Source organism: Drosophila subpulchrella, unplaced genomic scaffold, assembly GCF_014743375.2.
Source record: "Drosophila subpulchrella strain 33 F10 #4 breed RU33 unplaced genomic scaffold, RU_Dsub_v1.1 Primary Assembly Seq45, whole genome shotgun sequence".
In the NCBI taxonomy this organism is placed as follows: Eukaryota; Metazoa; Arthropoda; class Insecta; order Diptera; family Drosophilidae; genus Drosophila; species Drosophila subpulchrella.
Window position 1 is genome coordinate 1,239,183 of NW_023665660.1, and position 72,089 is coordinate 1,311,271.

Sequence of the window (72,089 nt, forward strand, 5' to 3'; positions counted from 1 at the left end):
ATAAAATACATTTTAATTATAATTAATGATGTAATCCTGGGACGAGATTTTATGGATGCTTGTAATCTTAATTTAAACCTTGACACCTTGAAAATAGTTACGGTTGAGAATATTGAAAATCCTTGTAATGTTAGTGATAAAAAGCAGATAGTTAGCGATTATGTTAGTAATGTTAGTGATGAAAAGCAGATAGTTAGCGATGATGTTAGTAATGTTAGTGATGAAAAGCAGATAGTTAGCGATGATGTTAGTAATGTTAGTGATGAAAAGCAGATAGTTAGCGATGATGTTAGTAATGTTAGTGATGAAAAGCAAATAGTTAGCGATTGTGTTAGTAATGTTAGGGATAAAAATACAATTTGTAGCGATGTTAATGATGGAATTAGCGACTGCAGGGAAACAATTAGAGAAATTTTTAGTAAAATCAGAGTCGAAGAGAAAGTTACGGATAAAAATTATACTGAGCCGGAAATAAATCTAGTAGAAACGGAACTATTTAATATAAATTTAACGGATGAAAGTGTAGAATATAAAGTTGGTGATCATGTGAATTATAATGTTAGGTGTCAGTTTGTTAAGATGGTAGAAAGTTGTTATGTAACTAAAGAAAGGCCAAAGGAACCAGAGGTTAGATGCGAAATGAAATTAAGATTAGAGGATTCCAAACCATTCAGTTGTTCGCCCAGACGTTTAGCTTACACAGAAAAAGAAAAATTGCAGGTAATATTAGATGAATACTTAAGTGAAGGAATTATAAGGCCAAGTGAATCCGAGTATGCATCTCCAATAGTGTTAGTGAAAAAAAAATCAGGCGACTTACGACTATGTGAAGATTATCGAAAGCTTAATAAGACAATGGTTAAAGATAATTATCCGTTACCTTTGATTGACGATTTATTAGATACGTTGGTAAATAAAACAATATTTTCGAAGTTAGATTTAAAGCATGGCTATTTTCATGTGTTTTGTGGATAGTGAATCAATAAAATATACCTCATTTATGACGCCATTACGACAATTTGAGTTTATGCGGATGCCAATGGGGCTGAAGAATGCACCAGCGGTGTTTCAACGCTTTATCAATAAAATTTTTGCAGACATGATAAGGGATGGTAAGGTAGTTATATACATGGACGATATCATGATTGCGAGAAGAGAAATGCAAGAACATTTAGATGTTCTAAGGGAAGTTTTTGATCGATTAGAAAGAAACAAACTAGAATTGAGAATGGACAAGTGTGAGTTTCTACAAGCAAGTGTACAATCCCTGCAGTACCATTCAGCACTGATTGAGCACTCAATCACTGCAAAAAGTTCATCACTCAGCGCTCAATGAGCGCACAATTTATATGGAATTGAGTGCTTAAATTAACATAGGTATGTCCTAGGGCTCATCAGTGCACAAAAACTAGCACTCATTGAGCGCTTTTTTGAGCACCCATTTGAGCGCTTTTTTGAGCAGAAAAAAAAGGACACGTTCAGCACATGTTGAGCGCTCGATTAAGCAGCGGAAAAGCACACATTCAGCACACGTTGAGCGCTTAGCAGCAAATATAATTTCAGTTGTAATTTTTATTTTTATACCCGTTACTCGTAGAGTAAAAGGGTATACTAGATTCGTCGGAAAGTATGTAACAGGCAGAAGGAAGCGTTTCCGACCCCATAAAGTATATATATTCTTGATCAGGATCACTAGCCGAGTCGATCTAGCCATGTCCGTCTGTCCGTCTGTCCGTCTGTCCGTCTGTCCGTCTGTCCGGATGAACGCTGAGATCTCGGAAACTATGAGAGCTAGGCTATTGAGATTTGGCGAGCAGATTCCTGAGCTTCTTACGCAGCGCAAGTTTGTTTCAGTAGAGTGCCACGCCCACTCTAACGCCCACAAACCGCCCAAAACTGTGGCTCCTACAGTTTTGATGTTAGATAGAAAATTTTAACTGAAATGTATTAGTCTTGTCCATACCTATCGATTGACCTAAAAAAAATTTTTCTACGCCCATTCTAACGCCCACAAACCTCCCAAGAAAAAAAGCTATGACGTCAGAGCCAGACAGTGCGAAATGTTTTTACGCGTGTATGTGTGTGTATGTAAATAGTGGCCGGCCGAACTTAGCGGCAAAGAGAAAAGCACTGCCGGCGCTCAGAGAGAACAAAGTGCGCGGCTAACTTATTCTATTGAACCCTACCCTAACGCACACAACGCTTAAATCTGTCTTCCGCCGGTAGGTGGCGCATTTAAATCTCGCTTTGCTGCTTGCATATCTCCATTTCCCTTTGGTCGCTTAAGCTGAGTAACGGGTATCTGATAGTCGAGGTACTCGACTATAGCGTTCTCCCTTGTTATTTATTTATTTTATAATTTGAGCTCGGGGGTTCCCGGCGTTATCGGGGTCGTTGGCACCTCCTCTTCAGCATGTAGTGCCGGCGTTGCCTTTTTTTTTTGGTGCAACTCAAGTTTTTAACGCACCGCATTGCCTTCTGCAGCGCCTTTTCGGGAGGCTTCGAGGGCTCCACCAGAGCGATTGCATCTAGTATTAGAAAGAAAATTAGTTTTCAAAATAAAACGAGACGAGAATAAAACCGAGTTACCGAAAGTAATCGTTATTTATAAGTTTTTTTTATAATAAAAGAAATGTTATCTTTGGCATTCAAAGTAAAAATCCCAGAAGTCTTTTAAAAAATAAACTTACAAACAATAGTTACATTCAGACTCACTAAAAACTTACTTAAAAGGGCGCGGACGAAATTTGGGTACACTTTGAGCTTCTTCTTGCTTTGGCCCCCCTCCTAGTTGTGGGACAGAACAAGTTCCTCGGATAATATGCTTAAAATGGAACGACTTAGCCTTCCATTTTTTTATAGATTTACCATCAGCCTTGACTAAAAATTTAAGAAAATTTAAAAAATATCGAGAAGAAATTTGCAAACTTTTGTTTTCGTAAGAATTGTGGTTTAATGTTATTAATATTTGTTCACGTCAAAAGGGCGTTTAATTTCAGGAGGCAGTGTCGAGCGGCAGTTTTATCCAGATGTCTACATCTCGCGCGCTCGCACTGCCGTCCGCTCTCCCTCTCCATCTCTCCCCTAAGTCTCCGCTCTGCTCTGGAGCGCTTAAGATAAGTTAGGCTTAGGCAGTTCATGTTTCAAAGTGTACTAATAAACACCTACGCTCGTCGCGTAAAAACCCCAAAAGTACTCCCGTGTTTTTTGGGTACCATTCAGTCTTGGGGCTTCAACTATTTTCATCGATCAAGCCGCACCGCCCCAACATTTTGGTCCTTCGAGCCGGATTTCAAAATCTTTGGATTTTCCTCTCCTGGAGTTTTCTTTGATTTTGTCCCAGCAGGCTTGAACCGCTCCAGATCAGTTCCACTTACTATAATTGCCGGTCATACGCCAGTTTTTCGAACCCTATTTCGACTAACTTTCTGTATGATATATTGTCTAAATCCAAAAATGATTAATCCGACGCAACGGCACTTAATATATGTATTTCGATTCCATTACTTGTGCCCGACATTATTCCAGTTTCCTTTGCCCACAATTGTACACTTGAAACAATTCCAGAAGATATTTCAGTGCTACTATTCAACAAAAATATTTCTCAAATATATTTTCAATTCCAATTGTGTGTAAAATATAACTCAGCCACAGTAAAAAAAATTCCCGATCATAAAGATTGTCCTTAAGATTTGCACTCTTTATTTTTTACTGTGTTCCAGCTGCATGTGTATATTTACAAAAACAATCTAATACAGTCCACTCGAACTACTTTTTTCTAATACAGTCCACTCCAACTACTTTTCTCGACCTACAAATACGGCTAAACTATTTCTAAAATTAAAAACAAAGTGACAATATCCACAAATTTACTCCAGCAAATCGTTTGCAATTTAGTTGTGCAGGTGACAAACAAACGCACCGACATACAAACATAAACGAAGTCTTTCCAATTCCCGCAACGTTATTCCGCTATTCGCACCCCACATATGTACATATGTACAGTGTGCATACATACGTATATCGCCAGTGCACAGTGGGTCAAGAGCTCACAAAAAGTGTTCCTTTCAAACAAACAATATTAAAGTCCGTAATTCCTTACATAAGTCCGACCATCCGATATAATAAATATTTATTGCCTATCCGACAGTGTGGCCGTATATATTTACAATCTTAATTGGTTCCTAAATTCCAATTTGATTCCAATCCGTTTCCTTACATCTGAATTAAAATTCTAAATTATTTAACGTCATGGCAACATCAGTAAAATCCGCTTTAACCCGATTTATGGCCACAGCTGACTGTCTGATCCACTTTGAGGCCACTGTGAACGCTCCAGGTGCTCCTACACCAACGTTATCCGCCTGTAACATCCGTCGCGATCACCTCAATTCCTTGTGGCAAACGGTAAAGGCAGCATACGACATATGCTCCGACAGCATTATATCTGCAGGCGAGAGCGCCGCAGACACAAAATCCATACTAAAGTCCACGTATTACCAAACGTACTCCACTTACGAAATATTTGCCGCGCAGCTGATGGAACAAATCCAAAAAGGCTCCTCCCAAATACCTCAAGCTCCAGTAACTCCGTCCCGAAATTCCACGTCTTATGGCTGTCGGCTCCCTCCTATCGACACAGAGGTTTTCTCTGGCGACTATCTTCGCTGGCCGACTTTCCGGGACCTTTTCACGGCAATATACATAGACAATCCGAGTCTAACGCCCGTTGAAAAATTATTCCACTTAAATTCAAAAAGAAGTGGCGAAGCTCATTCCATAGTTTCAAGATCACCACTCACCAATGATGGCTTTCGCTCAGCCTGGAATAACCTAACTGAGCGTTTCGAAAATAAGCGATTGCAGGTAAACAGTCACCTGAAAACACTTTTCAATGAGCAATCCATAGCACAGGAGTCGGGAGCAGCCTTAAAGAAACTTCAACGCACTTTTCAAGGTTGCTTAACTTCCTTAAAATTTTCGGGTGTTAATATTGAGAATTGGGACAAGGACACAAATCGAGTGGCAGAATTTCCAAAAATAAATTCCTTCAACACAAGGTTAGTTCCGATACCCAAGGGCTGCGATCTGTGTTCCAAGAAGAACCACCCCGTGCGTATATGTCCACGCTTCCTACAGATGACGGTAGACGATCGCCTAGCCTATATTCAAAGGAAGCAGTTGTGCTCCAATTGCTTTGCAAGTAGCCATCAATTCCGGGATTGCACAAGCGCTCACAACTGTCTCACTTGCCAAGATCGGCATCACACATTGCTGCATCGAAACAGCGGCCCTACTACTCCGACGATTCCATCCGACCCTCCAAGGCCAGTAACCGCCTCAGTTCCACACATCATTTCGTCCTACTCAGCGCAAGTTTCCGTACAAAAAGTCCCTCCTAAGAATACTCCATCCGAGTATTGGGTTCCATACCCATCCTTGGATGGCAGACGTACTCGAGGTATTAAATCCTACCAATGCCGAGTCTGCCAGAAGATCCATCCTCTACGGAAGTGCCACCACTTTCTACGGCTAAGCCCCCAGAATCGGCTCCAGGAAGTACATATCCAGAAGTACTGCTCCAATTGCTTGGCTCACAATCATACCTAGGAGTCCTGCCGCAGTGGTCATCACTGCCACAAGTGTGGAAAGGACCACCACACTCTCCTACATACGGACGACCGATCTACACTTCCAACGTATTCCTGAGCCTACTATCCTGAGGTTCTTGCTACGGGTGTCCTCGCAAGGGGGGGGGAGAATGTTCACGTCAAAAGGGCGTTTAATTTCAGGAGGCAGTGTCGAGCTCGCACTGCCGTCCGCTCTCCCTCTCCATCTCTCCCCTAAGTCTCCGCTCTGCTCTGGAGCGCTTAAGTTAAGTTAGGCTTAGGCAGTTCATGTTTCAAAGTGTACTAATAAACACCTACGCTCGTCGCGTAAAAACCCCAAAAGTACTCCCGTGTTTTTTGGGTACCATTCAGTCTTGGGGCTTCAACTATTTTCATCCATCAAGCCGCACCGCCCCAACAATATTAATTGTTAACGAAGTTTAACCACAAACATAGGATTTAAAAACAAACATCTCTAATTTGTTGTCCCTGGAACTATGCACTCAATAAGACTTTTAAATTGTTTCACAGATTTATTCATTCGTTTATTTAGATGCACCATTTGTTGCTTTTCACGTCAAAAATTAATATTTTCACAGCTATTTTTTTTCCGCCACGTGTTTTTTTTGGGAATCTATATGAATTGTTAAAAAAGAATAAAGAATTTGTATTTGAAGAAAAGGAATTGCAGTGTTTTGAAATGCTTAAGAAAAAGTTGGTGGAAGCTCCAGTGTAAGGATTATATTATTAATATTATTATTATTATTATTATTATATTATTATATTATTACAAGGACGAGGTAGAATTGCATACAGATGCCAGTGCACAAGGCTTTGAAGCAGTTTTGCTGCAAAGAAAAGAGGATAAAAAACTACATCCTATATTTTATTTTTCAAAAGCAACAACAAAAGACGAAGCAAAGTATCACAGTTTTAAACTGGAAACTTTAGCAATAATTTACGCTCTTAGAAGATTTAGAATTTATGTGCAGGGTAGACGATTTAGAATAGTCACAGATTGTAACTCACTGACTTTGACGTTAAATAGAATTGAGTTAAACCCCCGTATTGCACGGTGGGCATTAGAATTGCTAGAGTATGACTTTTTCATAAATCGGGAAAACTTATGCAACATGTTGACGCGTTAAGTAGAAATACAAACATAATGGTAGTAGAAACGAATAGCTTTGAAGATAATCTAATTATTTGTCAAGCGAAAGATGAAAAATTAAAAGATGTTAGAAGAAAGTTAAAAAATGAGGAAGATAAAATGTTTGAGATGAGGAATGGAGTTATATATAGAAAGTCGAATAATGGAAAGTTATTATTTTGTGTTCCAGAAGAAATGGAAGAAAATATATTACACAAATATCACAATGAATCAGGTCATTCAGGAAGACATAAAGTTATGGATGCTATTGATTTACTAAATTTGTTAGGCTATATGCAACAAAAACGACGAACACAAAGGAAGTAATTATAGCACTGAAAGACTACTTTAGGTCTTGCAGCAGACCAACTTGTATAGTTTCGGATAGGGGAAGCTGTTTTACGTCAGAAGATTTTGGAAAATTTATGGAAGAATGTAATATTAAACATGTCAAAATTGCGACTGGGTCACCTCAAGCCAATGGACAAGTAGAAAGGATTAATAGAATTGTGGGACCAATGATAGCTAAATTAGCAGATCCAGAAGAGAAAATGCATTGCAAAGCAAAGAAGCATAGCACAAATGCCAAGTAAAATGTTGTTTGGAATCGAGCAGAAAGGAAAAGTTATTGATGAATTGAGACAAAAGTTAGAAGAATTAGATAATGTTAGTGATGTTAGAGATTTAGACAAAATTAGAAAAGATGGTTCAGAAGCGCAAGGAAATTACAAAAAGACAACGAACAGAGATATAATGAAAAAAGAACAAAGAGTTCGGAGTACAAAGTGGCAGACTATATTATGGTAAAAAATTTTGATAGCTCAGTAGGAGTCGCAAGAAAGCTAATACCTAAACACAAGGGTCCTTATGTTATAGATAAAGTTTTGAGAAATGATAGATACTTGATAAAAGATGTTGAAGGTTATCAATTATCGCGTTGCCCTTATCAAGGTGTCTGGAGTAGCCAAAATATTAAGCATTGAATTGGAAAACGAAAATAAAGTTGTAAATATATCTAAGAATTTGTAAATACAAAACTAAGTTATAGAAACTAAGATAAATATAAGCCGAAATCAATTGTAAATTAACACAAGATCAGGGGATCTTAAAATGTCAGGACGGCCGAATTGTAGCAGGATTGCTACGTCGTAGTATGTATGTATGTATGTGTATGTTATTGTATTCCTTCTAGATCATTCGTGTAAGTTCTAAGAATAAGTTGTTGTTGTTGTACGATGCCGCTCACTGTTCTCTATCTCTCTCATCGCTCTCACACTCTCCCAATGAGTCGGGGGTTGATGCAGATCGTGAGCTGAGAGCGAGAGCAGTTGAACGCCGACCGTGATCCTGAACAGACGAAATTATAAAATAAAGACTAGAAGTACATATATACAGTGGTCGGCATATGTATTTTGACAAAATAAAAGTTAAGTATACTCATAACTTGAATTTACTTCTTGTAAACTATAGGCATCAATGGAAAGGTAATTTCAATGCCGTTTGAATGATACAATACATTTCTTTACCCATTCAGTACTTATTGAAAAGGACAAATTTGTGTAAATCAACTTTTAAATTTTTTTTCAAACTTTTTTCCTCGACTTGAAAACTTAAACTTTTTGATGCAAAAAGTTTCTTCAAACAAAAATAATAGTAACTGCAAAAAGAATTTTTCAAAAATCATTTTCCTTATATTTTTTATGATTTTTTGAAGGTGACAATGTCGGAAAAAATTTGTATGAAAAAGAGAAAAATATGGCTCAAATGCCTGTTTTTAAGCATTTTCAAAAATTCATAAAAAATATAAGAAAAATGATTTTTGAAAAATTCTTTTTGCAGTTACTATTGTTTTTGTTTGAAGAAACTTTTTGCATCAAAAAATTTAAGTTTTCAAGACGAAGAAAAAAGTTTTTAAAAAAAATTTAAAAGTTGATTTACACAAATTTGTCCTTTTCAATAAGTACTGAATGGGTAAAGAAATGTATTGTATCATTCAAACGGCATTGAAATTACCTTTCCATTGATGCCTATAGTTTACAAGAAGTAAATTCAAGTTATGAGTATACTTAACTTTTATTTTGTCAAAATACATATGCCGACCAGTGTATGTGTGTTGGTGTTTAACTTTGGGGGAATATATCATACCCCTACAGTTCTATTTTCAAAGTGTCCAAATAAACACCCACGCACGTCGCGTTAAAACTCCAACTTAATCACCTGTTTTTCGTACCTTCGTTCTTGGGACTTCGTTCATCCAATTTTAGCGATCAAGCCACCCCGCCCAAGGATTTTGGTCCGGTCGAAGCCGGATTTTAAAATCTTTGGATTTTCCTATCCTGGAGTTTCTCTCGCGCTCTCAATGCTACCAGCACAAATACAATTGAGAGCATATACTTCGATATATATATGACGGCCGCTGCCAATGTTTGCAGGCAGCGCAGCCGCAAATAGCTAGCTGTAATTCATTCTCAACATGACAATTACTGAATAAAGATCTGCCCATGGCAACTATATCAAAATGGCAGTTTGAAACAAATTACAAATCTTTTTAATTAAAATATTACAAAGAAGAAACAATGAAGGGGGAACACAACATGGCGACCGTGACATCGATATTGGACTCAAAAAAAAAAAATAATAATAACACAAATCAAAGTTGGAAGTGAAATAAACAAAAGGAAAGTTATGAACGATTGCCGCCACATCCATTCGTGTAAAAGGGTGCATGCGAAAATGTTTACGTGAAACAACGTGTGTCTCTAGTATGACAGAAATGAGATATTCTATCTAATGAGACGAGTACAAACAAAAGTGCCGGCCCAAAAAAAAAGAGGAAGAGCAAGCGCCCAATATTTAAATGAAAGCAATCACCACCTGTGCGAGGACCAGCACCGGCACCGCCTAAAACCATAGGCCAATCAACGCAAAATAAAAACTAAATTACCGCTTGTGCGAGGACCAGCACCGGCGCCACCTAAAACCATAGGTCAAGGACTACAAAAAGGATAAGAAGTGTGGGAGGAATGGCAAATCCTCCTACGCCTACGATGGAAAACACACAAGTATAAACGAAGACCTACACCACCGAACTTACACTGGAGAAGGAGAAGCCTGTGCAGCCAGCACCGGCCCCGTTCGGCGCTCCAAGCCGGACCCTGGAGAAGTGAACCGACAGCGCTTCCAAGAGCGCACATCTTAAATTTTTTTTATTATTTTTATATGCATCTGCGATGCAAAACATTATATTTAACAACAATTGTACAGTCCTAATTCTTAATTTCAAAAAAAAATTTTTTTTTTTTTTTTTTTAATTTTAATTAATTATATAACACATATGTAAATGCCTAAGACAAAAAAAAATAAAAAGAGAAAAAGGAGAGGAGGTCAGAAGAACTTCCTGAATTTAAAAATTAAAGAGTTAAATAGGCAGCTATATGCTGAAAAATCTACCCCAGTATCCTGGGATGAAAATGTAGAAATTAAGAAAGAATTAGAGAACACGTATAGGGAATTAGATGCCTACAAAAATAAAAATGACATGAAAGAGGCTAGAAAACCAAAGTGCCCTGCAGATTGTAAAGGGCCAATAAAGAAAAACAAAGATCCTTAAGATAAAAAACCCAGTAAAGAATACGGTTCATACTATCAATCTTAATTTCAATCTTTTCGTTTCTCTCAAAAATGAATACACAAATAAATTATATACATTACTAGTTGATACAGGTGCAGACATATCCTTAATAAAAGAAACTTCGGACTCGTTTAACAATGTTGATTATACAAATATTACCCAAATATCAGGTGTTGGTGAAGGAACAACCAACTCAAAGGGTTTAGTATCAATAGAACTTCTTTCAAGCAACTATGCTATACCACATACTTTTCATTTAGTAACATCAAATTTTCCTATTCCATGTGATGGAATCATAGGCGTAGATTTTATGAAAAAATACAATTGTCAAATAGATTTAAAACCAGAAAACGATTGGCTCATACTGAGACCAGATAACCTCTATAATCCGATACATATTCCAACAAATCATACACTAGAAAATAATTTGACAGTTCACTCTCTACAGCCTAAGCCATCGGACGTGTTCTTCCGCGTATCATTAAAGTACCGCAGCATCCCAATCCATAATCAAAACAAACGCGAAGATTGCCTCCGCCTATCTACTTCCCGATCAACGCATCTAACAATTTTGGCAGCTTTAAAGAAGCATTAAAGTTTGTTGACCTCATCATGCCTGACCCTCCGGACATCTGGAGAAGGCACCCGCCAGACGGAGTATTCCTAATAGCGACTAGGACAGATGACGACTCCAAGTCTCTAGCTGAAGTCTCACCATTCATCATTAAAAAAAAACAATAGACAATACAATCCAAGGAGAAGTCACAAGTTGTAAAAAAACCAAAGACGGAAAACTCCTAATCCTAACCAAAAACCTATTACAAGCCGAAAAACTAAAAAATCTCTTCAGTTTACCATCAAATACTCCCTACATCACTATCCCAATTAAAATAACAGAGCACCGAAGCCTTAATTGCACCAAAGGAGTTATTTACTCAAACGATCTACGAGGAATTGACGAGCAAATTATATTAGAGAACCTAAGATCTCAAAAGGTTGATGAAGTTGAAAAAATTTACAAATATACCCCTGGCCAAATAACACAAAAAAATGAAAAAAATGAAACAGGTCTAATTAAACTAACTTTTAAACTAACTAATCTCCCAGAACATATATACATTGGATACGAAAGAGTACAGGTCCGCCCACACATCCCTCCTCCAATGCGCTGCATCACCTGCTCGCGAATTGGACATACCGCAAAGTTTTGCAAAAATTCAGCAATCTGCTCAAACTGCGGCCTTGCAGCTCATGAAAACACAGATCAAGGTATAATATGCTTAAACAAATCCAACTGCATCAACTGCACGGAGAAAAAACTAGCACTTACTGATCACCACGCCCGCGACAGAAACTGCCCAGTTTTCTTGTCACATAAGGAAGTTCAAGCAATTAAGACTTTAAATAAAGTAGACAACAGGACAGCCTGGTCCATCTACAAAAACCGCCACCACGATGGCTCCCTATACTCCTCTGCAGCCAAAGCTTCCTCCTCTCAATCTAACCAAATGCAACCACCAAAAACTACAGTAACACCTATGCAGCGCAAAACGGTAAGCTACGAATCTGATGAGTTTACCCTCCCGAACGCGTCTAATTTTGACCCAGATGAACCCATATCATCCGGTTCCGAAACTCAAGACGCCAATCAGGATCACACAACAAAAAGAAAAGCCAAAATCCTACCTCTAAGCATCTCAAATAAAACGAAAAGATTACTGAAAAACGATCAAAACCCCGTCATGACTAGAGCAAAACTTAAAGCCATCTCCTCTTCAGATACAAATCCAACACCAAGCCGTATGTAAAATGACTCTAAAAATCCTCCAATGGAATATAAATGGTTACCTCAACAACTACAACGAACTGCTAATTCTGCTAAAGCACCTTAATCCCAAAATCGTTTCCCTCCAGGAGACCCACATCACTTATTACCAAAAATTACCTATCCCAGTTAACTTTGAATTTCACTACACATCCTCGCACAGTCCAGATGGCGGTGCAGCAATCTTTATACACAAGTCAATAGAACACACAATAATTCCACTTCAAAACTCTTTCGATACCATAGCACTGGAAATTAAATCTTTCAAAAAACTCAATATTGTTTCTTCTTACATCCCACCGAACAGAAAATTCACTGAAGCAGACCTGGAATCAATAGTCCCTACAGGAAACTCTCCAACATTATTTACAGGAGACTTCAATAGTTGGAATAGTTACTGGGGTTCTCCCACAATAAACCGTAGGGGACGAATACTAGGCAAATTCATCCTGAACAAGGGCTTCATCATTCTAAACAACGGCCAATCAACTCACTTCTCAACCCATGGATCACTCACACACATCGACTTAGCATTTTGTTCACCCGACCTGAGAATTTATTGTGACTTCAAGATCAGCGACTCTCTCCAAGGGAGTGACCACTTCCCAATTACTATCGACATGTTCCCAAACAGCAGAAGAAAGAAAGACAATTTCAATCAACGTTTTGTGACAAAATACGCAGATTGGGAAAAATTTGAAGCACTCACAAACATCCTTAGTAATTCCATCCCACCGTCAACAAATATAAACCAGGAAGCAAGTAATATAAACAAAATTATACTTCAAAGTGCATACAAAAGTATTCCGCATACAAAACCTGCAAGATCGCATCACAATGTCCCATGGTGGAATAAAAAACTGGAAAATTTAAAAAGGGGAAAAATCAAGGCATGGAGAACCTTCAACAGAGATATGTCGACAAATAACCTTATTAACTACAAACAACTGAACGCCCAATACAGAAGAGAAATAAGGTCAAGCAAAGCAGACAGCCTCTTTGAACTAACATCCAAAATCACGCCACAATCAAAGCCGGAAACAATTTGGAACAAAATAAGAAAGCATGCCATTAAAGGCAACAATAGTAACAATCTCCTAACTTGCCCGGAACAAATTGCCGACACATTTGCAAAACACTGGTCTCTTCGCTCAGAAGACGCACAATTTTCCACAAGCTTCATCGAAGAAAAACAAAAATTACTCACACTTAACCAAGGTAACACCACACATAGAACAGCTTTATTTATGGAACAAGAAATAAACTTTTTAGAATTCTCAGCCGCCCTGAACAGCCTAAAAGGTCAAACACCAGGACAGGACAAAATAAATTATCCAATGATCCAACACGTAGCGAACCCGGTCAAAATGAGAATCATAAATTTCTTTAATATCATCCTAAAGTCACACATTCCTCAGACCTACAAAACTAGCATAATTATCCCCATACACAAATCAGGAACTGACAAAACTTTAATAGAATCCTACAGACCTATTTCCCTCAATCCATGCTTATCAAAAACATTAGATAAAATAATTTCGAAACGGCTATGGTGGTTTGCAACATCCAACAAACTACTAAGTAGCCGACAACTCGGATTTAAAAAAGGGAAATCCGTTATGGACTGTCTGCTTTACGCAGACGCTCTTATCAACAGAGCCCTCAACGAAAAGAGACACCTCTCAATCATATCCCTAGACTTTGCCAAAGCCTTTGAAAAAATAGGGCTACACACAATCATTAACCAACTCTCGGCATGGGGCTGTGGTCCAATAATAACCAACTACGTGTCACACTTTATGTCAAAAAGGAAAATCAGAGTTAGAGCCAATCATAGCACGTCGACGATACAACCATTACACAACGGTATACCGCAAGGATCCCCACTTTCGGTTATACTTTTCCTTATCGCGTTCAACAGCCTCTCCGATATCTTAGACAAATACAAAAACCTTACCCACACAGCATACGCCGATGACTTTAACATATTTATCAATTTAAAACGAGAAAAAAATGTCTTGATAAACCTGAATAACCTATTTAACGAAATCAACGCTTGGTGCCAAAAATCAGGAGCAATGCTCTCTGTTTCAAAATGCAAGCACATCCACATTTGCAGGAAGAGAGCCTGCTCATGCCAGGTATCAACACAAGATACGACCATCAAAACGGTTACGGAACTGTCGTTATTAGGACTACATTTTGACCACAAATATAAATTTAAGCCCCACATTAAGAAACTACAAAAATCAATAGACAAATCCCTAAACATAATAAAATGCTTATCCAGCGGAAAATACAATAGCCACCCACATACCTTAATCGAAATCGTTAAAAGCCTATGCATCTCTAAGATAGATTACGCCCTTCCTATATACGGCACGTCAAAGAAATCTATGCTAAAACCAATCAAAGCCCTACTAAATTCCGCACTACGAACATCATTAGGAGCCTTTTGCTCTACGCCAACAAATAACCTCTACCTTGAAGCAAACATCCAATCAATAGAAAATAGAACCGAATACCTAAAAGCAAAATCAATCCACACTATTCTTCAGGCCAAAGATACCCCGCTCAACCAAATCATACAGCGGATCTCCAAAAACAAAAATAAAAAATACAGAAACTCTACCATCAACCAATGCATTAATAGCTGCCAACACCTCGATATCCCAACCCAAGCTCCTTACAAGCCCAAATCAATAAAACCACCCTGGCTTATGGACACAAGCTTAATAGATATCCAATTAAGCAGTGCCAAAAAATCCACTACCAACAAAGATATTTACCTGAAAAAGTTCCTGGACATCAAACACAACCTTATAAAGAAGAAATTTTCCTTCTTATATACCGATGGGTCCAAAAACAAAGAAATAATAGGGCTAGCAGTTACCACAGAAGAGGAAATTATCAAGCAAGCTGTCCTACCAACTTACTCCTCAGTATACACAGCAGAGGCAATCGCGATTCTGGAAGCTATTAAAATAGCCGAGAAGAAAAGAGGTAAAACCTGCATTTGTTCCGATTCACTGTCAACCTTGGAAGCTGTCCTTAATTGTAACAACGTGTCATTTTACACTACATCGATCCGGGACTTAATCATAAAACTCGCCCCAAAAATCATGTTACTCTGGGTCCCTAGTCACATTGGGATCAAAGGTAACGAATGCGCCGACACAGCAGCGAAAGATGCAACAAGATCACCCCTAATTTCCATCCCAAATCTAAACCGCACGGACATTAACAAACTTTTAAAAACGAATATACTTCAAAACAACACAAACCTACAACAGAAAGCATCCCCTTGGTACTAAGCCATTAACCCAGAGATGATAAGCATCAGCAAATACGCCAAAAACGCACAACTTTGCAGCTTGCCAAGGAAAGAAATTACCAAGATCATCAGGCTTCGACTAGGACACACAAAACTCACACACGAATACCGATTCTCCCAGCCAATAAACAGCCAATGCCGATTCTGCACCACAGACGCCATATCGATCCCACATATCCTCAACGACTGCACCGCATTTCAAACACATAGACCTAGTAACTCAAATATAAAACTATCTGATCTCTTAATTAACCCTTCATATGAAAACTTCCAGCAAATCCTTAACTTTCTCAAATCAGCTAACCTACTTCAACTCATTTAAATTGTTAATCTCCTTCTCTTCCCACTCAAATATAAAATTCTAGTTATTAAGTAAACCTGTAATATCAATTTAGTCCGGCCGAAAGTCTTAGCAACTATGGCCGATTCCTCCCTGTACCTTAAGTTTTAAACTTTTGGCAACAGAGTACAATAAATAAATAAAATAATTTGACAATTCTACCAGCAAGATCCGAAGTAGTCCGAAAAAGTGCTATAAATTCAGCAACCAGGTATATATTAATACCAAACCAAGAAATCCAAAATGGAGTATTCATTGGAAATTCCATTGGAGATTCTAAAAACACTTTTGTCCGAATTTTGAATACAACTAATAAAACTGCAATCATTCAATTAAATACACTGAAAGTTGAACCACTAGATGATTACGACATACACTGGTCGGCATATGTATTTTGACAAAATAAAAGTTAAGTATACTCATAACTTGAATTTACTTCTTGTAAACTATAGGCATCAATGGAAAGGTAATTTCAATGCCGTTTGAATGATACAATGCATTTCTTTACCCATTCAGTATTTATTGAAAAGGACGAATTTGTGTAAATCAACTTTTAAATTTTTTTTAAAAACTTTTTTCCTCGACTTGAAAACTTAAATTTTTTGATGCAAAAAGTTTCTTCAAACAAAAATAATAGTAACTGCAAAAAGAATTTTTCAAAAATCATTTTTCTTATATTTTTTATGAATTTTTGAAAATGCTTAAAAACAGGCATTTGAGCCATATTTTTCTCTTTTTCATACAAATTTTTTCCGACATTGTCACCTTCAAAAAATCATAAAAAATATAAGGAAAATGATTTTTGAAAAATTCTTTTTGCAGTTACTATTATTTTTGTTTGAAGAAACTTTTTGCATCAAAAAATTTAAGTTTTCAAGTCGAGGAAAAAAGTTTTTTTTAAAAATTTCAAAGTTGATTTACACAAATTCGTCCTTTTCAATAAGTACTGAATGGGTAAAGAAATGTATTGTATCATTCAAACGGCATTGAAATTACCTTTCCATTGATGCCTATAGTTTACAAGAAGTAAATTCAAGTTATGAGTATACTTAACTTTTGTTTTGTCAAAATACTTATGCCGACCACTGTAGTTAAATATAATAAAAATGTACACAAAGAAGAAATTAGAGAGAAATTGAACAACAATTTTCCACCTCAGTTCAAGGAAATTCTTAACGAATTATGCACAAAATACACAGATATATTCGGAAAAGAATCCGAATCAATATCAACTAATAATTTCTACAAACAAAAAATAAGAATGAAAGATGATGAACCTGTATACATAAAGAATTATAGAATTCCCCACAGTCAAAAAGACGAAGTAGAAAAACAAATAGACAAATTAATTAAAGACAAAATAGTAAAACCTTCAGTTTCTGGATACAACAGTCCATTACTAATCGTCCCGAAAAAATCAATACCAAATTGTGACACTAAAAGATGGCGTTTAGTAATTGATTACCGCCAAATTAACAAAAAAATTTTATCAGATAAATTTCCACTACCAAGAATAGACGATATTCTTGACCAATTAGGTAGAGCTAAATACTTTTCATGTTTAGATCTAATGTCAGGATTTCATCAAATAGAACTCGAAGAAACGTCTAGAAATATAACATCCTTCTCCACGAGCAAGGGCTCCTATCGCTTCACGCGATTACCTTATGGTTTAAAAATAGCGCCAAATTCTTTCCAAAGAATGATGACAATTGCATTTTCAGGTATCGAACCTTCACAGGCATTCTTGTATATGGATGACCTAATGGTCATCGGTTGTTCAGAAAAACATATGATTAAAAATCTTACAAACGTTTTTGACTTATGTAGGAAGCACAACCTTAAATTGCACCCAGAAAAGTGCACATTTTTCAGACACGAAGTGACCTTCCTTGGACACAAGTGTACTGACAAAGGTATTTTGCCAGATAATAAAAAATACGATCTAATAAAAAAATACCCAGTCCCAACGGACGCAGACAGCGCTAGAAGATTCGTTGCATTTTGCAATTACTACAGACGTTATATTAAAAATTTTTTTCGATTACTCACGACACATAACTAGATTATGTAAAAAAAATGTTAAATTCAAATGGACAGATGAATGTCAAAACGCATTCGAATACCTTAAAATTCAATTGATGAAACCTACACTTCTACAATACCCAGATCTTAATAAAGAATTTTGTATAACAACAGATGCAAGCAAACAAGCGTGTGGAGCTGTTCTTACTCAAGATTACAATAACACACAGTTACCAGTAGCCTATGCATCAAGATCATTTACTAAAGGAGAAAGCAACAAAAATACAACTGAACAGGAATTAGCAGCTATCCACTGGGCGATAATTCATTTTAGACCATACATTTATGGAAGACATTTCACAGTCAAGACAGACCATAGGCTATTAACCTACTTGTTTTCGATGACAAACCCGAGCTCAAAACTGACGCGAATGAGATTAGATTTAGAATTATATTTATACCCGTTACTCGTAGAGTAAAAGGGTATACTAGATTCGTCGGAAAGTATGTAACAGGCAGAAGGAAGCGTTTCCGACCCCATAAAGTATATATATTCTTGATCAGGATCACTAGCCGAGTCGATCTAGCCATGTCCGTCTGTCCGTCTGTCCGTCTGTCCGGATGAACGCTGAGATCTCGGAAACTATGAGAGCTAGGCTATTGAGATTTGGCGAGCAGATTCCTGAGCTTCTTACGCAGCGCAAGTTTGTTTCAGTAGAGTGCCACGCCCACTCTAACGCCCACAAACCGCCCAAAACTGTGGCTCCTACAGTTTTGATGTTAGATAGAAAATTTTAACTGAAATGTATTAGTCTTGTCCATACCTATCGATTGACCTAAAAAAAATTTTTCTACGCCCATTCTAACGCCCACAAACCTCCCAAGAAAAAAAGCTATGACGTCAGAGCCAGACAGTGCGAAATGTTTTTACGCGTGTATGTGTGTGTATGTAAATAGTGGCCGGCCGAACTTAGCGGCAAAGAAAAAAGCACTGCCGGCGCTCAGAGAGAACAAAGTGCGCGGCTAACTTATTCTATTGAACCCTACCCTAACGCACACAACGCTTAAATCTGTCTTCCGCCGGTAGGTGGCGCATTTAAATCTCGCTTTGCTGCTTGCATATCTCCATTTCCCTTTGGTCGCTTAAGCTGAGTAACGGGTATCTGATAGTCGAGGTACTCGACTATAGCGTTCTCCCTTGTTTTTTACTGTGGAATATCTTAAGGGAAAAGACAATCATATAGCCGACGCGCTTTCAAGAATAACCATAACGGATTTAAAGAATATTCAAACGAATAATAAAATTCTGACAGTCACTACCAGAAACCAAAGTAAACAGAAAAATTCCTGCGCAGGAAAAGAAAAAGAAAAAATAGATTTGCCTAGGCAAACTCTAAATAAAGCTTCTCAGCCCAACGTATACGAAGTCATTGTAAATGACGAGGTACGAAAAGTAGTGACCTTGCGAATAACAGATTCACTATGTTTACTTAAGCATGGAAAAAAAGTTATAGCAAGAATTGATGTTAGCGATATGTACACCAATGGAATTCTCGACTTAGGTCAGTTCTTTCAAAGGCTTAAAAAAGAAGCCGGTATACTTAATATCAGCAAACTCAAAGTGGCACCGAGCGAAAAGATCTTTGACACTGAATCAATAGAATCTTTTAAAATAATGGGCAATAAAACATTACAATCTCTAAGAGTAGCGCTACTCAAGCCGGTGACCCTATTATCAAATAATGATAAAGAGAAAGAAGCATTACTGTTTACATTCCATGACGATCCAATTCAAGGAGGTCATACAGGCATAGCTAGAACATTAGCAAAGATAAAAAGGCATTATTATTGGAAAAATATGACCCGATTTATAACAAATTATATAAGAAAATGCCCAAAATGCCAAAAATCCAAAACAACCAAACATACAAAAACACCATTGACTATAACTAAAACGCCACAAATGGCTTTTGACAGGGTAATTGTGGATACGATCGGTCCACTACCTAAGTCTGAACAAGGAAACGAATATGCAGTAACCCTAATCTGCGATTTAACTAAATACCTTGTGGCAATACCAATTCAAAACAAAAGTGCAAAAACAGTAGCAAAAGCTATATTCGAAGATTTTATTCTAACTTACGGTCCAATGAAGACGTTCATAACGGACATGGAAACAGAATATAAAAATTCGAAAATTGAAGAGTTATGTAAAAATTTAAATATCAAAAACATAACTTCTACCGCACACCATCACCAAACTGTAGGAACCGTGGAGCGCAGCCACAGAACATTTAATGAGTTCATCCGCTCATACATCTCAGTTGATAAAACAGATTGGGATGTATGGCTCCAGTACTTCGTATATTGTTTCAACACAACACCATCTATGGCACATGACTACTGTCCAAATGAGTTAGCTTTTGGTAAAACTCCAAATTTACCTCAACATTTTAATAGCATAGATAAAATAAAACCTCTATATAATGTGGATGACTACGCAAAAGAATCTAAGTTTAGACTAGAACAAGCATTTAAGAGACCTAGATTAATGCTAGAATCTCATAAAAAGAAACAAAAAATTAGATATGACAAAAATACCTTAGATTTTGATTTAAAAATAGGAGATCAAGTTTTATTGAAAAATGAAACAGGGCATAAGCTAGACTTCAAATATACTGGACCTTATAAGGTTGAAAGTATAGAAGAAAATGATAGCATAGTAATTTCAAATAACAAAAATAAAAAACAAACAGTACATAAGGATAGATTAAAAATTTTTATTTCATAATCACTTTAATTCTCTTATAAATATATCACGTATAGCCATACATAAATTAAGAACCATAATTATAATGGAAATATAATACAAAAAAAAAAAAAAGCTACTTAAATATATAATACTTATTGATTCGAAAAAAAAAATAATAAATTAAATAAATAACACATAAAAAAAAAACAAAAATAAAAAAAAAAATCTATATATATATATATATTATTATAAAACAAGATGTTCATTTATATTTCATACACATATAGTAAGAAAATAACTTCATAGAATTACGTTATTTTTTAAAAGGAGGGAGATGTAGTATGCATGTATCATTGTAGCGAGTACCCACTGTACCGACACCAACATTGTGTTACAGTGTACTTAAACAAATACAAAAGTGCCGGTCGCTAAACTTTTGCGGCCAGCCGAAATATGAATGCGCCTCAGAGCCCAACTTATGGGAAGTGCTAGTGTCAGCATATTCCCATGGCCTGTGTGCAGACACATACAAAGCATGCATGTACAACTTCTCTCGCGCTCTCAGTGCTACCAGCACAAATACAATTGAGAGCATATACTTCGATATATATATATGACGGCCGCTGCCAATGTTTGCAGGCAGCGCAGCCACAAATAGCTAGCTGTAATTCATTCTCAACATGACAATTACTGAATAAAGATCTGCATATGGCAACTATATCAAAATGGCAGTTTGAAACAAATTACAAATCTTTTTAATTAAAATATTACAAAGAAGAAACAATAAAGGGGAAACACAACACTGCCTATCCGACAATGTGACCGTATATATTTATAAACTTGATTGGTTCCTCAATTCCAATTGTATTCTAGCCCGTTTTCGATTTCTTACTTCTGATTTAAGATTCTAAATTATTTTACATCATGGCGACATCAGTAAAATCCGCTACAGATGACTGTCTGATCCACTTTAGTGGCACTGTGAATGCTCCAGGTGATGCTCCCCCAACGTTATTCGCCTGTAAAATCCGTCGTCATCATTTCAATTCCTGGTGGCAAACGGTAATGGCAGCATATGACATATGCTCCGATTGCGTTGTGGCTGCAGGCGAGAGCGCCGCAGACACCAACTCCAACCTTAAATCCAAGTATTACCAAACGTATTTCCACTTATAAGACGTTTGCCGCGCAGATGGATCACATCCAACAGGGCTCCTCCCAAATACCTCAACCCCATCCCAAAATTCCACATCTTATGGCTGCCGGCTCCCTTCCATCGACACAGAGGTTTTCTCTGGCGATTATCTTTGCTGGCCGACTTTCTGGGACCTTTTCACGGCAATATACATAGACAATCCGAGTCTAACGCCCGTTGAAGAATTATTCCACTTAAATTTAAAAACAAGTGGCGAAGCTCGTTCCATAGTTTCGAGATCTCCACTCACCAATGATGGCTTTCGCTCAACCTGAAAAAACCTAACTGAGCGTTTCGAAAATAAGCGATTGCAGGTGAACAGTCACCTGAAAACACTTTTCAATGTGCAATCCATAGCACAGGAGTCGGGAGCAGCCTTAAAGGAACTTCAACGCACTTTTCAAGGTTGCTTAACTTTCTTAAAATTTTCCGGTGTTAATATTGAGAATTGGGACCCTATCCTGGTTTATATGTGCTCGACAAAACTACGAAAGCTCACTCTCTCATTATGGGAGCAATCCATCCAAAATAAAGCCGAAATTCCTACGTGGCTTGAGCTTGATTCCTATTTGACGGAGCGCCATCGAACTCTTGAGGCCGTCGATAGCTTCCAATCTGCCGATTTCCTCCACGTCCAGTCCAAAGACACAAATCGATTGGCAGAATTTTCAAAAATAAATTTCTTCAACACAAGGTTAGTTCCGATACCCAAAGGCTGCGATCTGTGTTCGAAGAAGAACCACCCCGTGCGTATATGTCCACGCTTCCTACAAATGACGGCAGACGATCGCCTTGCCTATATCCAAGGGAATCAGCTGTGCTCTAATTGCTTTGCAAGCAGCCAACTGTCTCACTTGCCAAGATCGGCATCACACATTGCTGCATCGAAACAGCGGTCCTACTACTCCACCGATTCCATCCGACCCTCCAAGGCCATTATTCGCCTCAGTTCCACACACCATTTCGTCCTATTTAGTGCAAGTTTCCGTACAAAAAGTCCCTCCTAAGAGTACTCCATCCGAATATTGGGTTCCATACCCCGCCTTGTTTACGTCTAAAGGGCGTTTAATTTCAGAAGGCAGTGTCGAGCGGCAGTTTTATCCAGATGTCTACACCTCGCGCGTTCGCATTGACGTCCGCTCTCCCTCTCCATCTCTCCCCTAAGTCACCGCTCCGCTCTGGAGCGCATAAAAAAAAATCTTTCGATTTTCCCCTCCTGGAGTTTCCTTTGTTCTTTCCCAGCAGGCTTGAACCGCTCCAGACAAGTTCCACTTACTATATTTTGCCGCTCATACAGCCAGTTTTTCGAACCCTATTTCGACTAAATTCTGTTTTAAATATTGCCTAAATCCAAAAGTGATTAATCCGACGCAACGGCAATGAATATATGTATTTCAATTCCGTTATTTGTGCCCGACAATATTCCAGTTTCCTTTGCCCACAATTATACACTTGAAGCAATTCAGTGCTACTATTCAACTAAAATATTTCTCAAATATATTTTAAATTCCAATTGTGTGTAAAATATAACTCAGCCACAGTAAAAAATTGACGATCATAAAATTTTTCCTTAAGATTTGCACTCCTTATTTTTTACTATGTTCCAGCTGCGTGTGTACATTTACATAAATATTCTAATACAGTCCACTCTAACTACTCTTTCTAATACAGTCCACTCCAACTACTTTTCTCGACCTACAAATACTGCTAATGTAGAGTAAAGACATCTTTTTTTTGTTATTGTAATTCTTCATTTAAAATCTTTATTTAAAATCTGGAGCAGCATTAGTGCCGCTACCAACGCACAGTGGTCGCTGCCATAGGCCATAAATCAAAAAATTGATTTTGAGCTATTCCAACGAAACCCACTTTTTCGAACAGCTGATTGTCCAAACTAAACGACACAATACCGTTTGTTTGGCAATTCTAACGGGACTCTCTAAAAATAGAACGAAAAGAGCGAGCACGTGTTTACGTATTTGCAATTTGCCAGCAGTCAAGTGCAACAGCCCAAATTTAGTAAAGGCAAATTAATTATAAAACACCCGTAAAATCAAAAGAACTCAAATGAATATTGTTCATAGTGGTATATACTTTATTTATACAGATAAATATATAAATATTTTGTGCTGTGTCTTGTCTATATCTATTTTTAAAGAAGTGCGTCTTTTTTAGTTTGTATTTGTTGTCCATTACAAAGTTTAGGTAGAGTTTTAAGTGCTTTCCCCCCGTTGCCCCCCAATAAAGTACACATTATATTATTTATTAATATTTTTAGATTATAAAAATGTTGACTTCAACTGCTACAACCTGCGTCTGCACATTTGCCATTGCAAAATTCAACATAACCTCTTTTATTTTTCAGCAGTTCTATCTAGGAGGGACGCACTTTTTTGTTCTGTGTCTGTTATGTTGTTGCTGCCGTTGTAGTTTGTTGTTGTTTTTGCGTTATTTGTTATGTGTTTTATGTTTTTAGATTATTTTTTTGTTTGATTATTTAATTATTTTCTCAGGTACCCAAATTCAAAGCGAGTATACTCGAAATTATGTTTTTAACATTTGGATTGAGGAATCTGGCACACTTGCGGAAAGATTTAAAAATGTACTGGATGCCCTAATGAAGGACATAAGAAATAAGGGATATGAGCCGAATTTGGACGAATTCCAATCACAAATAAGCTATATTTGTAAAAAGCTGGCATCGTTTTGGCAGATTGCTAATCGGAATAAAGAGAGATTTCTTAACAAAAATTCTGATTGGCTGGAGTGCAAGGAAACTATAATTATAAAATACTCCTTGCCACCAAAAGTAACTAATATTAGTCGTGGAATACAGATTTGTTAAACAGATTGCTTTTAAGCTCTGATCCATATATAACTGGACAAAGAAAAATTACTTATAACCAAAAATCAACGCTACTAGAGTCAACTATTTCATTACTTAATGAAACAATTTAAAAAGAATATGATTTTGTTTTGTTGTTTGTTTTCCACATTAAAAATATTTGTATATATCTTAAGCTTTTTGTCTGTTATCTGAGAGGGTGTGCGTGGGGGTGGAAATAAGTAATCACACCCATACATGTAGGTATTATAGATCTAGGTTGCTAAATAACTTACAGTAAAAATATCAGCCTGAATTTATGAATTTACTGAACTTATGACTGCTTTCTCCAGTAAGCGCAATTACTGAGGAAATCGTTCCCAAGGAAGCTACAGGATACAGTTGTACGATCTGGTCAATTTTTTTACTATATATTTATAATATTTTTATAGATTTTTGGTGAAATTTTCATAGCGATAGCACATCTAGAAGTATTTATGGTCGCGGCTCCATACAAGCCCGACCACTGTGCAACGTCCAGTTGTTTCTGATTTTAAATTTTTCCTTAGGTTCTAAGTAAGCCTAAGTCTCGTAGCTGCGCTGCCCATAGTTGGACGGCAGAGAGACGGCTTTGTATATCTTATATATATTAGTGTATTTAATTATGCTCTCTTTAGCTGGAGCGCGAGGGTATATGCATGTACTTGAGTTCGGTTGAGCGGCCTGCGTGTGTAACAGAATGCTGACACTTGCACTTTCTGTGAGCGCGCCGATCGACTCACGTTTCGGCCACTTAGGTTTTTGACCGGGCCTTTGTTTATGTAAACACTGCAACAAAGTGTTAAAGTGTGTTTGCTTCAAGTACTCTTGGTACAGTAGATATTCAATATATGTGCATACTACTTCTCCCTCCTTTTGAAAAATAACGCAATATTATGAAGTTATTTTATTAGCATATTTTACTTAAATTAACCATTTTTTTTTAATCTTTAAAAAAAATTTTTTTTTTTTATTAGTTACTAAGAGAATGGAAATGGAAATAATATTCGTATTTAAAACAAGAAGTATATCTAAGCATGGCCATGCTAAATGCAATTATGAAATAAACGTTTTTAATCTATCCTTATGAACTGTTTGTTTTTTGTTCTTATTGTTCGTTATTATAATGTTATTTCTTTCTCCTATTTCCGTTACTTTATACGGACCGGTTTATTGATAATCTAACTTATGAGCTCTATCATTTCTTAAAAGAACTAGATCACTGATATATCTATGTTGTTTATTTTCTGATCATATAGTATCTTATTACTTTCCTTATTTTTTTCTATCATTATTCTAGCTCTTTTGTATGCTATTGCTAATCTATATTTACTTTCCTTAGCATAGTCATCTATATTATATATGAGTTCTATATTTTCTATACTATCAAATTGTCTTGGTAAATTATTTTTTTTACCAAATACAAGCTCGTATGGACAATAATTATGTGCCATTGAAGGGGTCGTGTTGAAACAAAAAACGAAATATTGAAGCCATACGTCCCAATCAGTTTTATCAACCGATATATATGAGCGTATGTATTCATTGAAAGTTCTATGACTTCGTTCTATTGTTCCTACTTACTGGTGTTGGTGTGCCGTAGATGTTATATTTTCAATTTTTAGGTATTTGCACGTCACTTATAATTGAATTCTTATATTCTGTACCCATGTCCGTAATGAACGTCTTCATTGGACCGTACTTCAGAATAAATGATTCAAAAATTGCTTTAGCGACAGTGTTCGCGTTTTTATTTGGAACTGGTTTGGCAACTAAATATTTAGTCAGGTCACATATTAGAGTGACTGCATACTCATTGCCATTTTTTGATTTTGGTAGTGAGCCAATAGTGTCCACTATCACTCTGTCGAAAGCATTTATATCAGTTTATCAGTTATTATCAATGGAGTCTTATTGTGCTTAGTTATTTTAGCTTTTTGGCATTTCTGACATTTTCGTATGTATTCAGTAATATCTCGAGTCATACCTTTCCAAAAATAATGTCTTTTGACCTTGGCCAAGGTTTTTGTAATGCCAGTATGACCTCCTTGTATTGGATCGTCATGGAATTTAGACAGTATTGCTTCTTTCTCGTTTTGTTTTTCTATAAGGGCCACCGGGTTGAGTAGCGCTACTCTTAAGGTATTCAATATCTTGTTGCCCATTTGCTTAAAATTATCTATTGATACATGTTCAAAGATATTTTCACACGGTGCCATTTTGAGTTGGCTGATTTTGTTTATACCGGCTTGCATTTCAAGCCTTTGGAAAAATTGACCTAAGTCTAGGATTCCATTGGTATATAAATCGCTAACATCATATCTTGCAGTAATTTTCCTACCATGTTTAAATAAACATAGCATATCTTTTACATGCAAGGTCACTACTTTACGTACTTCGTCATTGTTTATGACTTCATACTAATTCCTGCTCAGTTGTACACTTATTACTTTCCCCTTAGTGAAAGCTCTTGATGCATATGCAATGGGAAGTTGGAGTCCATTATGGTTTTAAAATAAAACCGCTCCACACGCTTGTTTACTTGCATCAGTAATTATACAAAATTCTTTGCTGAAATCGGGATATTGTAGCAAAGTAGGTTCCATGAGTTTTGTTTTGAAATATTGGAATGTTCATCTGTCCATTCAAAAGGAACATTCTTTTTACATAATCTTGTTATGTGCCGTGAATATTCGGCGAAATTTTTTATGAAGCGCCTATAATAATTGCAAAATGCTACGAATCGTCTAGAGCTGTTCGCATTGTGCGGCGCAGGGTAATACATAATGACGTCATATTTCTTGTCGTCTGGAAGTATTCCTTTATCTGTGCATTTATGACCGAGAAAAGTCACTTCATGCATTAAAATGAACATTTTTCTGGATGTAACTTTAGATTGTATTCCCTGCTGTTCAGTTGTGACGCCGTGCCGGAAAAAAGCTCTGTACGGCTATCATTGTAAGAGGGGCTATTGGGAGTAATTAAACGACTGAAGTTCAAATATAACAGTTTAGCCTTTAATTCATTAGCTTATAATGTGTACACTTCACTCTTCTTCATTAATTAACTTTAACAAAATAATGGGTCGCAATGGACAGCAAATAAAGACAATGTTGTTCCGGTCGCTGAAGCTTGTAGTTCACACTGCTCTCCTCTCAAGTTCTGTAGGGTTGCCAGATGTCCTGACCTTCGTCTTCAGTTGGCAGGGCTATCAGCTGTGCATACGAACCAAGTACCGTGGGACTGAACATGCCGCCCGCCAATGCGAAATCCGCGTGATACATGTGTTGTTCAGGATTCTGGATCTAAATTCCCTTGTACTCGTAGCGGCTAAGACAAAGAAGAAGAGAAATGACATACGGATGCAATTGATTACCAAGGGAGCGATAGCTGGTTCATATTAGCATGAGATCGGCAGGCGACAAAGCTTGGAGATGGAGCGTTTTTGACTGCCTGATTTTGTTTTCAGTGTTACGACACGAACGAGTGAATCCTCTCCAGGATGGAGACTGGTAGTTCTACCGAGCGTCCATTGCGATGGAGGCAGTTGATCGTCCTTGATGAGTACTAATTCGTTGATTTTAAAATTCTCCTTTTCCTGACACCATTGGGCGAGTTTGAAGATGGGACAGCCAATCTCGGCTCCATTGCGTCCAAAACTGACGGATCAAATTTTGATGAGATAGAAATTGCTCACGGAACGACGAGTTTTGAGGGCGACAATGGGCAGGTGCGAGCAGGGTGTCACCAATGAGAAAATGTGCCGGCGTGAGAGCTTCTAAGTCGTCTGGATCAGCTGTTAGCGGACAAAGTGGCCGAGAGTTTAGGCAAGCTTCAATCCTGATGAGCACCGTTGCGAGTTCCTCATAAGTTTGCTTGTGACTTCCGACAGTCCTCTTCAGGTGATGCTTGACGGACTTGACCCCAGCCTCCCACAGGCCTCCGAAATTGGGAGAGTATGGCGGAGTGAAATGCCATGTAGGGCACGTAGCGTGGTCGCGATCCGCCTGTTGTGCGCTTGCTAATAACTTATTGGCGCCAACGAAATTTGTTCCGTTGTCGCTATACATATGTTGAACTGGTCCTCGCCGACCAGTAAAACGAGAAAATGCTAGTAGGGAGTGTTCCGACGAGAGTCCGGTAACCGCTTCTAGGTGAACTGCCTTCGTAGCCAAGCAGACGAAAATAGCAATGTATCCTTTGTAAGTACTTGTCCCACGAAGCCGTGCTGCCTTGATTTCGATTGCCCCGGTATAAACGACGCCGGTCGCAATGAATGGGCGGTTTGGTGGGTTGACTCTGTGCACCGGCAGGTCGCCCATCAATTGACTTCCGATGCTGGGTGACGCGCGGAAGCACGTGATGCATTTTCGAAGGATCGTTCGGACGGCTTGTCTTCCATTTGGAATCCAGAACTTGTACCTCGTGTGGGCTAAAGTAATATGAGCGCCGCCATGCAGGGTAGCTTGATGGGAGTTCTGAATTACCAGCTCTGTAAAGAAATGACGCTGCGGTAAGATGATTGGATGTTTGCGATCGAAAGAAAGGTTGGAATGTTTGAGACGACCGCGAACGCGTAAGATGCCGTCGTCAAGAAAGGGAGTGAGATTTCTTAGGATGCTCTTCGGAGGCAGAGGATTTTCTGCAAGGATCGCGTGCATGTCGGATTGAAAGGTTTCGGCTTGTACTATTTTCACGACGCAGCGAAGTGCATTGTCCAGTTCCTCTGGCGACAGCTGACTGTAAGATCTGGTTTTCTTCGATTGAGCGTTGTGACGAAAGCGCAGTATGTGTGCTATGACTCGAACGAGTTTGGTGTAAGTCGAAATCCGCTCAATGATATTAATGTCTACTTGGGTGGTGTGCAAACGAATTTGCAAAGATTTTGCTTCTAGGGATTGCTCATCAAACTTTATGTTCGGTACCTCTGTGTCCGGCCACTCACTGGAGTGTTGCCTCAACCATGATGGTCCGTGCCACCAGAGATCAAAGCTGGAGATTTCTGATGGGGATAGTCCTCTCGTGGCGCTGTCTGCTGGATTATCCGCCGTGGGAACATGTCTCCATTGGTTTGAATCGCTGTGGTCCAGAATGTAGGCAACGCGATTGGCAACGAACGTTTTCCATCTAGTGACATCTCCTTTGATCCAGTGGAGAACGATAGTGGCGTCCGTCCAGTATGTAACGGAGATTTGAGCGTTTTTCCAACGATTGTTTGCTACTACCCATTTAGTTAGTTTGGTTGCCAGCACAGCGCCGCATAACTCGGTCCTCGGGATCGTGAGGGGTTTCGTTGGAGAGATTTTGGATTTTGCAGTGATGAGAGTGGTATAAAACGATGAATCCGGTTGGGGTATACGCATGTAAACCGCCGCTGCGTAGGCGTGAGTGGACCCGTCGCAGAAAGCGTGCAACTGGATATCATGGCTAAAGTCTGGCGTATACCGTACGCTGCGAGGTATTCGGATTTTGCTGATGTCCTCCAGATTGACACGGAACTTTTTCCATTTGTTAGCGATGGAACTGGGCACTGGGTCGTCCCACCCTAAGTGCTTGCGATCGTTCTCGGAATGGAGGTGTGCCATTGTGACTTCCTTTAGAATTCATTTTGCTGAAATGAGAATAGGGGCGATTAGTCCTAAGGGATCGAAAAGTCTGGCGATGCTCGAAAGAATTTCTCTTTTGGTTGAACCCGTGGGAATGCTCGCTTGCAATTTGTAGGTGAAACAGTCTTGGGTAGGTAACCAATGCATTCCTAAGGTTTTGACTGTATCAGAGCTGTCCCAGCTTCGTGACGTTTGATTGCATCGGTTTGATGAAGAAATGCTGTCTAGAAGCGCTATGTCGTTACTAGACCATTTCCTCAATTCCATATTTGCGGATTGTAGAGCGTTCTGGATTTGTAAACTCTTGTTTTGTGCTGCTGAGATAGTGTGATCACCAGAAAGAATATCGTTGCCAGTGGATAATTTTCGCGTTCATCCTCTGCAAGTTGACAAACGACTCTGATGGCGGTGAATGGTGCAGAAGCGGTACCAAAAGTTACAGTTGACAGGCAATATTCCTTGATGTTTCCATCCGCCGCCCGCCATAAAATCCGCTGGTACTGCGTGTCGTCCGGATGTACGTCTATGCAGCGGTACATGCGCTGGATGTCGGCGGTGAAAACATGCCGGTACTGTCTCCAATTCAGCAACACTGCAGGGAGATCATTTTTTAGAGTGGGTCCTACGGACAATACATCGTTTAGAGATCGACCGTTGGAGGTCTTTGCCGATGCGTCGAATACAATGCGCTGTTTGGTGGTGAGACTGTCTTCTTTATAGACAGCGTGATGAGGAAGAACGCAGGATTCAACCCGACAGGATTTTTTGGAGGTACTGACTGTTGATCTCTCACTAGAGACTGCTGGTGTGATTTGTCCCAATTCAAAATATTCTTCGATGCCCTCCTTGTAGCGAATCCATTTGTCTGGATCCCGTTCATAACGCCGCTCTAATTGAAGAAACCTGTTTAAAGCGACTTGACGCGATTTTCCTAGGGCCATTTTGGGATCGAAATGCCATTTGAAAGGTAGTCTTACCATAAAACTACCGTTTGGTTGGCGTGTGTGCGTTTCCTTAAAGAAGGACTCACACCACCGCTCTTCGTCAGATTGAAGTGATCGGCTTGGGACCGATTATATTTCGCAGAAATTTTTCAAAAGCGATTCCGTATCTAGCGTGGTTTGATGACAGCGAATATTAAGCGTGTGGATTGATTCCTGGAACTTGCCGAGTATCATCCAACCTAAGTGAGAATTTTGTGCAATAGGTTCGTATGGGTTTCCGATTCGGGTTCCCGGAAGGATAAGACCCGCCATAAGGTCGGCTCCGATGATGAGATCTATGCGTTTCGAGCGATAGTATAAAGGATCCGAGAGCTGGAGTCCGTTGATGTGTTTCCAGTTTTGAGGTGAAAACGATTGGTTTGGTAGATGTGAGGTCAGCGAGTTCATAACGTACGCAGAGTCGACATCTAGATTGAACGTTGGGTTTAGCGACGTTCGGATGCAGCATCTTGCCGAAAAGTTGCACCGTTGACCAGTAGTTTGGCCGACGCCGGCGATCGAAGCGCGGATTCTGCATCGTGGAAGCTGGAGAGCTTTGACGGTATGCTCTGAGGTTATTGTAGCTTCCGACCCCTGATCGATAAGGGCAGTTATTGATGCTTGAGCGCCGCTCTGGGGGTGGCAGACAATAATCCATGCGGTATCTAACAAGATATTCTGTCGCGTTGCATGGGAGGCTGTGGAAGAATAACATTGGAGGTTTGGATTAGCAAGAGGGCTAACTGGTGAGGTGTCGTTGTTCATAATCAAAGCGATATGTTGTTCACTGGATGATACGGTCGGCGAGTAAGGTTGGGGTGCTTGAGTGATGCCTGGCGCCGCTGCCGGATGAAGCAGAGAATGGTGGCATTGTCCACAGTGGTAGCAATTCTTTACACTTGAACAGCGGGCAAGCATGTGCGATTTGCTCAGGCAGTTGAGGCATAGGTTTGACTTACTCACGACCTCCTTACGTTGGTAGCAATCCAAGCTTAGGAATCGCTGACATCGACGAAGGATATGATTACCATTGCAGTGTGGGCAACGAAGAACTGGGGGCTTGGTTGCGCGTGGGTGTTATGAACCGAGATAGTTTTGTAGTGTGATGATCACGTGATGATCCAGATTTGCTGGTGCCCGAACAGTTTCTATTTTCAATGGCGTCTAGGGTGATTAACCGGCTGTTGAGAAACTTTTCGAGATCTTTGTACCAGGGAGTGTGGGTTTGACTGCCGAGATGATGTTCCCAGGTGGAGTGCGTTTCTTTCGGTAATTTTGCAGTCAAATAATGGGCGAGCCAGTGATCACCGTTCTGCAATGACGCGTTGATGGTGTTACAGGCGGCTGCGCAGACGTTAAGTGCACTTATCATGGATCGAATATCATCGGGCTTCTCCTTGCTTAGGTTTGGCAACTGGTACAACATGTTCATGTGATCGGAGAAGACCACGAGTGGATTGTTACAGCGCTGAATTAGTGTGTCCCATGCCACCGTATAATTAGCGGCCGTCAAAGGAGTTTGACGATTATCGTAATCTCGACCAGCTGGCAGAGATTCCTTGAGGAAATGAAACCGTTGAACATTGTCCAGCCGCTCATTTTGATTAATTAACCGAGTAAAGGCGTCATAATATCCTGTACAGTCCACGCAGTTTCCGCTAAACTTGTGGCATTTGGACACGTGCGTCGGCAACCGTCGACACGGCGTTTGGTTAAGAGGCTGAGGACGGGATCACCGGGAACTTTATTCGTTGGTCTTCAGCTACAAGACAATAGGTTTCCATGTACAGATCCTCAAAACTGACGGCGATCTTCTTGGCGTAATAGTCCGTTTTGGCATATCCCTCGGTGCAGATGATTACTTGATGGGTGGTCTCAAAAGCCGAGTTTAAACTCTCGATTTGCTGCAGGCGCTTGATATAATAGCTTTCGGTTTTTGAGACGCGGAATCCTTCTTATAGTTCTGCTGTAGACGTGTTAGACTTTGAAGACGCTCCTTTTGAAGTGTAACAAAACCTGCTAAGGCCGGATCATCAGCTTCGTCGTCAAACATATTAAGAGAATTTTTTTACCAATTTGTTTTGAGCCTAGCTTGCTATGCTTGATAAATCAAAAAAAGCACTTGTAGTCACGTGATCTTTCCCTTTTGCTTACGCCTAAATTTACGTAACGTTGAATATAGCTTGAGCGCAGGCTGTACTTTTTCCGATTCCGCTTTGAGTAGAAGATTTTTCTTGGTTGCGAAATTATAACGGGCCTTCTTGCAGCACCCGTGTGTGTGTGTGTGTAGAAGCGCTGTCAGGCGACCGGGTGTGTTGGTATTGGTGACTGCGCTCTATCGGTGTGAGAGCACTTGTTGGGGACACAAACGGAGACGATCGCAATTTGTGTTAGATGGAGTGATGGGTGTTATGCATTAGAACCAACAATTGAAAGATCAAACTGAGATTTTTAAACTTCAAGCAAGAGTCCCCTCATGGGCCACCATGTTCAGTTGTGACGCCGTGCCGGAAAGAGGGGCTCTTGGGAGAAATTAAACGACTGAAGTTCAAATATAACAGTTTAGCCTTTAATTCATTAGCTTATAATGTGTACACTTCACTCTTCTTCATTAATTAACTTTAACAAAATAATGGGTCGCAATGGACAGCAAATAAAGACAATGTTGTTCCGGTCGCTGAAGCTTGTAGTTCTCACTGCTCTCCTCTCAAGTTTTGTAGGGCTGCCAGATGTCCTGACCTTCGTCTTCAGTTGGCAGGGCTATCAGCTGTGCATACGAACCAAGTACCGTGGGACCTAACACCTGCATTTCTTAAAAACGTCAGTTAAGTTTTTAAGCATATGTTTCTGGAAACAACCTATAACTATTAAATCATCCATATAAAGGAATGCTTGTGAAGGTTCTAGTCCAGAGAATGCAATAGTCATCATTCTCTGAAATGAATTAGGCGCTATTTTTAATCCGAAAGGTAATCGCGTGAAGCGATACGAGCCATTGTGGTATTTATGGTGTTGAGTAGTCTTATGAACGCGTTTTAGATGTTGCTATGGTACTTGCTATATAAATACAAGTACCATGCTTAATTTCTTGATTTGGAATCAATACACTGTCTTCTTTTGAATTTAGTTGAATTTTTCTAATAACTTGAGATTTTGCTGGCAGAAGTATTGAGTTGTTGCCAGAACTGTATGTTATTGGAACATAAATTGGAAATTTTAAGTTATTAGGTCTAATTATAAGCCAATCTTCAGATGACTTGAAGTCTAATTGACAGTTGCATTTTTTTATAAAATCAATTCCTAAAATGCCATTACACGGGACAGCGAAATGTAAATCCACGATTTGAAAATCGTGTTGGATTATGTACTTAGTGGTCTGTATTTTAATAGAAGTTAACCCCTTGGATTTGGTTACCTCTTGACTTATTCCTCTTATGTCTATAATATAATTGTCTTGTATGTCATGAAAGACATCAGAATTTTCCTTATCTACTGAATTTCCTCGTCCGCGGTTTCCGCCGCGCTGCGGGTACTTTTTGTAATATAGGACAGTGTTTGGCTGTCCGGTTGCTTCTGTGCAACTGTTTGCAAATTTTGATATGGCATCATTCATAGTATTGAAGGTACCAGCTTGCATGATAAGTTTAACCTAATCGATTGTACAATTTTTAGTGATTGCTTTGACTGTGTTTACGTCAAAAAGGGCGTTTAATTTCAGGAGGCAGTGTCGAGCGGCAGTTTTTATCCAGATGTCTGTAACGGCGCCTGTAGCGACTGGCGAACCTAGGTTCAGCCTGAAAGCATACTACATAGGTCCCGCTTAAACCAAAGCTTGACCTAGTGTGGCCAACTGTGTCGGCTATTCGATATTTCGATAGTTTTGAACAGCTGAGCCAGGGTTGTATTGGAAAGTTCTAGTTTTGACACCTGTCGGTCGTCATATGATATATATTTCCGCCAAAAGCCTCGCTGGTATCCAGCCGATTCCGGTCAAGTTCTTCTTATTTTAACCAGCAAGAGAAACGGACGTGCGAACAGCTCAAAATTTAATTTTTTCAATTAAAAGGCTAAAAGCCCGAAATATATATTTTTTGAGTGGCATCCAGTATTTTTGAGTGGCATCCAGTATTTTTGAGTGGCATCCAGTAATCTAAGTGGTGTTTAGCACTCAGTGCGGCTGCCAGCTATAAAAGCTAGCCAGCGAAAAAGATTTAAAGTAAGTGCAAGTGCATTTGTCTAGAAATTGGTGCGTGTTTAACCTCCAACGAAATTTCACTGCAGGTATTTCTAAAATTTCGAGTGGAAACCCCAGTCAGTGCTGCCACAAGTTGCCGCCAAAGGCGCATCTTATTGATTCGGCCAATTTGCTGGAGGATTTACCGCCTCACAAAGGCCAAAATCAATATCGCGGGGCACAATCGTCAGGTATGGTTTTTTGAGACCCGTATGTTGCCATATCTGGAATTAATTTATTTGCACAATCGTCAGGTTGGCCCGCGAGGAATGATTTGGAGAAATTAGTGCCCTGAAGAAAACCCTTTCTTTTATCGCCCAGGCATATCGTAACCGGAGTGCAGTTTTTTAGAGCGGACCAGATGGAAATTTAATTCGACTACATAACCTTTACCGATGCTTATCATGCCGCGCATCCGTACACCAGCAGAGTTTTAAGGGGGTGCGCGTACCCGTCTGGGAGATTCCCGAGTGAAATATCGCTGCCGCAGATTTAGGGACTTAAAGCAGTTTACGTGTAACAGCGCCGCATGTGTGAACGGCCTTAATTTAGCGTGGCACTCTAGCCAACCGTGTTTAACCTCAATCGCGATAAAAACTCTGTCTCTTAATGGATCAGTCCTAACCCTGTTATATAACCATCGTGCATTGAAAACCCGAATTTTAGAATTAATGTGAAAAGAAATCAATGAAATCAAAGATATGTAAACCATAATTTTTCGTAGAGCCTCAGGTGGCAACGCCATGTTAAGCGATAGTTATAATCAGAAAATTATAAGGAAATAACAAGTCGATCGTGTTAAAAGAAATAATGCACGCCGAGGAGCGGTAAATTTAATTTAAGAAAAGTTATATTTTTTTTGTTTAAATGAAAAATTTGTTATTGTAATGCCTTCAAGGAAGTACGATGAATTCGGAACGGGTTAAAAGTTTATTGTTTAGAAATCCTTCGCGCGTCTAAGAGAAATGAGAGAAATGTTTATTTGCCCTTTAAATTCTACATGGCGAGAAAAATCGCTACCCTTTAGATTACAGCCAACCCATCCCGTCCGGAGATCGATCTTCAACGTTGGAGAAAATGCCGTGAGTCACACTAACTAATCATACATATTTATTACTTTATTCACATTTCTCGCTGATCCGCCGATTATTTAGACATAACCCTCCGATCTAAAACAATTAATTAATTAAAATACTATGAGTTATTTGCATTCTCTATGAATTATTTTTGCAATTTTCAAACGAAATTAAATATAAAATACAATCGCCTATCGTTAACTTTTAAGATCTCTAATTGCCTGAATTAATAAATTTAAAGAAATTCCCTTGAAGAAGTTTTTAGAGCAAAAAGATAATACCGAAAACCTAAAAATATTGAAAGCTATTTCTATAAGTTAAAATTTATATATATTAAATACACATTGTCATAACATGAATATATCTTCTTTATCTTCCTATACCTTATTGTCTAAATACCCTAAGTTCTTTTTATAAATATTAAATATGACTTATATCGCTACCTACGAAAGATTGATTAGCTTTACGAACAGAAATAAAACCATGGATCGTTAAGTAATATTGAACTGAACTAAGCTGATGATTTCTCGGTCGTAGGGTATCAAAGGGGTCACCGAAGCAATGCTTTAAGGTGGTGATCATAGGTTGGGAGGGCCATACGCGACCACAATACCATCCGTGGATTCGCATAGCTAACTTTCTCTAAAACTTTTCTGTCTCTATAATACTTATTCCCGAATTTAATTATCGTTCTCTTCCGGTTTTAGTTAACTATCCTCTCTTGTCGCTAGCACGCTTATTTCTGATCTTAGCGATAATAATGTGTAGCCAGTGCGTGAATCTGTAGGCGCAAGACCTCCACCCCCAAAGCCGACGAGCGAGACCGGACCCTAATAGCGTGCCCCGCAACTGCAGATTCCCGATTTCATCCACAGCATCCAATCGTTACACGCTACATGTCTTCATCTCGCGCGCTCGCACTGCCGTCCGCTCTCCCTCTCCATCTCTCCCTAAGTCTCCGCTTCGCTCTGGAGCGCTTAAGTTAAGTTAGGCTTAATGAGTTCTTATTTCCAAGTGTACGAATAAACATCTATGCCCGTCACGCAAAAACCCCAAACTACACCCGTGTTTTTTTGCGTACCCTCCGTTCCTGGGACTTCATCTATTCCAGCGATCAAGCCACCCCGCCCCAACAGACTGCATGCTGAGTGGAATAACTTCTGGCTAACTCTAGGGGTAAGTCATCTGTTATATATGCACCTTCTAAAGATTTTGTCATCTGCGCAGCCTCTTGTGTGTACTGGTTAGCAGTTTTATTGCGTTGCTGTAGGTTCATCAGTTTTGCTGACAACACTTCTACAGTTTCGCCTTTGACGTTGCTTTTTAATCTGGAAATGACTTCATTTATTGTTGTTTCATTTCCGATTAGATTTATGGCGACACCTTTTAGCTTTGTTTTTATTATACCCGTTACTCGTAGAGTAAAAGGGTCACTAGCCGAGTCGATCTAGCCATGTCCGTCTGTCCGGATGAACGCTGAGATCTCGGAAACTATGAGAGCTAGGCTATTGAGATTTGGCGTGCAGATTCCTGAGCTTCTTAAGCAGCGCAAGTTTGTTTCAGTAGAGTGCCACGCCCACTCTAACGCCCACAAACCGCCCAAAACTGTGGCTCCTACAGTTTTGATGCTAGAATAAAAATTTTAACTGAAATGAATTGTTCTCATTAATACCTATCGATTGCCCCCAAAAAAAAGTTTGACACGCCCACTTTAACGCCCACAAACTTCAAAAAATCGTAAATATGAACGCGGATATCTCGGAAAATATCAAAGATAGAGAAATGGGATTTCAGATTTAGATTCCGTAGGCTTGAGCGCAGCTTGTTTGTTAGGCGAAAATTGTAACTGAAATGTATTGATCTCGTCAATACCTATCGATTCATCCAAAAAAAAATTTGCCACACCCACTCTAACGCCAACAACGCTTAAATCTTTCTACCGCCGGTAGGTGGCACATTACAATCTCGCTTTGCTGCTTGCATATCTCCATTTTCCTTTGGTCCCTTTAGCTGAGTAACGGGTATCTGATAGTAGAGGTACTCGACTATAGCGTTCTTCCTTGTTTTTATTATGGAAACTGCTAATTGTTCGTGCTCGCCTTTTATTGATTCTATTATTTGTAATGCATCAATAAAACTTGTTAAGTTTTCAGCTTTACCATCGAAAACTGGTATAAGCTTGGATGCTGTATTAATAAAATCAATATTAGATTGTGCCATTGTGATATTGTTTCTTATTTTATTTTCTATTATGCTTGAACTATCATCAGAATCTGTAGAATTATCCAGATCTGACATTAAAACAGCTGGAATAGTAAGATAATTTAAATCTTGCTCTTCTATTTTGGGGTTTTTTTCTGTAAGGTCTTCTGATTCTATTTGGTCAATGTCAGTTTGTTTTGTTGATTCCGGTTCATCACCAGTTTCAACTGTTAGGGAAGTGTTAAGTATAGTCGGTACTGATACTTATGTTTAATTGATATTAAATTAGATCGTAGTCTGATCAAGAATTTTGATACTTGGGACCAATGATCTTGATTTAATTTTTCCCTCTGGCCATGTATTTGTATTCGTGCTTCATTAAAGCATTTCATTAGTATTTCCACATGTTTTTTTATGATATTTTTTTTGAATTGGCCTGTTTTGAGTAAGTGACTTATATGACTTATCAAAGTCAACTTTTATGTTATATATTTGCTTATATAATTCATACTATTCCATTATATTGTGGAGATGAATTATTTCTTTAAGACCATCATTACTATTGCTCTACCTAGTATTGGGTGTTCGTCTACTACTGATCTAACTTGTACACCTGGAATGGTGGATAATAGAATTCCCTTTTGGGTGCTTGTGCAATGAATTAGTGGAGAAGCATCTAAATTAAGGGGTTATATACCTTCTTTGTCGAAGAAAAAGAGGAAAGTTTGAATTTTTTTTAGGTAAATAGCAATTATTCCTTTACACGAATGTTTTAATTTTTTGATAGTACACTTTATTAACAATGTTTGTGCAAAATTTCGTGGAAAAATATTAAATAGTTTTTAAGGGGTTGCTGTTTCCCTTAGAGGCCTTTTTTTTGAAGAGCCTTGCGGTGATACTTCCCCAGGTCGAACAGGTCAACTGAAACCATAAAAGTAAACAAATTTATTTAGTTAAGTGTAATTCCTTGTGCTTTAACGATCGTTTTTAAGACTTTTTTTTGTGCATACGGGAACGTTTTATGCTAAAAATGAACTTCTTGGTCGCTAGAAATTTCACTAAAAAATTCATTTCGGCGAAAAAAAAGTTTGTGCGTGAAAAGTCGATCGTTCAAGCACAGAAAAATTTCATTACAAACATTTGAAAAAAATTTGAAGTAAGTCGGTTCAGTAGTTTTCCGCCAATCCATATCCCCGCAAAGTCATTTTTTAAGAAGCACCATTTCGAGATATTCAAGTTTAAAGTTTCAAGTTCAGCTTATGCGCGCGACAAGGCGCGCGGTTAGGAGCGCTGTAACTTTTTTTCTACTGCTCGAATCTCAATGAAAATTTGGGAAAATGTTCTCAAGGAGTTGTTCTTTAAGATAAAGCATAAAAAAAATGTTTTCGATTTTTTGAAAATAAAAAAGGTACATAACCCCTTAAATGTTTCAATATATACATTTTCTAAATCATAAATGCTTACTGAAGTTGCTGAAACAAATTGCAGAATTCTTTCTTTAAAATGAGTGTCCCTATCATATGTGTCTCTAATTGCATTTAGTGTAGCCATTTTTAGTTAATATATTGTTATTTATTTATTTTTGTTTTATTCCATTTTCTTAAATTTTAAAATTTGATTACAGAATTATTTTTCTTTTAATTTTGTTTGTGCTATATATTTTTTTAAATTTTGTCAAGATCATTTGCCTGGCTCATATATTTCTTCTTAAGACATTTATTATGCAATTTATAAAGATTATAGAAACAATTTGCGCACATTATAACAACAATTATTATTAACAATGTATGAATCAATTCTAAGTCAGTGTTATTTGACTCTACTTTTTTAATAACATTTGCAGTGGAATCCATTGTTTTTGCATCTTTGGGGTTGGTATTCTTAATATGTATCTTGGTCTGTCAAATATTTTAGATTTTTTAATTAATTCGTTAATTTTGTTAATATTATTCATTAACAACTAGTTTGATTTGAATAATTTTGATTTGACTGTTTTGACCAATTATTATTATATTTCACATATAACTTCCTGCCTATTTTTGTGTATGGTTTTCAGGCCATACTCTAATCGAGCAACTTTTATTTCGCTCAATTCTAAGCATTGGTTTTTATGAAATAAATGAAAAAATATGCATCGCATTGCAATTAAAAAAATTTTGCAACGCAGTGCAGAGAAAAAAAAATTATGCGCTCTTGGTAGCGCTGTCGGTTTACTCTTCATTGGTCTGGCTTGGTGTGCCCGACGGTGCCGGTGCTGGCTGCACAGGCTGTACTTCTATGGTGGGGCACCGGTGCTGGCTACACAGGTTGTTACTTCTTTGGTGTGGGCACCGGAAGAATTCATATTTCCCGAGGGTGCCAATAAACAGCGTGGGCGTTTCGAGCTTGCCTTCTCACAAATAGGCACTTCTGTGATGATTGGAGGCGGAATCGGCGGAATGGCAGGTGTCTATAATGGTATCAAAGTCACCAAGGCTCTCGAACAAACGGGAAAACTTCGACGAACGCAGTTAATTAATCACATTATGAAGCAAGGTTCGGGCACGGCGAAGACGTTGGGTACACTTGCGGCGTGTGGGGTGCTGTTGCAGTTCGTCCGTGGGGAGGATGACTATATAAACACAGTTATTGCAGGATCTGCCACAGGACTGCTATACAAGTCAACAGCTGGCCTACGGAGGTGTACATTTGGTGGCGCTATTGGGTTAGGCATATAGTCGCTCTATTGCTTATACTGTGTGAGATCCAGATCCAGGTCCAGATCCTTTTGGACCAATGTCACGGTCGCCATGTAGAGTAAAGACATCTTTTATTTGTTATTGTAATTCTTTATTTAAAATCTTTTTTAAAATCTGGAGCAGCATTAGTGCCGCTACCAACGACCAGATGTTTCTGATTTTACATTTTTCCTTAGGTTCTAAGTAAGCCTAAGTCTCGTAGCTGCGCTGCCCACAGTTGGACGGCAGAGAGACGGCTATGTATATCTTATATATATATGTGTATTCAATTATGCCCTCTTTAGCTGGAGCGCGAGGGTATATGCATGTACTTGAGTTCGGTTGAGCGGCCTGCGTGTGTAACAGAATGCTGACACTTGCACTTTCTGTGAGCGCGCCGATCGACTCATGTTTCGGCCACTTAGGTTTTTGACCGGGCCTTTGTTTATGTAAACACTGCAACAAAGTGTTAAAGTGTGTTTGCTTCAAGTACTCTTGGCACAGTAGATATTCAATATATGTGCATACTACTTCTCCCTCCTTTTGAAAAATAACGCAATATTATGAAGTTATTTTATTAGCATATTTTACTTAAATTAACCATTTTTTTTTAATCTTTAAAAAAAATTTTTTTTTATTAGTTACTAAGAGAATGGAAATGGGAATAATATTTGTATTTAAAACAAGAAGTATATCTAAGCATGGCCATGCTAAATGCAATTATGAAATAAACGTTTTTAATCTATCCTTATGAACTGTTTGTTTTTTGTTCTTATTGTTCGTTATTATAATGAGATCCTACCGACTGCGCCAATTAAATTTCTGCACCATAAGTGTATTTAAAAAAACTTTATTTAATTTAATTTACACTGGTTACAATATTTTGGAAGAACACCGACTTGCTGTTGACAAATCTCAAACTGAACTCGTTCTCTAACTCCTACTTCATTTACGATCATACCTCGGTTTTGAGCTTTAGAGCTTTTTGTGAGTGGGACTTATTGTTATTGAGTGACTCTCTGAATTTTGACTTTGGACTCCAGACTTGGGTCCCGAAATCTGAGCATCCTGAATTGTGGGAACGTGCCGATAGTCTGAACAGCGGCTCGTTCTAATTGTTTAGTCTACAAACTGTGGTTTTTTGTTACATGGAAATTTCCTTTGTCTTATAGTTCGGTAATTTTCCATTGGCTTGTTGACAATTAAATTTGGGTTCTTATTTCTTAGAGGGTGTCTTGAGGGTGACTGCATAATGTGTGCATGTATGTGTGGGTGTGTGGACATGTCACTATATTAGTGTATTTAATTATGATCCCTTTAGCTGGAGCGCGAGGGTATATGTATGTACTTGAGTTTGGCTGAGCGACCGGCGTGTGCAACAGAATGCTGACACTTGCACTTTCTGTGAGCGCGCCGATCGACTCATGTTTCGGCCACTTAGGTTTTTGACCGGGCCTTTGTTTATGTAAACACTGCAACAAAGTGTTACAGTGTGTTTGCTTCAAGTACTCTTGGTACAGTAGATATTCAATATATGTGCATACTGCACTAAATTATTTATTAAATTAAAAACAAAGTTACAATATTCACAAATTTACTCCAGCAAATCGTCTGCAATTTACTTAAGCAGTTGACAAACAAACGCACCGACAAACAAACATAAGCGACGTCTTTACAATTCCCGCAGCGTTATTCCGCTATTCGCACCCCACATATGTACTTATGTACAGTGTACATAAATACGTATATCGATATTTGCGCCAGTCCACAGTGGGTCAAGAGCTCACAATAAATGTTCTTTCCAAACAAACAAAATTAATGTCCGTAATGTTCCTAAATTCCAATTGGATACTAACCCGTTTCCTTACTTCTGAATTACAAATTTTAAATTATTTTTACGTCATGGCAACATCAGTCAAATCCGCATTAACCCGATTTATGGCCACAGCTGACTGTCTGATCCACTTTGAGGCCACTGTGAACGCTCCAGGTGCTCCTACCCCAACGTTATCCGCCTGTTATATCCGTTGCGATCACTTCAATTCCTTGTGGCAAACGGTAAAGGCAGCATACGACATATGCTCCGACTGCAATATAGCTGCAGGCGAGGACGCCGGAGACACGAAATCCTTACTAAAATCCAAGTAGTACCAAACGTATCAAATGTTTGCGCGCGCAGCTCATGGAACAAATTTAAAAAGACTCCTCCCAAATACCGCAAGCTCCAGTAACTCCGTTCCAAAATTCCACGTCTTATAGCTGTCGGCTCCCTCCCATCGACACAGAGGTTTTCTCTGGCGATCATCTTCGATGCCCGACTTTCCGGGACCTTTTCACGGCAATATACATAGACAATCCGAGTCTAAAGCCCGTTGAAAAATTATTCCACTTAAATTTAAAAACAAGTCGCGAAGCTCATTCCATAGTTTTGAGATCCCCACTCACCAATGATGGCTTTCGCTCAGCCTGGAAATACCTAACTGAGCAGTCACCTTAAAACTCTTTTCAATGTGCAATCCATAGCACAGGAGTCGGGAACAGTCTTAAATGTACTTCAACACACTTTTCAAGGTTGCTTAACTTTCTTACAGTTTTCCGGTGTTAATTTTGAGAATTGGGAACCTATCCTGGTTTACATGTGCTGGACAAAACTACCAAAGCTCACGCCCTCATTATGGGAGAAATCCATGCAAAATAATGACGAAATTCCTACGGGGCTTGAGCTTGATTCCTTTTTGACGGAGCGCCATCGAACTCTTGAGGCCGTCGATAGCTTCCGATCTGCCAAGTTCCTGCACGTCAAGTCCAAAGACACAAATCGAGGGTCAGAACTTTCAAAAATAATTTCCTTCAACACAATGGTAGTTCCGATACCCAAAGGCTGCGATTTGTGTTCAAAGAAAAACCACCCCTACAAATGACGGTAGACGATCGCCCAGCTTATATCCAAAGGAAGCAGTTGTGCTCCAATTGCTTTGCAAGCAGCCATCAATTTCGGGATTGCACAGGCGCTCACAACTGTCTCACCGAATTTTGGGTTCCATACCCCAATATTGATGGCAGACGTAATCGAGGTATTAATAATTAATAATGTTCCCGCGAAAAGGGCGTTTAATTTCTGGAGGCAGTGTCGAGCGGCAGTATTGTCCAGAGGTCTACAACTCGCGCGCTCGCACTGCCCTCCGCTCTCCCTCTCCATCACTTCCCTAAGTCTGCGCTCCGCTCTGGAGCGCTAAGTTAAGTTGGGCCTAACTAGTTATATTTTCAAAGTGTCCAAATAAACACCCACGAACGTCGCGTGGAGAAATCTCTCGGCAGAAAATAGGTGTGGAAGCTTTCTATGAACTCCGTCTAGGTTCTCCATTGCTTGTTGTTGGCGATGAACCACTTCAAAGCCCTTCCCTTAAGCAATTCCGGCATCGCTCGGGGTATCATGTCTAAATCAAAGCCGTACGTGTTGGCGGACCATTCTACCTGCTCCAGGAACTGGAAAGGTTTTCCGCCCCGTCGACCCTGAACCACCATTCGCGGACCTGTTTAGCGACCTTTGCATTGTCTGACTGGCTGGGTCTCGAGGTCAGCGCTGCTGTTTTTCTATCTTTGATTGACTCTCTCCTGTGGGCCTCTTTTTGCAAGTTGTCAATGCTCAGGCTTGCCACTAGATTGTCCCCTTCAGCGTTCGTTAACGTGATGCTTGGGCCGGCTCTGTCGTGGTATGTTGCTTCCAGCTCAGCCCAGATGTCGACGAGTTGTGGGTCGTACTCCGCTTCTGAGTAATATTCCGACAGTGCCTTCCTCATTTCGTTTAGCCTGCCGTCCACGCGACAGTAAGCCTCTGCGCGACATGGGCGAAGTCCTCCTTTTTAAGGTAGTAAATCCCCTTCTTTTTCACTTTTGGTACAATTACGTTGGGCGCCAGATGTAACGAACTGATTTTGTTGGTCTGCTCGCTACGAGATTCGTGCGGCTAGCTCGGAAGATAGTGTGTTCGTCGCACCAAATTTATATGACGTGAATGCCCCGTAGATCAGTGAGAAAACACGGGGCTCGAATGGTAACAGTGTGTTTTATTCTCTTGTTATTAATACAGCAAGTGTGTTGTGGGCTGGCTTCAGTATCTCCTCGCGCTGGTTCCGCAGGCTGCTGATGTTCCTCGTCCTGGCTTATCGACGCGTTGACTTCACGGCCGCTGGCTCCTGTGTCTCGAAGAGACCCGCCTCCGATCGTTTGCCGACGCGCTTCCTCGGGGTCGCTTGTCGCGCCTTAGACTCGCAGAGAGTTCGGCCTTGCGGGCTTAGGGAAGCGTCGCCGTTCTCAGACTAGGGTGAACAAGCCTTGCTCTCCAGGGCAACGCCTTTCTAGGCAATACTTGTCCCTGACTGTCAAGGCTAACTCCAGGAAGCTGCCTAGCCATTCACTTTGCTTTACGACTAGCGCAGACGAACGTTCCACCCGGCTTCACCCTAATGCTTGACGTCCGCGACGTTCCTGCGCTCCCCAATGATCGCTCGCCTGACTGGTAGTTTGGCGTTCTGGCACTCGGGGTTTTGGGCAGTTCCTGATTTCCCATTCCCGAGCGTCTCGACGTTGCGATCTTGCTCCTTGTCGACTTCCCACGGCGCTGCTTTCGACGACTGGATCTGTTGTTGCTGACTTGCTGCTTGTTGACTTGGTAGTTCGTCTTTGGAAGACTGACTCCTCGTGATCAACTGATCCGGCTTCCAGCGCTGGACCCACTTATACAGGGCTCCTGGTACCGTTAATCCTCGGCTTCTGCGCACGGCACCACTTCAGGGTCCAAAGTCCGCGGTTTTACCGTTCAACCTTTCGCTCTCTGCACACGGACCCGCACTAGGGCACCAAGCGCAGCGATCTACCGTTAACCCTTTGCTATTTCTCTTCAAGCTCTCTTTCCCGCAGTGCCGTTACTACGCGTATTCGCTGCGTATCCAGCAGCTGACAGGCCTCCAAACAGTTGATCTACGCTTCTATTTGTGCGGAGTTATTTAACTCCTCACAAGTTTTTGTATTTCATGGATATAGGCACGGTAAAACTTGACCGAGCACTCAAGTATCTATAATTACTAGATTGAGAACCGGTATTTTGGCATTTCCTTTGAACTTTTCTGAACCAAGGTGGCTTGTTGGGAACTGACGGATAGAATAACGGAGCACAAGTAGTTAACACACAATTTAAAACTAATTTTTTTGCGGTATAGAAAATATTTATAGTATCATCCATATTTTGGGATGATTACTGATCGGACCAATCAAAGACTAATATATAAATGCTCAGCCTCCGAAAGTCAGCCTGGCGATAACCACGTAATCTTTTAGTTGACTTTTCTGATTTTTCTACTAACACAGCACCAGTGTCGATAGAGAACTCGAAAACAGGATGATGTTGATCTTCGGGTTGAGTAGAGGTGCTACTTTGGACAGAAACACGTAGTCCGGATCATTTATAAAGCAAAGATAATTTGGGATTCAAAAAAAGGTTAACTGAATACAACTAAGTTATATTGCTACGCAAGCGTCTGGTATTCTAATAAGAAAGAGTTAAGCTAGTTTTTAGTTTTTTGCAGAAGCTGCTAAGGTAGAAGATGAAGAGGTTTCTACGGGTCTTTTTTCACTTGTATTTTTGTACCCGTTGCTCTAAGAGTTAGAGCGTACACCAGATTCATCGGAAAATATGTAACATGTAGAAGAAAGCGTTTCCGACCTCATAAAGTATATATCATTTTAATGAGGATCACTAGCTTAGTCGATCTAGCCATTTCCGACCGTCCGTATGAACGCTGAGATCTTGGAAGCAAAAAGAGCTAGAATGTTGGGACTTGCCATGCAGATTCTTGTGTTTCCTGCGCAGCGCCACGCCCACAAACGACTATAACACTGAAACAAGTCTTGCGCCCACATTTTAAAGAATTGTGTAAAAATGTAAATAAGATTGTGTCCTTATTATCAATACCCATCTACATGCCAAAATTAATATCCGACCAGTCAATTAAATATACAACAATAATGCAAATTTAGCAATTCTATCGAGATTTACACTAATACGCCACCAAGCCGCTAGGAGCGCTATAGGCTAGTTGGCGCCATAGGCTAGGTGGCGCTTGAGAAAAAAAGATAGGTTGCGCTAGGTTGCTCTATAGACTTGGTGTGTTAGTGAAAAAATCAGAGCTTCTCTAAGCATATCTCCATCCCTCTCGCACTCCTTTAGGCTAAGTAACGGGTATCTAATAGTCGAGGCCATCGACTAAAGCGTTTTCTCTTCTTATTCTCTTGATATTCTCTTGTTACTCTATTGTTATACCATAAGAGCCGGCCAGATATCGGCAAACATAAGGTTGAAAAGAGCTCGTTTGGAACAGATATCTTAAAAGACGAAGACAAAGGTTCCCCCGCAAAGGTAAAACTAAATATTTCAAGTTCTTATTTTCGCGACCCCATACGGGAGATACAAAGGATAAGCAGACAGTACTTCACAAAAATTACATTCTTCTGGGTCCCTATCCATCAGGGCATACGAGGAAATGAGGACGCAAACCTGGCTGCCTACAACATGGGCCGCTCCCCAACCTTCATGTTTACTCCCATCAACTGCAAGGATATACGCAACCTGATATATCACCACTTTGAAACCCAAAAGATGTTGGAATGGAACCTTAGGTACAGGAGATTAAATCCTACATGCACCAAAATACATCTCCCAGCAGCGACCGGTAGACCCCAGTGCAGCACTTTTATCCGGCTTCGAATAGGACACACTCAACAAACACACGAGCACCTATTAAAAAAGGCCAAAATAATCCAATTTGTAGTCTCTGCGGTGGACTTCCGAACATTGTTCACTTACTAAATGATTGCCCTGGTCTGTCTAGCCTTAAGCCTAGTATTCAGAACGGCCAAGAGTTTCACTAGTCGAAAAATCTTATTCTTTGTAGTGTGACCGAAGTTTTCAAAGTTCACCAGCAAGATATGCAAGCAGCAAAGCGAGATTGAAATGCGCCATCTACCGGTGGTAGACAGATTTAAGCGTTGTGGGCGTTAGAGTGGGCGTGGCAAAGATTTTTTTGGATCAATCGATAGGTATTGACAAGACCAATACATTTCAGTTAAAAATTTTTATCTAGCATGAAAATTGTGGGCGCCACAGACTTGGGCGGTTTGTGGGCGTTAGAGTGGGCGTGGCATATTCGCGTAACAAACTTGCGCTGCGCTCAAGCCTACGAAATCTAAATCTGAAATCCCGTTTCTCTATCTTTGATATTTTCCGAGATATCCGCGTTCATATTAACGATTTTTTGAAGTTTGTGGGCGGTTTGTGGGCGTTAAAGTGGGCGTGGCAAACTTTTTTTAGGTCAATCGGTAGGTATTGATGAGAACATTTCAGTTAAAATTTTTGTTCTAGCATCAAAACTGTAGGAGCCACAGTTTTGGGCGGTTTGTGGGCGTGGCACTCTTCTGAAACAATCTTGCACTGCGCAGGAATCTCAGAAATCTGCATGCTTAATCCCAGTATTGTAGCTCTTATAGTTTCCGAGATCTCAGCGTTCATACGGACAGACGGACATGGCTAGATCGACTCGGCTAGTGATCCTGATCAAGAATATATATACTGTATGGGGTCGGAAACGCTTCCTTCTGCCTGTTACATACTTTCCGACGAATCTAGTATACCCTTTTACTCTACGAGTAACGGGTATAATAAATGGAATATTCAACGAATGTTTTTATTTACGTAAATAAGTAGTTTAAAGCATCCTTCTCGGACCCCCGCCACCGCAATCCAGCTCCGAGTCCCAATAGGCATATTGTACCTTGAGGAAGTGGGAGCCGGATTGGGAACGGGGTTGATCCGCTGATGCTGCAGGAAGTCGCCCAGCATCCTGGCCGGGGCTAGTCATGGCTTTTCCACCTGTTCCTTATTCCCTATTTTCCTCCTCCCTATAGAAGCCAGCGCGTCCTCCAGCTCCGCTTAAGCTGCCAAGTAGCTGGTGGTGGTGGTGGTGTACGGAGTCCTAATGGATAGGTCGTCGGTGGTGGTGTACGGAGTCCTAATGGATAGGTCGTCGGAGATCATATTACTAGTGGTTCTGCTAAAAAGATACTTCTATTAGTACAACGTAGCCAAATTCTTTCGAGCAGATATAACTTTCTTTGCGAGGACACGCCCGGCAGGATGTCCATGTAGAGAGCGAAGTCCCACTCGGCATGTTCTTTCCCACTGGGATTCTCTAGTGGATCTCCTCCAGCACTTCCACTATTCTGCGGATTTGCCCCTGTTGTGGCATTGCTTCCTGTCGGTCAAGTCCCACAATAATTGGCAACAGCTTGGATTAGGCGTCTTTTTTCATCTGCACTGACCTCCTTTAACCTTTTTTGGGATTTTTCTTCCATTTAAAATTTTTAAATTCCTTATGGCTTCTGCACGAACAACTCCAAAGATTAAATTTCTTATTTTTTGTGCCGCGGCTAACGGCGATCATCGAAAATTCACTCGCGAAACCTGGTATTTTTTCTGGTATTTCCTTAGCTCATCCGAGTACCGCGCTGAAAAACAGACCGGACGAAAAGCTTTAGCCGCCTGTTTGTCTCTCGCTCACTCCCATGGATAGCTCGCGGTTTTCGTCGATGTGAGTACTAGGCTTAAGATCAAACTTACACAAACCTTAGAATGCCCATCCGCAGAAAGCATTAAAAAATGCACGAATTCATTAAAACGCAGAGCTTCTAATATTCAAAGGAAGTAAAATATGGAAATCAAATGTATATACAGGGGTGGTCAAAAGTATTTTCACAAAACAAAAGTTAAATATACTCATAATTTGAACTTACATCTTGTTAGCTTTGGCATCAATGGGAAGGAAATTTAAATGCCGTTTGAATGATGCAATACATTTCTTAACCCATTCAGTACTTATTGAAAAGGACGAATTTGTGTGAAAATCTACTTTTTGAACTTTTTTCCTCGACTTGAAAACTTAAATTTTTTGATGCAAAAAGTTTTTTCAAACAAAAATAATAGTAACTGCAAAAGAATTTTTCAAAAATAATTTGGCTTATATTTTTAATGTTTTTTTGAAAATGCTTAGAAACATACATTTGAGACATATTTTTCTCTTTTTCATACAAATTTTTTTCGACATTGTCACCTTCAAAAAATCATACAAAATATAAGCAAAATGATTTTTGAAAAATTCTTTTTGCAGTTACTATTATTTTTGTTTGAAGAAACTTTTTGCATCAAAAAATTTAAGTTTTCAAGGCGAGGAAAAAAGTTCAAAAAGTAGATTTTCACACAAATTCGTCCTTTTCAATAAGTACTGAATGGGTTAAGAAATGTATTGTATCATTTAAACGGCGTTTAAATTATCTTTCCATTGATGCCAAAGTTAACAAGATGTAAGTTCAAATTATGAGTATATTTAACTTTTGTTTTGTGAAAATACTTTTGACCACCCTTGTATGAATATATAGACATAACCTTAATAAATACATAAAAAGGTAAATAACAACCAGAGTCGAAGGCCACTGCAGCCAGTTCTCGGTAATTTTGCAATTAAGTAAGTCATTGAATACTTAGCTTAATTTGTTAAATAAATAAATCACTTTTATTACTTCATTTTTTGCTCTATTTTTTTGGCTTTTTTTTTTAAATATATATTATTAATATTATATTTATAAATAACATATGTACACTACCTACTCTGCCTCCCTTATGCTAACTAATATATCGAAAATATTTGAAAACGCCCAATCAATATACGTATTGCAATTGGTTGTAGACGAATCCAAATCTAGTAACGAACTAAAACCTTTTGCATCTGCTAAAAAATCGAAAATTCTCCTACAGCAGCCAGAAATGGAGTGAAGGCATAAATTAAAATCTCCTAACACTAAACAATTACTATTTAAAAACGTGTGGCGCTAAAATAAATAAATAAGCTCTGTTTCAAACTTTATCAACGGATAAGTCGGACTTTTATATATAACAATAATCCTTAAGGTACGGTACTTAAAGATGGCAAACTCGAACACTGGAGAGGCAAAATTTGTAGAATAAGCAAAAAAGCGATAACTTGAACACTGACTAACATTATCAAAAAGTTCGCTTCGAATGAATACGAGAATGCCTCTTTTTGGCCGAGCTCCGCTAGCTACTGACTGGCAATCTAGTCGCACTGCTGAGTCAAAGCCAGGCCTCAAATGCTTCATTTGAGTATGTGGAAGCCTTAACGAAGCACAAAAGTGAAGACTTAAGCATTAGCTGATCGGAACATACATCGCTAATTTGGCAGAGCAAGCTTTCCGTATTATGGAAAAAGACATGAAGGTTTGGACTATTGAGTAAGCAATCGAAATGTGTATTCAGTAACTTTGCGGAACGCAATTCGCGGAGCTCTTCTTCTGAAGCTGAGTCCTGAGCGGATCTTGGAGAGACGAAAGGCCCAATGATATAAAGACCTGCTGAACTTTTGGCTCTGCTACAGGCTACATACAGTGCAGCTCTCTGCATCCTTGGACTAGTATGAACCACCACTTTACTGTACGTAGCTCCTTGACTCTTGTGAATAGTAATGGCTTCTGCAGGTACCACTGGAAACTGCTTTCGGTCAATGGTAGTGGCCTGGCTAGAATTAATCTGAAAGCACTTAATAATTTTAACAGCTGAGGTCCATGAAGAATTTTGACGGTGCACTAACTCCAATGCTTTCATCTAAAAATTGTATCCAAAGAATATTCGGAGTGTTGGACGTACTGAAGCATACATCCCTAAGAATCTAGAATGTATCTACATTGACCGTCATCATATATTTTGTAAAGTACACAAACCTTGTGTTTCAGATGTTTTTAATGCCCTAGCTTGTTCCAGACATCTGTTCCTCTGCTCTGAGCTAAGTTGTGCAGACTTAACTGAGTCTATAACTTCCGAGTTAAACTGATGAGAGGGAATCGAGTTAAGCTTCTCCCTATTATACCGATCTGTGTCCTGATTGCTTGAGAACAGGTGAATTGCGTCATTTGGTACTTGATTTTCATCGGAAAAACGGGTTATAAGTAAGCTTATATCATCAGACGACATTTGGCCGTACGCCATGTTATTGAGTGCAATTGCAACCGGCTGGTCATCTCGCTGTCGCATTATCTCTGTGAGTTCGAAAAAACGTAAAAGGGCTCCACAGGTAAGATCCAAATATAGCACTGTATGGATCATGCGACGGCGGCTGAAACATCCAACGATCACATACTGGCCGCAATTGGGAAAGATCGCTGAACACGATGACCGAAATACTTCCGAAGGGAGCATCCGCGTTGGAAAAAATTTGATTAAGGCGTGAGTCCAAATGGGAAAACATTGTTGCGCCGACTATATAAATATCGTATATTATAAGTACTTTAAGATCAATAAATCTAGAACGCAGGGTACTTAACAAATCAGGACTTAAGCTCCTAAATGCAGACCCAGCCTGATTAACAGCGAGAGAGAACATGGAATGAAGAGAGGAGCCTACGATTCCTAAAGCAGATTTGCCTGTGGGAGCACACAATAATATTTTAACAGAAGTTGGGTCGCATCCCGCTCTACCATTATACTCCTTGGAAAGGGACTGAAATAGCGTGGAAATAAGTCTACTTTTGCCGACACCTGATCCGCATCCTACGAACTCACAAAAACTAGAATTTCTTCTTGCATTATGCAAAACATGCGTTAAAAAGGTTTTTTGCTCCAAATTGAGGGATCTAACTAAAGTTGCTAAGTTTTCAGGGGAAATAATTGGCGGGTCAATTCTTTGAAAAGATATAAACTAAACTAAAATACTCATTAACTGCGGCCTCCTCATCTATATTTTCCTCATTATTGTCCTCTACTTCCATGGCCCTTCTAAGCGCGTCTTCCAAACTTTCTATGGAATTAAATCTATCAAAATTATCTTTAATAGCCTCTTCGTTCCCTTGGTAAAACTCCTCAAACTGTGTCTGGTTATTCTCAAGCGTCGTTTCTTGTTCTCCAGGAATTAGCTCTTCGGCTGCCGTATTTTCATCGGAATTAGTCGCCTCCGAATTTACAACTGAATTTACAACAGCTGAATGGCCAATTGCTCCTCTACTAATGATAAGTCTGCTTGAGATGCTATGAAGGGAACAGTTTCGGATGTAAAATCAGAGATCCTCTGCTCGATTATTGACACATTATGCTTTCTGTAAAGCTCGGTATTCACTAAGTATCTAATAGCGTCAGCAATTTTAGAAGGCCTAATGGTCTCTGCCATGAAATCATGTCCCTATTCCATTCTTCGCTTGAAGTGGAGCTGTATAACCTTAGCTTCATTGAAATCTCGAGGGAGGGACGCCACAATATTTCTTACTGGAATTGGAAGCACTCCTTTTATAGCAGTCTGAAGCTCATGACCTATAAACTTAATAATCATAAATGGAAGGCGAGGTGAAATCAGTTGTTCCTCAAAGGGAGTAAGCCCCCTTAAGCAATGAGGAATTTTTGGGAAATCTAAGCCGTTGGAAATGGCACCTTTGGGCTTTCTGCCGGCTTTTATATTGATGTGACAAGTTGCACATAACTTAAAAGATTCACCAGTGAAAGCAAGCTGGCTTGCGTTTTGGTAAATCTCTTCCCTGAACTCGCAATGTTCTTCTAAATAGGCTCTAGAAAGCTTATTTATTTGCTTTGGGAACCACAAACAAAGGCAAATCTGATCGGGACCAAGCTTTACTTTTCTATCAAAAGTGGCTATAAGAACTTCCAATTCAGTAGGTCTTCTACTGGGTTTCTATACTGACTAACTTTTTGACTTATATTTTGAATTGCATCGATGGTTGCTCGTCGAGGAGCTATACGTGCACTTCGTCGTGCCATTGTATTCCTCGCCTGCTCGACGTCCCTGCGATCCCTAAAACTTCTAGCTGTAGCTCTCCTAGCCCTATCCTGCGCTCTTTACAACAGGCGATCCTGTGTTGATCTAACCTGTGCTCGTTGCAGAGTATTTGCTTCTTGCTCACCCGCACGTACGTAGGATCCAAGCGCCTAATTGAACGACGCGGAATATCGGCTTCTTGCTCATCCGCACGGAAAGCAGGATCTAAGCGCCTTACCGAGTGGATAGCAGTATTTTGAGCCTGCACTGTAGCTCGGAACTGGGCATTTCGCCGCCTAATTGAACGACGCCGAGTATCGGCTGCTTGCTTATCCGCACGTAAGTCAGGATCTAAGCGCCTTTCCGAGTGGTCAGCAGTATTTCGAGCCTGCTCTGTAGCTCGGAACTGGGCATTTCGCCGCCTAATTGGACGACGCCGAGTATCGGCTGCTTGCTCATCCGCACGGAAAGCAGCATCTAAGCGCCTTTCCGAGTGGTCAGCAGTATTTTAAACCTGCTCTATAGCTCGGACTTGGCTATTTCGCCGCCTAATTGAACGACGCCGAGTATCGGCTACTTGTTCACCAGCACGAAAGACAGGATCCAAGCGTCTTTCCGAGTGTTCTGCAGTACTTAGAGCCTTCTCTATTGCTTGGACTTGGCTGTTTTGTCGCCTTGTAGAACGACGCCGAGTATCGGCTGCTTGCTTAAGCGCCTTAACCTATGAGACGCAGTATTTAGGCCCTGCTCTGCATCCCAAACTAATGTATTTTCCCTTCGCCTACGCTGAGCTTCGGAATTTGCTACCCTCTCCATCTCTGCATCCCTATTTGCCCTATTTCTTAATTATTGATTCCTAGTCCGTTGAGATGCAGTAGGTCTATTAAGTCGAGGCATTTTTATAAAAATATTAAAATATCCCTAGTGGAAAATACAGTTTTAGTATATAATTAATGAATACAATCTTATAAAAAAAGGGATTAGTTAATTAAATAGCTAAATTAATAGAACTATAAGTGTAAGTCTTTGAAAGACGAAACTAATAGCCCTATTACGATTTTATAAGTTAAACACGTTTATTGAATATATGAAATAATAATAATCAAAGAAAAAGTCTTTAAAAAGACCCAGTCTTAAAATATTATTATAATGCCTACTTTAAGGTCGATACCTAACAAATATTATTAAAGTATTAAAAGTCTTTATTAAGTGAATAAATAAATACCTTAATTAATAAATATAATTATAAGTGTTAGTCTTTAAAAGGACCAAAACTTATAGGATTATTAGATAAGAAAAAGCTAAATTTATAAAAATTATAAAAAAAGACTTTAAAAAGGATTTTTTTTATATTTCTATAAATAAGAAAAAAGTGCAAGGCGATTAGAAATTTGGAAATCAAAAATTTTATCTGAAAAAATTTTAAATATGAAAATAGAAATGTTTATTATTGTTAATATAACTACTTTAAAATACAAAAAATTTAAAATTGAAAATTTACCAGAAAAGAATTTAAAATATGAAAATAAAAATGTTTGTTATTGTTAATAGAAGTACTTTAAAATGTGTTCGTACCCAAGGGTGCTCAACATGACCAACACCCAACAAATCAAGCAGTAGCCAAGTTGGGAACAGTGCCAGGTGCTCAGTAGCACCCACTGCACATGAGAATTGCTGATCAGCATATTATATGTATCACTAACTCACCGTCTCACCGACTCAACGGTACACAGACCCGCCAATGCAGTCAGCACATTTGCGGTGTCAGCCGAGCCAACTACGCAACTGCTACCATAATCATAATTCCCTGACCTACTGCATTCCAAATCCCAATAGCCTAGCCCTTATAGTTTCCGAGATCTCAGCTTTCATACGGACAGACGGATATGGCTAGATCGACTCGGCTAGTGATTCTGATTAAGAATATATATACTTTATGGGGTCAGAAACGCTTCCTTCTGCCTGTTACATACTTTCCGCCGAATCTAGTATACCCTTTTACTCTACGAGTAACGGGTATAATAAATAATATTTATCCGATCTTTATTATGTCAGCTATATGACATAGTCGTCCGATTATTAAACACCTGCAGAGGGTGTGATGATTTCAGACAGAAGTTTGCAACGCAGTGAGGAGACGTTTCTTAGTCAGCATCACTAGATCTAGCCATATCCGTCTGTCCGTTTCTATGCAAACTAGTCTCTCAGTTTTAAAGCTATCGGGATGAAACCTTCCTAAAAGTTGTATTGCTATTGAATGTAGTATATAAGTCGGAACAAGCTGGATCCCAATTGTACAAAAATTATAACTTCGATGTTTTTGCCATATTAACTTCTAAGCTTGGGGATATCATTTTTTTAATATTTCAGAATTTTGAATAAAATTATTAAAAAATCGGACGACTTTATCATGTAGCTGTTATAGGAACGATAATTAACGTCAAAATATTACTGAGACCGTTATATTTCATTTTCGGTAAACATATACGGTTGTCATTTAAAATGGGACATTACCTTAATGTTTCTGAAATTAGTTTTAAGTTTACTAAAAATCGAATAGCCCTGAACACGCAACGCTCCCATGTGAACGACCTGCAAGGGTATAGAAACTACGGCTTGCTGAAGTAAGCTTCCTTTCTTGTTTTTTTATGATTCCTAAGCTATAGGTTATAGCTCGATCCGACTTATTTACTGCGTGCAATAGAAATAAGACTTTTTGGAAGGTTTATTCGCGATAGATTTAAATCTGGGACTAGTTTGCGTAAAACGGACAGACGGACGGACAGACGAACATGGCTAGATCGACTCGTCTAGTGATGCTGATCAAGAATACATATACTTATGACTGAAATCATTATACCCTCTGCAAGGGTATTCAAAAGTAAATACTCATATATTTTATCTTAATCAATTTTAATGAAACAAATATCGGATTATTCCATTAAAATTTTACTTGTGTAAATGATGCTTTTTAATTTAATGATTTTATTCCTTCTCTTTTAATGTTCCGCCTGTTCTCTCTTCTTCTTCAATTACAAGTGTCTTATTTTGTATCGACAATCTAGTTCGCCATGTAATCGATATCTGTTGTCATATCGATGCTTAAGCCTAGTACTCACATCGATGAAAACCGCGAGCTAACCATAGGAGTGAGCGAGAGGCAAACAGGCGGCTAAATCTTTTCGTCGGGTCTGTTTTTCAGCGCGGTACTCAGATAAGCTAAGGAAATACCAGATTTCGGGAGTGAATTTTCGATGAACGCCGTTAGCCGCGGCCCAAAGAATGAGAAATTTAATCTTTAGCGGTGTTTTTGCAGAAGCGGTGGATAATTTATAAATTTTAAATGGAAGAAAAACCCCAAAAACGGTAAAAGGAGGTCAGTGCAGATGAAAAAGGACGCCTAATCCAAGCTGTTGCCCATTATTGTGGGACTTGACCAACAGGAAGCAATACCATAACAGGGGCAAATTCGCAGAATAGTTGAAGTGCTGGAGGAGATCCACTAGAGAATCGCAGTGGGAAGGAACATGCCGAGGGGACTTCGATCTCCACATGGACATCCTCCCGGGCGTGTCCTCGTCTTCCTGCAGTATCAGCGGATCAACCCCGTTCCCGATCCGGCTCCCACTTCCTCAAGGTACAATACGCCCATTGGGAGCAGGACTCCGGTGGCGCGGGATAGATGGAGAAGCATTCGTGGGACGTTAAGGAAGCTTTAAACTACTAATTTACATAAATAAAAACATTCGTTGAACATTCCATTTATTGTTATTTTGCTTTCTTTGTGTACCAGCAGACTTATTTTTATATTTTTCCAATAGATTTGTTTTCCGTTTGGCAACAAACCCAGCCGCTTGACAGTAAGACCATGGTACATGCATTGCGGGTGAACTTTGACAACTTCGGTCACACTACAAAATACGATTTTTCGACTATTGAAACTCTTAGCCGATCTGAGTACTAGGCTTTAATATAAAGTTACATTATAGAAAGTGCACACTTAAATACAATGCAAAACATAACATTATGCTCACACTTAATACTATTTAGTATATAGTCACATATGCTTACATTAGTATATATTCACAGAAGTTTACAACAGAAAGTACACACTAAAATACAATGCATAAGATTATGTTCACACTTAATACTATTTAGTATATATTCACATATGTTTACAACTCGGTCAACCTGACATATTGATCGACCTCGATCAAAATTATGTACATAATGCTACAGTCTTCTTTAATATTTGTAGCCGTGGTTTTAACCTCGCAGCTTCTAAAATCCCTTTATAAGGTAACTGAGTTAATTGACAGTTATCTATATCTGTTACTTCATACCTATCGTTGTCAAAAACTCTATTTATTTTATATGGACCTCTATATTTAGGCGCAAATTTTTTTCAAGTGCCAGGTGTTACGTCTATATTTCTTATTGCCACAAAATCTCCAACGCTAAATTCCGATGGCGCTCTCTGTTTAGCTGCTTTAATAATTTCATTTCTTTTCTGAGACTCTACAATATTTAAATTTGCTTTATCCCTTAAGTCTTTTAAATATATCTTTTTGTCTTTATTTAATTTATCATCTAAATACTCATATAATTCATCAACTACCGGACCTTTTTGATCTACTCCAAAGAGGATCATGCTTGGTGTTTTTAATGTACAAGAATGGACTTAATTGTTGATCGCGTGTTCAACCTTATTTATAAGTTTATACCAATCAGCTTGATTAATTGGATTAGACAATTTTCCTAACATCGGTGTCAGCACTCGATTTACTCTCTCAACCTGTCCGTTTGCTTGGGGAGCACATGTCGCCACTTTTATAAGACCAATATTACGTTCCTCTGAAAATTCACTAAACTCTAATGAAGTAAAGCAACTACCTCTATCAGAAATAATTCTGCGTGGCCTACCATAAAATTCGAAATATTTACTTAAACTCGCAATTACTTCACGTGTACTTGTAGAATTTACAGGGAATAACTTCACAAACTTTGTAAATGAGTCAATTACTACTAATAAATGTTTCCTTTTTGAATTTATACACGGCAAGGGCCTTAATGATCTATGTGAATCGTATTAAATGGAATCGGCACTTTGGGTATACTGTGTAAAATTCTATTGTTAACTGACTTTGGGACAGAATGTAAAATTTTTCTCTCAATTTTCGTTCTCATAAAAGGAAACCAATACTTAGACTTCATATTATTGTAGCACTTATCTGCAGCTAAATGAACTAGTTTTTCATGGGACAACTTAATTAAATCATCTCGAATACTTGACGGAACATACAAAGTCCTATTCTGGTTCGTATCTTCGTGATACACAACACCATCTAAAAAAACAAAACTTTTCACTGGTCCTTCTGCCAACTCGTTTCGTATTTTACTTATAACTTCATCCCTCATTTGTCCCATTTGCAATAGAAAGTCTATATCATTTCGCATAGCTCCCACCGTTCCAAATAAATCAACCAATTCCACTTCCTTTTGTAATTCCGATAAATTTTCAAATTCCACAAGCCTTGAATTTTCTAAAGCCTTTAACTCTGCTACTTTTGATCACTCTGACGATTCTACTAATTCTGACTTTTCTGACGACTCTGACGAGTTTACTAATTCTGACTTTTCTGAGAATTCTGACGATTCTACTAATTCTGACTTTTCTGACGACCCTGACGGTTTTCCTAATTCTGACTTTTCTGACGATTCTACTAATTCTGACTTTTCTGACGATTCTACTAGTTCTGACTTTTCTGACGATTCTAATAATTCTGACGACTCTGGAACTACACACGGTTTTTCCATTACCCTTTCAACCTTATTGCTTAACAATTCCGTTTGCCTACTTAAAGCATCAACATGCGGCATACTTTCGCCAGGACGGTGCTCAATTTTATAATAGTAGTTTTCTAATTCCAACGACCAACGAGCAATACGAGGATTGATAGACTTCTTGCTTATGAATGAATAATAAAAAACTGGATGCATTTTGCCATCGTTCTGTCTCTGTAATAAAACTGCTCCAAAACCTCGAGAACTGGCGTCAGTATGTAATTCCGTTTCACGATTAGGGTTAAATATTGAAAGCATTGGCGGAGTTGATAAACGATTTCTTGAGTCCTTAAAAACTTTCATTTGTTCTTCATCCATCGGGAACGGTCCTCCTTTCTTTGATAGTTCAACTAATGGTCGGGCTATACTTGCATAAGACGGAACAAATCTACGAAAATATGAGAGCATACCTAAACAAGAGTGAAGTTGTTTTTTATTATTCGGAACAGGATAATTTTTTATAACTTCTATATGCGAATCATTAGGCAAAATCCCTTTATTGCTGACACTGTACCCTAAATAATCTATTACCTTTCTGAAAAATAAGCTCTTCTTAAAATTGATTTCTAAATGATATTTTGCTAATCGTTCCAGCAATTGTACCAAGATTTCAAAGTATTCCTCTACTGTTCTTGTAGCTACTACTATATCGTCCATGTAAACAACAATTTTGCGATTTCTAACCAAGTCCATCAGACTGTTAGAAATAAATCGCTGAAATACTGACGGCCCATTTCGCAATCCAAATGGCATTCGTATATACTCAAACTGTCCTTGTGGCGTTACAAACGATGTATACTTTATAGAACTTTCTTCAACACCGACTTGATGGTACCCACTTTTTAAATCAATGACCGAAAAACAATTCTTTCCCTCTAAATACTCAAGACAATCTTCTATTAAAGGCAAAGCGAAATTATCACGAACTGTGCACTTATTAAGGCTTCTGTAATCAACACATAATCTGATTTCACCTTTTTTTTTAACTAATACAATTGGGGAGGCAAATGGGGAATTACTAGGACGTATTATGTTATCGTGTAACAGCTCTTTAATAATTTTCGAAACTTTATCTCGTTCAAAATATGATAACCGTCTAGGCTTAAAATGGAAAGGAGTATCACTTATTAAATTTATACTTATCTTGCAAACAGGTTCAGCTAATTTCGTACTTAAAATATTTAAATAACTTTCACAGATCAACTTACAGCATTTTTCTCTATTCCCAAACCCAAATTCGCTACCAATATCTAGATTTGTATTCAACACCTGCACACAAATAATCCATGTCATTCATCCACTGCTGAATTTGGATATTCTCTAATTGACCTTCCTTTATGTCAATGTTTATCTTATTGTCTATTGTATTATAAAACAGAGATGCACAAGAAGTAGTTAAATCAAAGTTATGATTATCAAATACTGACATTTTTCCATAGTCTGAGTTCCTTTGGATTAATTGTAATTGTAAAGCGTCAATAGCGCTTCTGCCAAGAGTCATAACAACAGGTAACACATCATTGTAAACAACAAAAACTTCAATTTCATAAACTTTCAAATTAAACTTAATATAGCATTTAACTGCGCCGCATAGCATAATATTTCTTCCATAAATTCCAAGGTATTTACTCTCAAATGGGTTGGCTAACGTAACACCTTTTGGCAAATTTTGTTTGCTTACGAAGCTAACCGGACTACCGGTATCAAAAATAACATTAATTACTCTAAATTCTGTGCATCTAAGTTCATTTATATTAAAACTTACTAAATGTTTACCAATTATGTCAGCAACAGCTTGTTGATCCTCCATACTCGCCACTGTCCGCTGCATTCTTCCAGTCACACGCTTCGGGCAGCTACGGAATTGATGATCCACGCCTCCACAAGTAAACGTATGGGCTTGTTGCAATCCTTTATCATATGTCCCGGCTGACGACAATTGTAGCATTTTATATCATGAACGCTCGAAGTACCACGACCAGCGTAGGAATTTGGCAGTGATAAACGGATTTGATCATACTCTATCAAACGGCGACGCAATTGATCAAGACTCTCGCAAAAATCAAGTGATGCAGTAATACCACTCGTATTGTTTAATCCGCCAACAATGTGCTTAATTAAATAACGATCTTCCGACTCAGCTTGTTTTCATCAGTTTTTTTCTTACGGCGTCTGAGCTGCTCACATATCTCCAGTTTTGTGTTTTTTAGTTCAAAAACATCCATCATCTGAGTTCGCAAAGCATCCCAATCAGCAGTACCTTGATAAGCGAAGTAACTTTTTGCTGGTCCAATAAGAAGACGCCTCGCATATAACCAATAGCGATTGAGTGGTACTCCCAACACTGCACACGCAGTTTTAAACTCTTCAATCCATAATTTGACAGGAATGGCATCCTCTCCCGAAAAGGGCTCCACTACCGCCATTATATCTGCGATATCAACCCGTGAAAAATTTGCGGCCATTTTTTTACCAACTTGGTTCCGTTCCATGTCGAGTAGCGCTGTTTGAAGTCCCGCTACGCCTTGACAAACATCAGCCAGATCCTCTCGAAACGTGCGCTCATCCAGTCCAATCTGAGCCACGTGCTGCACAAGAGGTTCTGCATGGGCTATCTTGTCTTGTAAGTCGGTGTCGCCTCCCGCAGATTGATCTTGAGACACGATTTTGCTTGCAGCTGCCTGACCATTTGAACAAAGTGCCGCAATGCGCAATTGGTGTATGGAAGGCCCGACGTAAAAATGCACTTCATTGGCTCTCAATAGCTGTAATAACTCTTCCTTTGATTGCTTCAATATATCAGAATACAACATGGGTACTATATGTGAAAGCTATGGGCAATCACCCCACACCAGAATTGTAAATGATGCTTTTTAATTTAATGATTTTATTCCTTCTCTTTTAATGTTCCGCGTGTTCTCCCTTCTTCTTCAATTACAAGTGGCCTATTTATCTCGCCAATCGAGTTCACCATTTAATCGGTAACTGTTATCTTCTCGATGCCTAATATAAAGTTACATTATAGAAAATACACACTAAAATACAATGCATAACATTATGTTCACACTTAATACTATTTAGTAAATATTCACATATGTTTACAATATTCACACTTAATACTATTTGGTATATATTCACATATGCTTACAATGTTCACACTTAATACTATTTAGTATATATTGACATATGTTTACAGACGTAAATAGTATTTCAAAATACCTTTTTAACGACATAAAGCACAAGCCTGTAGCTTTAGGAGTTCACAAGTTACGGATGTACAACATTTAGCTATTTATAGCTGTTTTCTCTTCAAACTAGCTAGTTTTACCACTCTTTCCCCCAAAACTAAATGATTTTCTTGAAGTCTTGGTATGCAATCCTTTTAGTTTTAGCAATACCTTTCGAATGATGTATCACTCGTAATCGGACGATTTTTGTAGATTTTCATTTTTTCGTGTATATATAGAGTCGCCTTCGCCCACCCTCCTGGTGTGCTTCGTCACTACGTGGACTGCCGTCCTCAGTGATATATATGTAATTGAAACGTATTGGTTTTATCTTTATACCTATCGATTGACCTACAAAAATGGCACGCCCACAAACCCCCCAAAATCGTCCGTATGTACGATGACATTTCCTTAACAATAAAATCTAGAAAGTAGGAATTAAGAATGTAGAGATTCTAGCGTAGTGAAAGTGTATTTTATAAAATTATATATGTTTAAATGTGGCGCCCGCATTTTTAAAGATTACAATTTAAAATAATTTGTGTTTTATTCCGCTTGTTAATACCTAAAACTGTTAGAATCTGATCATTAGGCTATAAGTAATGACCTTATGCCCTTATTTAGCAAAAAGTTAAGTAAAAATAAAGTAAACAAGTGTAAACATATGTGAATATATACTAAATAGTATTAAGTGTGAACATAATGTTATGTTTTGCATTGTATTTTAGTGTGTACTTTCTATAATGTATATTTATATTAAGCATCGATAAGACAACAGATATCAATTACATGGTGAACTCGATTGTCGATACAAAATAAGACACTTGTAATTGAGGAAGAAGAGAGAACAGACGGAACATTAAAAGAGAAGGAATAAAATCATAATATTAAAAAGTATCATTTACAATTCAGGAGTGGGGTGATTGCCCATAGCTTTCACATATAGTACCCATGTTGTATTCTGATATATTGAAGCAATCAAGGGAAGAGTTATTACAGCTGTTGAGAGCCAACGAAGTGCATTTTGACGTCGGGGCTTCCATACACCAATGGCGCATTGCGGCGGGTTGATATCGCAGATATAATGGCGGTAGTGGAGCCCTTTTCGGGAGAGGATGGCAGTCCTGTCAAATTATGGATTGAAGAGTTTGAAACTGCATGTGCAGTGTTGGGAGTACCACTCAATCGCTATTGGTTATATGCGTGGCGTCTTCTTATTGGACCAGCAAAAAGTTATCAAGGTGCTGCTGATTGGGATGCTTTGCGAACTCAGATGATGGATGTTTTTGAACTAAAAAACACAAAACTGGAGATATGTGAGCAGCTCAGACGCCGTAAGAAAAAAACTGATGAAAACAAGCTGAGTTGGAAGATCGTTATTTAATTAAGCACATTGTTGGCGGATTAAACAATACGAGTGGTATTACTGCATCACTTGATTTTTGCGAGAGTCTTGATCAATTGCGTCGCCGTTTGATGAAGTATGATCAAATCCGTTTATCACTGCCAAATTCTTACGCTGGTCGTGGTACTTCGAGCGTTCATGATATAAAATGCTACAATTGTCGTCAGCCGGGACATATGATAAAGGATTTCAACAAGCCCATACGTTCACCGAATAGTTGCTTTACTTGTGGAGGCGTGGATCATCAATTCCGTAGCTGCCCGAAGCGTGTGACTGGAAGAATGCAGCGGACAGTGGCGAGTATGGAGGATCAACAAGCTGTTGCTGACATAATTGGTAAACATTTAGTAAGTTTTAATATAAATGAACTTAGATGCACAGAATTTAGAGTAATTAATGTTATTTTTGATACCGGTAGCCCGGTTAGCTTCGTAAGCAAACAAAATTTGGAAAAAGGTGTTACGTTAGCCAACCCGTTTGAGAGTAAATACCTTGGAATTTATTATTTGATGGACGTTGATGCACAACGACACCAAGCACGTGCTTGTTACGCGCGGGGCCCTTTTATCAATTTGGGCAAAAATGCGAGTTCGCGAGGAAGATACAAAAACAAATAGAGACGGGACACAAATGAAAATAAAAGAAGCAACTAAGAACGAAGCAAATGAGTTAAAATATTAGTTTTTAATACCGGGATAGAAATTGAAGTGCAAATTAAATGGTAAAGATTGTTATAATTATTACATAGAACGCGAAAGGGCTCGTGTAGACAAAAATTTGATGTACATCGTGGCAAATTTAGGGGATAATAATTTCGTGTTAGTCTAGCAGGGACATTGAAAGTTAGGCGGTTTACAAGTTCTACAGAATCAATATCACCTCTAATAAGATTTTGCATAAAAATAGTACCAAGCATTGTTCTACGATTTACAAGTGTAGGTAAATTAAGCAATAGTAATCTACTCTGATAGGAAGGTAGCCTTACGTTTTGATCCCAGATCAAACTACGAAGGGCAAAAGGAAGACATTTTTTTTGTACCGACTCAATACGGTCAATGTGCACTTGATATTGTGGACTCCAAACCGAAGAACAATATTCCAAAATAGGACGGACAAGGGAGGTAAATAATAATTTGGTTGTATAAGGGTCATCAAATTCTTTTGACCAACGCTTTATAAACCCAAGAACACTCATGGCCTTGTTGACAGTGGACATTATGTGGCAGTCAAATTTAAGTTTTGGGTCCAGAAGAACGCCCAAGTCATTAACTGAATATATACGGTCGAGTGTCGTATTTTGAAGAGAGTAACTAACAAAAGTAGGAGTACCCCTATAAAAAGTCATAACGTTGCATTTAAGGCAGTTCAAATTTTTAAAGGTTGTACTCACACCATCCCTGAAAACAATCAATATCTGACTGTAAGTTGAAACCCGACGCTATATCATTATATGATAAACAAAGCTTAACATCATCAGCATACATTAGTACACGAGAATGTGTTGTGGTAGAGGGAAGATCGTTAATAAACAAAGTAAACAGCAAAGGACCCAAATGACTACCCTGAGGCACTCCAGATGTCACGTAGATCAATTTTGAAACAGCGTTCTTGAATATAACCCTCTGAGTCCTACCATTCAAATAACTTGAAATCCAAGTTAATAGATTACATGGAAACCCAAGCTGATTTAATTTGAATAATAGAAGAGAGTGGTTGACAGAGTCAAAGGCCTTACTAAAATCTGTATATATAACGTCAGTCTGCATTTTTTCTTTAATCCATTAATTACAATAGATGACAATTCAAGAAGGTTGGTGGTGGTCGATCTTCGCTTAACAAAACCATGCTGACACGGTGATATTAGCGAGGAACATAAATGTTGCAAATGAGACGTAATAATACGTTCAAATGCTTTAGGAATTGCCGACAGTTTGGAAATACCTCTATATTTCTGGGCATCCGCCTTCGCACCCGTTTTGAGAAGTGGAATGATAAATAAGTCCTTTCAGATAGTAGGAAAAACTGATGATGAAATAGACATATTAAAAAGTTTAAGAATCGGTTTACAAATGGTTGACGCACAAAACTTAAGCACACACCCGGAGAGTCCATCTGGACCGGGATAATAAGTTGGCGTTGTTGTTGCTAAGTCTCTTAAGAGAGAACTTTTCGTGATTTCAGGGGTAAAAATACAATTCGCCCTATTTAAGGGTAGTTAGAATTTGACCAAGCAGCCGAAGTAGTTTTGAAAAACTCGGCAAATAAATCAGCAATTTCAGAATCCGTCGATGATTGAGTTAAAACGTACCGATGAAGGCAAAGCCGACGACTTACGCTTGGCATTTACAAAGTTATAAAACTGCTTCGGATCATTTGAAAATTCGAATTTACATCGACTTAAATACATATTGAGAACATTAAAGTCCGATCGAGCCACCACATATTTCGAAAAATCCGATGGCTTACCCGATTTTCTAAACCTTGTTTTGAGGTTTTTAAGTCTTTGAAGCGCATTGGTAAACCAAGGAGGCCTGTTAGCTTTGAAGGAAGCCTATCAGGAACGCATTCATTAAAAAAAGTATTTAACACTATATAGAATAGTTCAGTGGCACTTTCAATATCCATACAATTGTACAAGTCTGTCCAATTATATTGAGAAATCATATCGTTAAGTTTTTTATAGTCACATTTTCGAAAACATCTCATTTTAGTTTAAGGAACTAAAGGAGAGAGGGTATCAACGCATGGGAGGCGGATTGTCAATTCCATTGTTGGATGATATCGGTCTTCAGGTACAACAAGAGCGTCAATTCTAGATACCGTGACATCAGACGGGTCTGAAACAAAAACAAGATCTAGTTGTCTATTTAATGAATTCCGTATAAAGCTTACTTGCTGTAACGATAATTCTAAAAGGCCATCTACAAAATCATGGACGGATAAGGGTATAGCGACAAGTGAGTCAGTATGAGGAGACCAAGAAATGTCAGGGAGATTAAAGTCACCCAAAACAATCAAAAGGTCTCTGTTAGAAAGAAGGGATAGAACAGATCTTATCGCAGACAGATGGTGCTCATAAATTATTAGATCAGAGCCAGGTGGAATATAGGAACATGTAACAAAAATAGATAAGGATTGCAAGGAAACTTTCACACTAACGAATTCAATTTCGTTAGGGGTAGCATAGTGAATTTTTTCGGATGTTAGGCTAGTGGTAACGGCAATCAGCACACCGCCTCCCCTACGTGAGGATCGATGGGTCCTATAGACATTAAAGTTATTTGACAGAACTTCAGAGTCAGATATCTCTGGTTTCAGCCAAGTTTTCGTAAAAGCCAAAATATCTGCAGTAAATGCAGAGGAGTCAGCATAAAGCTTGGGTAGCTTCATATTTAGTCCCCTAACATTTTGATAAGCCAAAAATAAACTTTTTAGTTTTTTGGCGCAGTGGAAGGTCTGTTATTTGTTTTCGGTTTATTGGGAACAAATTCTTTTATTACTAAATCATCATTAAGACAAAAGCTTTCAGAAAGTAGAACCTTAAACACATCAGGCGGTGCCAATATTTTAAAAGAGGATATACTACGAGCGTATGAAAATCGAAATTGTTCAACTGAAATATTCTCGGATGGGAATTTTTCACGAATAAATTCCAAAACATCCTCAGATGTGGTATTTGGGGTGAATCTAGAAAAAAATAATTGCTTCCTATGTGGAACAACTGACTGTTTCTTACGTCCCCCAGCAGCAGATTGAACCACACTAAGCTGAGAGCCAGAAACGGTACGTTCTGTACCTATAGGTACGGTCGGCACCGTAGCCGGCACTGAAGATTTTTTTACCACCAGGCTTCGAGAAACAGTGACTCCACCTGAATAAGCTGTATCCCTAGGCGCAGTTGGTTCACTTACTCCAGTGTCGACAGAAACTGCTGCAGCTACCAAGTTCGGATTTGGGGAGGATACCGTGACCGTATTAACTGCCGCTAGGCTGGCTTTTTTGCGTTTAGGCGACTCAGTTAGTAATTTTTTATTAGTAAATTGGGCACAAACGGAATTGAACCCCTCATTGAGCTGTTTAAAAGCACCTGAGAGATTCAAAAGGCTGTCTCGAGTCAGCTTCATAAAGCCGCTCATCTCAACTACCATTTCCTTGCAGGATCCACATGACCACATGAGACCAGAATTAAGATCAATGAAGTCTTTGACTCTGCCAGTAAATCCTGCGCATTTAACGTGCATCATCGATTCGCAGAGCCAGCAGAAAATAAATGGGTCTTTAGTTGAAGACGAAAGAGTACAATTTTTCTTACAGCAGACAAGAGCCATTTAAAGGAGATGAAATAAAATTAAATAAAATATAAAAAATACCTCAAGTAAATTTGGCACTGGGAAAAAATTTCAAAACCACAAAGGCACAAAACACGAAAAAAAATAAGAGCGCGAGATCGCGTATTAATTTAAATGTAAGAGAGCACGATAGAATAAATCTTCTATCGACTGAGCGTGGCTTGTGGGACACTGACAACTTTACGCTCGAACAGTTACAATGTAAAGCAAGCAAGAGACAGAGAGTAAGAGAATATCACACCAAAAGTCTACCAGAGATTCGGCAGTTTGTGAGAGAGTTTAAATTACAGTTGTAATATAGAGCGGGAGAGAGAGTGGGAATAAAAGAGTTTCAGCAAGATTAGTGAGTGTAAAATTACACTAACAACGCTAGGAGATTAAACAAACCTAATAGAAATGTTAAAATAACTATAACCACATACCCGTTTACTGGGGGATCTAGTCAAGAACACTAACACAACTATTAGGCAAGTCTTTGTTAAAAAACAAACACAAGACACTCGCAAAAAATCACTGAAGAATCGATTATGGAAGAAATATTATGCTATGCGGCGCAGTTAAATGCTATATTAAGTTTAATTTGAAAGTATATGAAATTGAAGTTTTTGTTGTTTACGATGATGTATTACCTGTTGCTATGACTCTTGGCAGAAACGCAATTGACGCTTTACAGTATTTGATAATAATAACTTTGATTTAAGGAATAAAGGAAGGTCAATTAACTACCGAGAATATCCAAATTCAGCAGTGGATGAATGACATGGATTATTTGTGTGCAGGTGTTGAATACAAATCTAGATATTGGTAGCGAATTTGGGTTTGGGAATAGAGAAAAATGCTGTAAGTTGATCTGTGAAAGTTATTTAAATATTTTAAGTACGAAATTAGCTGAACCTGTTTGCAAGATTAGTATAAATTTAATAAGTGATACTCCTTTCCATTTTAAGCCTAGATGGTTATCATATTTTGAACGAGATAAAGTTTCGAAAATTATTGAAGAGCTGTTACACGATAACATAATACGTCCGAGTAATTCCCCATTTGCCTCCCCAATTGTATGAGTTAAAAAAAAAGGTGAAATCAGATTATGTGTTGATTACAGAAGCCTTAATAAGTGCACAGTTCGTGATAATTTCGCTTTGCCTTTAATAGATGATTGTCTTGAGTATTTAGAGGGAAAGAATTGTTTTTCGGTTATTGATTTAAAAAGTGGGTACCATCAAGTCGGTGTTGAAGAAAGTTCTATAAAGTATACATCGTTTGTAACGCCACAAGGACAGTTTGAGTATATACGAATGCCATTTGGATTGCGAAATGGGCCGTCAGTATTTCAGCGATTTATTTCTAACAGTCTGATGGACTTGGTTAGAAATCGCAAAATTGTTGTTTACATGGACGATATAGTAGTAGCTACAAGAACAGTAGAGGAATACTTTGAAATCTTGGTACAATTGCTGGAACGATTAGCAAAATATCATTTAGAAATCAATTTTAAGAAGAGCTTATTTTTCAGAAAGGTAATAGATTATTTAGGGTACAGTGTCAGCAATAAAGGGATTTTGCCTAATGATTCGCATGTAGAAGTTATAAAAAATTATCCTGTTCCGAATAATAAAAAACAACTTCACTCTTGTTTAGGTATGCTCTCATATTTTCGTAAATTTGTTCCGTCTTATGCAAGTATAGCCCGACCATTAGTTGAACTATCAAAGAAAGGAGGACCGTTCCCGATGGATGAAGAACAAATGAAAGTTTTTAAGGACTCAAGAAATCGTTTATCAACTCCGCCAATGCTTTCAATATTTAACCCTAATCGTGAAACGGAATTACATACTGACGCCAGTTCTCGAGGTTTTGGAGCAGTTTTATTACAGAGACAGAACGATGGCAAAATGCATCCAGTTTTTTATTATTCATTCATAAGCAAGAAGTCTATCAATCCTCGTATTGCTCGTTGGTCGTTGGAATTAGAAAACTACTATTATAAAATTGAGCACCGTCCTGGCGAAAGTACGCCGCATGTTGATGCTTTAAGTAGGCAAACGGAATTGTTAAGCAATAAGGTTGAAAGGGTAATGGAAAAACCGTGTGTAGTTCCAGAGTCGTCAGAATTATTAGAATCGTCAGAAAAGTCAGAACTAGTAGAATCGTCAGAAAAGTCAGAATTAGTAGAATCGTCAGAATTGTCAGAAAAGTCAGAATTAGTAAACTCGTCAGAGTCGTCAGAAAAGTCAGAATTAGTAGAATCGTCAGAGTGATCAAAAGTAGCAGAGTTAAAGGCTTTAGAAAATTCAAGGCTTGTGGAATTTGAAAATTTATCGGAATTACAAAAGGAAGTGGAATTGGTTGATTTATTTGGAACGGTGGGAGCTATGCGAAATGATATAGACTTTCTATTGCAAATGGGACAAATGAGGGATGAAGTTATAAGTAAAATACGAAACGAGTTGGCAGAAGGACCAGTGAAAAGTTTTGTTTTTTTAGATGGTGTTGTGTATCACGAAGATACGAACCAGAATAGGACTTTGTATGTTCCGTCAAGTATTCGAGATGATTTAATTAAGTTGTCCCATGAAAAACTAGTTCATTTAGCTGCAGATAAGTGCTACAATAATATGAAGTCTAAGTATTAGTTTCCTTTTATGAGAACGAAAACAGATGAGTTGATTCGAAATTGTTTGAAGTGCATTTTACATTCTGTCCCAAAGTCAGTTAACAATAGAATTTTACACAGTATACCCAAAGTGCCGATTCCATTTGATACGATTCACATAGATCATTAAGGCCCTTGCCGTGTATAAATTCAAAAAGGAAACATTTATTAGTAGTAATTGACTCATT

General features: G+C 38.8%; 1 pseudogene; it reads left to right on the forward strand.

Moving 5' to 3' along the window:
- The first annotated feature begins 27,804 nt into the window (after positions 1–27,804).
- LOC119562414 lies at positions 27,805–48,217 on the forward strand (annotated as a pseudogene).
- Positions 48,218–72,089: the final 23,872 nt, after the last annotated feature.